The 57,507-nt window shown below is 42.2% G+C and overlaps 1 long non-coding RNA gene across 1 annotated transcript; it reads right to left on the bottom strand.

Annotated features, from left to right (window-relative positions):
• Positions 1–19,245: 19,245 nt before the first annotated feature.
• Positions 19,246–54,567, bottom strand: LOC118165250. Its single transcript, XR_004749941.1, has 4 exons — positions 54,299–54,567; positions 24,084–24,314; positions 22,708–22,788; positions 19,246–20,227 (listed from the first exon to the last, which is right to left on the bottom strand). It is a non-coding gene; the product is annotated as an uncharacterized LOC118165250 (long non-coding RNA).
• Between the last annotated feature and the right edge of the window lie 2,940 nt (positions 54,568–57,507).

Genomic DNA, 57,507 nt, shown 5'->3' on the forward strand with positions numbered 1-57,507 from the left:
TTTTTTTTTTTTTTTTTTTTTTTTTTTTTTCTGGAAGAGTTGTGAGTACCATCCTCTTTATCTGATGCAAGGGAATCCATGCAGGAATTCAGTTAAGCTTTGTTTGTCCTCAGGTTTGCCAAAGTATTTGTAGGGAATATGATCATCCCTCATGGACAGAATCATTGCAAAATATGAGGAAAAGGGACCTCCAGAGGGTTGCTAGTCCAACCAATTGGATAAACGATATGGTGTCATACCTGACAAACATCTATCTAACCTGTTAAAGATTTCCAATCCTTAAGTGTCCCCAGGCAATCATATGAGCATACATCCTTATTCCCCACCATCTCGTACTACAGCTGAAACATTGTAATACATCACTGAAGCTCTATAAAATACGCTTCAAAGCCTGAAGTTCTTGGCTGTATTTGCATTTCAATTTACAGAAGTCTAGGTAAGGGGAGGAAAGTAAAACAATGCTGCAGCACTGATTTCTCTCAGGGACATGACAGTTGCATAAAGGGCTGTGCTAATTATAGCTAGCAGCTATCAACAGACTCCAAAAAGCCACAGCAGCATTGCAGAAATTCACTGTCTGCCGTCTTGCATAGCTCTTGAAAATGAAAGCATTTGCCATGCACAAGAATTGATTTTCAAAGCTAATGCCCCAGCAGCCCCTTGCAATAAAACATGGAGAGACTTGACTCAGAAAGGTCTATCAGGTCGTGAGTTGCTGCCAGAGGGCTTTCCTCCAGCGTTCCTTGTTTTTTAATTGACAGGCTTCTCCAACGGTGGATCCATTTTACCTGACCTGCTCAGCTTCAGGGCTATTCTCCCAGGAAAGCTACCAGCAAAGTTCCCTTAAATTTCTGTCGGAAAAGATATGGAACATATATTTTGGTCCATACCTTAAGAGCAAAACATAGTGTTTAGATGAAAATATGCTGTTCAGTAGAAGACCTGAGACTATCCAAGTCTGATTCTCAGAACACCAATACATATACTCCTATTTAAAATAAATGGACCAGGCTAGGTAGAACTTACTATCCTTGTATCGATTTTTCACTACCTAAATCTGAGGTTATGTTTGGCAGGTTAGGCAATACTATTTATACACCCTTGAAAGCAGTGCCAAGAGGAGGACAGAGAAGACTGGGAAGTGCACTTTTATCTAGCTTTAGGGAGTCCTAACTGCTCTCTCTTTTACTTCCTTGAAAGCTGACACCAAAATTCTCCTTTGAGTCCATTGTAGTCCCTAGATTAAGTGTACATATGGCAAAAGGTTTGTGGAAAGAAGTAGATGAAGCAATATTCATAAAAAACAAAGTCTAAGGACTTTTCAATGACCAAATTATAGGTCTGTCTCTTCTAACCTTTCCCCTGAGAGTGAAAGGATATTATGAAATTCTCTTTGATGAAAATCCTTGGTTCTGTTTTCAGCATTGGGTGGCTTAAAATCTGACAGCCTCTGCTGCTGTAACTTGGCACAACTGCCCCTACTTCAGGGGGATTGTGTTGGTTTCCTCAGGTTTGGAGCTTCATAGGCCTGTCAGTGCAAGAGGGTAATTCCTCAAATGAGGGAGATAATTTTATCCAATGTGAGAGGGATGGCATTTGTGCTCTGCTCTCCCTAGGCCTGTCTCCTTGCCAAAAATGGCAAAATATTTAATCGTGACATAACTTTTTGTTTGTGGCATTTGGAGTTGAAACTCTAAGCAATAATTACACCAATGAGAAATAAAGTATTTTCTTGGCAGCGGAATACTTTTTTGTTGGCATTGTTGTTGACTTGTTTATTTGTTGCCTTCTTGTCGTCATTTCTGGCTTCTGTTTGTGTGCAATAGCTGCCGTTTACAGCTGTCCTTGAGAAAACTGATGTTGCTTCCAAAAACTGCTTTCCTGTTTCTTTTTTCTTGTTTCAAAAGTAACAGCTTCTTTGTCTTTTCAGTCCTTTGTCAACTGCCCGCCACGCAGTTATTCCCTGAGAAGGGTAATGACTTTCTCAGCGGTCCAATACGTCGATGCGTGGTAGGAATGGATGTGGGGATTTGCCATTACACCAGATATGAGAGAAATGAAGTGCCCGTCCACAGAGGCCTCACTACTGGGTTGAACTATTGCATTCCCATTTCAGTTCTTAATTGCATGATGAGCAGGAGAAGATGGAGTAGATCCAGGGGGACCTGCAAAGGAAGAAAGTAAATTCTTAGCCAGAGCTTGCTGCAGGGAAATGTTCTTAGCTTATACGTTCTGAGCATAAGCAGCAGGCTTACGTGAGCAAAGCTATTTTCGTAGGGAAGTTCCCTGAAAAACCGATGGGCCAGCCTCCTTGGAAATGACTCCTCAGTTCGCTTAAGTGACAGGACGTCAGCAGCCAAACAGGACAGACCCTCTTGTTGGTGGGATCTGTACAAGTCAGAAAAGCCCTTGCTGTAGGAGCAGGGCCACGAGCTCTGTAGAGAAGCGCCGGTGCGTAGGCACTGTGAAATGTACCAGATGGGGGCAGTTTACACAGAGCCTTCAAAAATGATGTGAGGCTGGATTCCCAGTTTTCTCTGTCACATCTGTGGATAAATCACAGGGGCTTTTGGCATTTCATATTAAGATACAGCTGTCTCTATCCAGTGACTGAATTATCCTGTGACACTTGTTTTAAATAATGTCAATAGAAAGTGCAAAGTGGTTTGTTTTTATTTTTAATTCATACAGGTTCCTGAGATTTTGATCATATTTTAGCTGAAGGTCTAATTAGTGGGTAATTGAGTTAGAGGTGAGATACCATAAATGCAATTCATTAAAGCTTGAATTTTAAATTACCATTAAATGTGTAGCTGTTAGAAATGAGAAACAGATACAGAATAATGTCTGCTGAATATACTGTCTCCATGTTCCATCTCCAGTATAAAATACATGACTTTCTTTTCTTCTTTTTCTCTTCAGAGATAACTCCAAAAAATCTATAAATTACCAGATCAACGAATCAATAGATATAGATGTTATTTTTCTCCTTCTGCTAACTGCAGCGAGCACAGCAAGGAAAAGCTGCCTCTCAGTGCACCGAGGTTCATGGTCACTAAGACTCAAAATGGCCCCTACACAAAAGCTGTACCTTCCAGCAGCCGGTGTTCCACATCACCACTTTTACACCTTTGTGTACGCTTGGTGAACGTTTGTGGCTAAAGTGTTTGTTTAATAAAGAGGATACCTCATTTCAAAAATTACAGAACCATCTGTAATTACAGGAGCCACAGACTGACCAAAATAAATCCCATTGCTTGCTTCAGGTTATATCAGAAACAGCTTTCTCGGGGCCTGGCCCTTGGTAGGTGCTTCTGAGAGCTGCCCTGCTGCATCATGAGCAGCTGCTGAAAACAATCCTGCCAGCACCGGGTGCCTGCTGGTGTACTGACACAGCCCCACTGGCTTCTCATCTCACCCTTGTCAGAGGACCAGGCCTACAGAGGGCACGCTGCTGCACAAAAATCAATGTCTTTGCACAGATACATAAAATAAAACCAGCCAGCCTTCACACAGCTGCATGTAGGAACATACACTTAGCACTGACTAACAGCAGTGCCAGCGCAACCTGCTGGATATTAAGGCTGCACACCTGGCAGATGCCACTCCTACTTCCACGTATTGGCTTTGATGCTTTCCTCCCTTACTGCTTTGCTCAGTATCTGTTCTCTGCAACACACCAGATGTGAAAAACACTGAAAAACAGGGACAGAGGGAACAGGGCACCAGCTCCATAACCTAACATCACAAGCACAAGATGGAAGGGGTTTCCATGGGGCCTGGGGCAGGTAAATGATGTATCCCAGCTTGCTCCTTCGTACCCAAGTAAGCAGAAAGGAAGGCAGGAGTTAAGAAACTGCTGCCACGTCAATATGTTTCTGTTACCACCCTGCCTGGGTGATCACACCCATGCCCAGTGGTTGTAAAACTGGTTTGTCCTGAGCTGCACTGCAAATCCGTCTTGCAAACATAAGGAACAAGATGAAAGCTCAAGAACAGTGCATTTCTGTCTGTTAGTGTCATTCATTAATAGCCCCAGACTTCAGAAACCTCTGGATTTTTCTTTACATCTACCTGCAAGAGGTAGCTTTTGAGTTCAGCTGTAGTTTACTCAAGAGATTAGCCTCATGGAGAACTGGTGCCCCTGCACCAGCTGTCTGAATGCTAAAGGTGACAAAACAAAACAAAACAAAATAAAATAAAATAAATAATAAAAAACAACAAACAAACAATGATGTATCAGGATTTAGATTTCCTAAAATATATGCCTTGAAATACATCCTCATTCCAGAACAGGAAGGCTATTACAATTACTTTAAGATAGCACATTATTTTGCATTTGGAAAAGCACAGAAGAAACCACTGATGTGGGACTCTATCCCAAAGTCTGAATTTTTACTGCTGGATGAATATTTGAATGATTGTTTTTGCTTTACTAGTGAGTTTTCTCTTAGTTTCAGGAGCCTGGTAATTGATTTTTCATGGCCAAGTAGCAAGATATCTGTTAAAGATCTAGAAAGGACCATACAAAGTTCCTTGAACATATTAATAGCTATGGTTTGTATTCATTAGTTTTATTAGTTTAGAAGGATAAGGGGGAAGCAGGTGGCAGTCACTGGACAAACAACCTTCATCAAGTGGATATTTCTAAGCAGTTTTAAAGATGCTGGCTGTAGCAATTTTTTTCCTAAGCACTGCTGACGAACTAGGAGATAATTCACACTCGGTTGGATGAAGCTGCACTTGATTTATTCAAGACAATGAAAGGTAAATAAGGCAAGGAAGTATGACCTGGTTTGGTTTAGTTTGCTTTGAGACCAGAAGATCCAATGTCAAGACCACCAAGTGTGGTACCTTCAGAGTGGTAAAACTGAAAGATGCCTACCTGCTTCAGGTGGCCAGGACTAAGCACCCCTGGGAACAAAGTCAGGCCAGAGGCACAGAGGCTGCTCTGCGCCATGCTGCTGGATTCTCCCTGTGCACAAGGAGGCCCATGAGGAACAAGGGAAAAGCCAGCAGAGCATCACTCTTCAGGAGCCTGTCTGCATTTTCACATCACACTTTTCCACTTCTCTATAAAGCTGCAAGATCTGAACGGTTCATTAGTCCCTAGGGTTTATAAATGGCACAGCTTCAACTTTTGCTTATTTTGGCTATCTTTTACTGTTCTTTTTCTTTACATAGTTGAGTGTTCAGTTTGTATTTCCTTTCTTTTTGAGATACCAAATGGCCATTCCAGATCTTTCCCCTAGCCCCAGTTAAGCAGCCCTGACAACACTCATGTTCTAAGTCTAAAAGTCTTCTGAAGCTTTGGGATTCATCACAGTACTTAAATCCCTGGTTTATAAAGGTTATTAAATCTCTGCACATCATAAAATGCTCCGTTGAAATCTGCCTCATAATTACAGCTGAGTAAAGAAAGACAGTTTTATTTCACAGAAGATTAGATGTTTCAGAATCTGTTTTTCCTCCAGTTCCAAACTATCCCTCAGTATTTCTAGAGTTTCTACAGGCTGGAAGGGAGCAGCCTGCCCTGGGGTGGGCCAAGAGCCTGGGAGGCCAAAGAGCTAATTCCCTCTGAGTCCCCAGAGCAACCCAAGCCAGCACCCAGAAATTGGCTCCAGCCACCCAGGAGGTGAAAACTCAGATTGTGTGCATGGGAGGTGTGGTGGGAGATGGCTGCTCTCAGATGGGAAAGTGCCTTCTGAGCTGAAGCTCAGAAACTTAAAATCATGCACACTGTAATGGATGTGAACATTTTTTGCATATTGTAATAGATGTAAACAATAAAAGATTAGCTCACAATGAATACATACTGTGACACAGAATCATTAAGGTTGGAAAGACCTCCAAGATCATCTGGTCCAACCATCCCCCAACATGGAGAAGAATATAATGAAATAATCTAACAGAATTCCTTATGGTTTAACTGAAGCCAGGTCTGAATTTGATATTCATCTAGCTCAAACAAAGCATGTCTAAACCATTCCATCTGCTATCTGTGGCTCATTCATTAATATGATTGTATATAATCTCTACAGCTTTAAATTATATTCAGGTACTTATAAATGCCTTTCAAAGCAGCTTAACTCTTGATGTTTGATGACCCAATCCATTCTTAGGCAGATGGATTTAACTATGTCACGAAATAGCAGACCACCAAAGCATTCCCATTGTGGATCTCTGCCAATTAGAAGTTCTTTCATTCCTAATTTTTCCCCTTCTGCAGAAATCAGAATTGAAGTGTGTTTTATTTGGCATCATCTCAGGCATTTCTGTGCGAGATGTGAGTTTCTTGGATACACAAATCCACTCAGTCTTTACCAGAACGTACAGTGGCTGATCAAAAGTGACTTTATGTGAAAATCTCATGTATTTTTTCTGTTTCATCCCTGTACTCTGAGTAGCCTGTATGTGCCCTTTGCATTCATAACAGGTCTTACAAAGATGCCCATTGGTTTTAAAAGTAACACAATTACCTCCGAAGGTTTGTAGGTTTGATATGGACAGGTGTGTTAGGATCTCACATGGCAAATATTTTGAGCTGGATTTCAGCCTTACTGAAATGAGGACAGACTAATTAGACTTGGATTCTTAAGCTGAAAAGAAGAGACAGCTGAGAGGGAAGATAACAGAGGTTTATAATGATAACTGAAGTAAACTGGGAACAATTACTGAATCTTTCATCCACTATGAGAATTAGAAGGCACCCCAGTTATCAGGCACCAGGTTTAAATCAAAGAAAAATAAATACCTTTTTCTTTCAGAACATCTAATTAAACCGCGACACTAACTGCCTGTGGAAGTTGCAGAGGCCAAACGTATAAATGAATTAAAAAAAAGATCAAACAATGCATGTAATTGTGAATGTCCACCAGTGGTGAGGGAACGTGGCTCTCTGGATGCAACCCCTGGTGCAGGAAGCCCCTAAAAAATCAGTACCTGGGAAGGTACCAGTTTGCACTTGCCCTACTTTTGGGACTCTTTCCCTAAGGACCTGTGCTGGCCACAGCTGGAGGCAGGATGTTGGATGGGCCTTTGGGCTGACCCAGTACAGTAGCTTTTATATTTTGATTATGCTTTTCACTATGCTGCCATGGGATGATTTTATGCATCAGTATCACAAGAAATACAGTAATAGAAGATCTGTGGGAGATGCTGAACTCCCTGAGAGGCTGAGGAGCAACCAGATAGGTCCATCCAACCACCCTGAGCTGGGTAGCAGGGTGGCCAGTCCATGGCCCCTGGACTGGCCCCTGGGGCCTGGTCTACACCTGCACAGTGAGGCTAGTCCCTCTCCCTGCTTCTCCCTGGAGAAGCACATCCCCACACAGCCTACTCAGGACTTTTATTATAATAAAAGACCGTACAGACCAACTATAGAATTGATCTCTCGGTGGAAAATGATACCACCCAGACACTGGGTGCACTGCAGTTACTGCATAGTCCTTATTTTTCAAACTCTCATAGAGCATTCTGCTCCTCCAAAATTTGGCACATTGGAAACTGGAAAAGGCATACGTACATGCACAAAGGCACAGCATTCAGCACATAAAACACATTTGCCTTCTTATTAAATATCATCAAGTGGGAGGAAACAGGGACTGTTTAACCAGCACTGCTGCTCTGTACCTTCTGTTGCCTATGACTTTGTCCCTCATTAGAAGCATACCCACAGGACACAGTCCTCCATTCAGTACAAATAGAGTTGAGAGAGAATCAAGATGATGATGATGATCTTGCATTAAAATAACATTTGTTTCATTAAAGGAACAAAAGAATCTGTCTAGACAAAGCAAAAGCCTATTTCTGGTGTAATATTTTAAGAAAAAAAGATATTAAAAATTCTTCTAAGACATGGAAATCACCGAGGAACTGAAACAGCACAAGCCTCAAACATGGGACACATCACCAAAATGACAGGAAGTGTCCTCTTAGGTGCTCACAAATTAGAGGAGAAAAAGCTAAAGACATTAAACTGAATCAATATACTTTCCTCCTGAATGAAGGTTCATTTCATTCTAGTATTCCCTTTAAAAAACAGGAAAAAAACATGGCAGCAGAAAATCTCAGAGAAACAATATAGTTGCTTTCCATCACAGTTTTTTCAAAGCTGATTTCAGACCGTAATTTGCTTGGAATTGCTTCTTGAACAGTCCCTTGGTTTCCTGTCTGCTGTTCCAGGTTGAATGAAAGGCACAGTTGCTGCTGTAAAATCAGCTTTCTCTTTTGTAAATGTGCCAGCTTGCATTCTTTGCCATCAGCACACAGGCCAAATGGTTCTTCTGGGGAAATATGAATTTCCAGGCAACTCAGCTGTTCAAAGCCTCAGCATAATAATTCAAAAGGCAGAAAGAAAAAAAAAAAAAAAAAAGTGCAAAAAATAAACTAATCCTTTCTGTAGCATCCACAAAGTCAAAACAAAGAGAATACAGTTTTATAATCATCTGCCTCATTTGAATATATGTGAGGAAAGCATTCACAGCAACTTGAAAATTTCTATTGCTACAACTTATCTATCTGTACAGAAAAGTTTTACCTTCTAATCCAGTGTAATTCTGGATCAATAGATAGGCTGCAGGTGGTACAACCTTCGGTGTGGCAATCCAGATTAACCCAAGAAAAAGACTCGATCAGAGAGTCAGGCTGTTCTGACGCTGCCCACCCCCTGCCATTTGCTTCCCAGTAGCAACCCAGCTTGCCCCCCTGTTCTTGGAAACAGAAACGTGTCCACAGGAGCAAGTACAGCAGGCAGGGCTGCAGGACTTCTCTCCAGAGGGGGTTACAGAGGTTTGGTGTGATCCCAACCTGAGCTGTGTGTTTGGCTTCTCTGCCAGAGAGTTTTGCCCATGCAACCGCCCCAAACTTCCTCTGCCATTCAGTGTGAAGCTTCAAGTCCTACACAAGCACGCTTTCACTGTCATTTTTAGCCAAGCAGCCAGATTTTGCATGGAAGCAACACAGACACACGCATTCAGTTCCCATTTGCCCACTCCCCAGCAGCAGGGCAGCTGCACACAGCTGGGGGCAGAGGAGCATAACCAGTGTAAAGTGAGGCAGGCATCTGCTGCGTGCCCTCACACCAGGGCCCAGAAGGCCCGTCTGTGTCTGCACCTGAGCAACTCTGCCAGTAGCAGAGATTAATCATCAGGCTGTTTTCCTTCTGTTGAGAAAGAGACTCTTTTCCTTCTATTCTGTCCTGTTGAACCACCATTTTGTCAAGGAATACGAGAAAAATGTCTTGGAGCCTGTGGCATCAAGCGAGGAGAAAAAATCCCCCTCACTGAAAAGCACTAATTAAAGCTCTGCACAGCTAAAGGAACAGAAAGCCATGTTTAGATTTTAACAATGTTTGCGGAGAAGGCTTGATACTGGTGATTTCTGAGGCTTTTTGGCTTCAGCTTGTTAAGCGGAGCTGCAGAAAGCTCAGGTGTGTATTGATCACACAGCACTGCCGTGTTCCCACCAGCCTGCAGGGCAGGACTTGTTTTCCAACCTGTACATCATGTACAAAGTGTTGCTGTGTTTCCACAAAAGCCGGAGCATTCCTCAGTAAAGCCTCATTTCAAAACCAAGTCGGTGCTGGCTGTGCTATGGGGGAAGTCAGGCCTCGGGCAGCAGCAGCAGCACAGGAGAGGCCTAGCCCCATCCAGCCTTGGGGCTGGCCCAGCAGCGAGGTTCGTGGGCAGGGGGAAACCTGTTCCCTGCAGCCCAGCCTGGTGCCACTGGGGGAAAGCTGGGGGTAGGACAAGCAGAAGAACACAGACGGGATCAGCAGATCTGCTGAATTACCTCCATCCATTTGTCTCATCAAGCAGATCCTTGGGCTGCATGCAGCATCTTGGCAAACACAAGGTTCATTAGGATTTTCCCTGAAAGTCCTTCCAAAAGCATGATGCTGTGCTACCACTGGATTAATACCATTATTTTATCTACAATATAATACTGATGTACTCCATCATTGAGGAAAATTGTCAATGTTCCTGATTTATGAAAATCTTTCTTCTTGCTCAGCCCACAGGAAACTGTTCAGACATGGGGAAATTAGTCAGATATTTCCTCCATAAGCTGGCTGCAGAAAGCGTGACAAAAGAGTAGAACCTGTGTCACACCTCACCAGGCAAGCTCAGCAGCACTCTGATCTACATCAGAGGGTGACAGCACAAACCAGTAGTTCCAGTTCACTGTGGTTTGTACACTCCAGAGACTTTTCTAATAGCAAACCTGTCCCAAGCGTCACTTAGGCAGCAACAGCAGGTGAGAAATACCCAAATATTTCACTCTGGTAACTCACAGCCTGGTCTGCCAACACGCCCGACCTGTCTGAGTGGGCGGGTTAGCTGGGGAGAGCTGATGGGGAGAAACAGGAGGGAATCATCTCATGGAAAGGACAAACTTGACATTGAAAGGAGAAAAAGGTGAGCTGCTGAATGAAGCTTATGGCACTTTGATGAGAATAATCCTTTCTCAGACCACAGAAACGTTTAGAGAGGAAATGCTGCAATAAACGTAAGAGAGGCATTGACAGGAGACTGTAAATTCAGGTCCAAATGTTTGAGAGGTTGTTAAGTGGACTAATATTAAGTGGGATTATAAATGTAATAGCATATAACATAGCTTCTAAGTAACCGGGGAAGCATTATATAAACTGACAATGGTGATCTGTGGCTGTGGGACCTTAATAAATTTATGAGAGTTTATTACCTAATTTCATTTATTGCCATCATAGGAATGCTTACGCATGAGAACGTTACATGAATTGAGATAATTGATCATCCAGGGAAATGTCTAAATGCATTTAAAGGAAATTTTCAAATAACAATTCTAAATGAACAAGAAAAAAATATGTTAAAAACTATTCAGGGAATATTGTTATTAGCAGGACAGAGGCAAACCCCTTAGGCAAGAAATGTTTCCTGTTACAAGATATTTGATCTTGACTGCAGGAGAAGAAAAGTTTTAAATCAGCCCTCCCAGTACAGATCCTTTCCCCAAAGACACAATTGTACCCATGAACAGATGCAGCATCCCACAGCATCTTTTGGTACTCGCATCAGTTCACTAGAGGTATCAACACAAGTCGTCTGGTCGTCTATGTGCCCTAGTTGCGGTTTTGCCTGTGTTCAGTTGCTGCCATGCTCTATGTTGCTGGTGTCCAAGGACAAGGCAAGGTGAGCTTCTCCAGGCTGAGCTTTGCTCAGCTCAAGGGGACTTGTGTGGGCACCTAGCCCAGCCTTGCCTCAGCTTTCCCCAAGGAGAAGTGATGGGGAGAGATGGCAACGTGAGGGTTTTGTGCCCCTGGGCTGAGCTGGGGGGATCTCAGGGACAGGTCCTCTCCCTGCGAGGCTGCAAGCCCACTGGTGGATCTGACCTGTAGGTCAGTGATGGGTAGAGCTGAGCTCCACGAGGAGGGAAGGAAGGGAGAAAGGACAAAAGTTAGAAGAAAGGGAAAAAAGGAAAGTGAAAAGAGTGTAAGGCATAAGGAAAATGGCAAAAGGAAAGCTTCTTACATGTTGAAAAGTGAGGAACAGAAACAAGAGATTGAGAAATCAATCAAAAAGAATATGTACTTGAGGGAAAGATGGAGTACAGGAATGAAGAAATAAAACAAAAATAGAAAAAAATGAAGGAATATAGAGAGAAAATAAAGGAGAGAAGTTGGTGATGCAGACTCAATTACAGTATTATTGAAGTCCAGTGTCAGATCTCACTGAACATAAATTGGTTCTTTTTATGTTCAAGTAAGACTTTTTGATGGATTTTGTGCAAGTGCATTTCCACAGCAGTCCAAAGAGCTCCTGCTTCAATGCCATTGCAATTGTACAGGAGAAGCTGGTATCTCAATAGATATGAAAAACTAATGGGAGATAAGATTAAAAGGCTGCAGGGTATCTGGGAGACACTAAGAATTAGATATTGGTCAAACCAACCCTTGGCTTCGGCTCTGAGCAAGTAACACAGAAATCTTGTCGCAGCTGGGACTTAAATGATATTGGTCCAGGATCAGGAAAGAGAAAGCTACAATTTCCTAATAGAACCTGTTTCTCTCTCTTTCCCTGTCCTTCCTTTTCTTCTCTACTAAGATCTCACCCATCTTTCCAACTCCCCAAACCTGAATATTGTCCCTTATTGCTTATTCACTCCTAGGTCTTAGTGCATCAGTTTGCCTGGGCTTTCTCTCAGGCATTTTCATTTGGAAGCTTTTTAAGATACATTCAGTGTCAGTGAGTGAGGGGAGAGTTTTCTACAAGACAGCACGGAAACAGGCAATCAGATCCAGGAGCACTCTTGATTTTTACTGCAGCAGAAGCACTTTTAAAACTATGAAGAAAGCATCTGGCAAATTATCAGAATATTAAATACAATCAAACAACATAAAGTCAAGAGATCTCACGTGTAGCTTTGATGGGGATTTACTGAATTACCGTGTTCATTAATTAAAGACAGCTGGTGACCTTTGCAGCCACTCTGCCGTATAAACCCACATTTACCTTGGCTGGGAACCAGCTAGGAACTGAAACTGAGGGTTTTCCTACACAAGGGAGGGCATCTGTAAAGAGCAAGCAGCAAGAGAGCAAGTCTCCTTACATCTCCACCACGTTAGAAGCAGGCAGTGGGACACTGCCCTTTTAAAGTCATGTTTGTATTTGGGTGACCTTGTTTGTTTGTTTGTTTGTTTTCCTCAGTGTGTGTTACATTTCTGGTCACAGAGGCACGTGTCACATTGGCCCCACGTCATCAGGACACAAACACGGATCATCTCCACCACATGCAGCACAAGTGGTGGGAAAACTAATGGGGACGAAGGAGAAATTAGAGCTTCTCTTGGTCACCTGTCCTTTTTGGTTTCCCCTTTTTATGTGTGCCTGTTCCTTTTTCCCCATTAACCCATAATAAAATCCTTTGTTGCCTGGCACTTGCCTGCTTGTACTTCTGAAGAGCTGCTGCAAAGTCAGCACAGCGATGTCCTAGCGCCCCGGCGTGGGTTGAGGGTTGTGCTGTATGCTGGATCTGCTTCTTCCTCCTCCTTTTGAAGTGCAAATGTAAACTTCCCCGGTCATGAGTCATCATGAGGCTGAGAGATTTTGAATAAAGGCCAGGCGGCTCAATGAACCAATATGTTTCTAATGAAATTGTGCTTTAATGGAAAAATTTCGATCAGCATATTGATGGTGCTTTTTTTCCCCTGATGTCCACGTACCTGTTGGGGAATGGAAATCTAGGGCAAGTAAGAACAAACTGACTGGAGAAATACTAATTTCTGCTTTGCTTTTGGAAACCCTTTATTTATTTATTTGTTTATTTATTTATTTATTTATTGCTTTCTTGCTACCAGAGAGGAGAGAAGAAATTGTGACTTGTGCACTATCCCTGAAGCCTTTGTCCTGGCTTCTCAGCACACAAAAAGTTTAGTGGTGACTGTAGGCACCTGAATCATGGGGATGTTCCTATGGTGACACCGAGGAGGCTCCTCAAAGAACAGACCTAGCAATACCAATTCCTGTTACACACCTGCCCTTCTCCCCAGCCCTGTGCCATCCCATGGTGACACTCCTTACTCCTCTCTGCTGTCCGGATGCAGGTATGGAGCAGAGACACGGTGACAAGGAGAGCAGGCTGGCTCTTTCCCATCCCCTTTTGGGTTCCAATCAGCACCTGGGACCATGTGTTCAACTCTCACCAGGAAATCAGCACATTATTTGTGTCCATTTAATTTAAAACATCCCTATTCTTTACTCTTTCTTTCTCTTGTCTTGAAGTTGCTCGTCTCTGAAATTGTTGCATCTACTCGTCTGAAATCCTGTTTTTAGGATACACATACACACGACTTGGGAATTCAGACACTTTAGAAATCAGAAGTCAGCTTTTATGAATTGATGTGCTTGTGGTACCACGTGGTGATGGACTCTCTGAATCTCAGCATCAAAGGAAGGTGTTCCCCCGAGATTTCATTCAAAGCTGTACAAATATATTTTCATTTTAAAATGTAAATCCTTGTGTATTTTCAAACAGAAATGAAACTTCTGAAGATCTCAAAAAGATCTCCCTTCTCTGAGGGAATCCAAGGTGCATGGTATGGTACACGGTATACAGAAAAATTCCAAAATGATGCAGGGAACACAATACAGAAAGAGTTTGTTCCTCTAGCACAGGTCAGACATCAGGATCATAACAAACAGATCTTTTGCCAGAAATAAACTTGGAGGGAGAAAGTTTTTTTGCATCAGAGAGAATGCCTGAACTACAGGAGGTAACTCTTGCTGTTCACTCAGTTTTAACTTTATTCCCATCTAAATAATTTTGAAAAGCAAAGATGATCAGAAAAATAAATCCTGAAGAGTACAGGCAGCTGCAGGATTAAAATGATTGATGTACCTTGCACTGAAGGACATTTGAGAGTGAAGGCTGAACGAGCTCTGGATATAACTCTAAGTCCTTTAATGAGTCATCCAATTTTAAGTCTTTTTTTTGCAGTTGTAGAATTGTCTAAAAAATAAGAAATCAGTTGAGTGCTTTCAACACAGATTGGATCTCAAACAAAGAAAAACAGCTCTTATTTTCTTGCAGGGTCATTTTCTCATACAGGAATGACTCCAAGCATGATTCTGAGCTAAAGAGGGGCCAAGCTGTAGTGGCAGCAAGCTCAGCAGGAACCAGAGGCCTGGAGTTGCTGCCTCACCCATGAAGAAGTCCTTTTTTCTTTTTTTGTGAAAAGTTCCTGCTGAAGAGAGAGTAGCAGGAGTCATGAACCCTTGCACATGTCAAAAAGATGTCCCTGCTCGCGGTTGATGCTGAAGTGAGGCAGGATGCATGGCTGCACCACGTCTCAACTCTTGTAAGCAATGGGATGTCCCACTGATGGAGGAGCTCCCTACAGCACATCCACCACTACCCTGAGGTCCTTACCAGCTTGCCAGCTTATGTAGCCCCAGGGATGGAGGGGTAGCACAACGCAGTGACTTCTGGCCAAACACTTTCAAAGAACGACATTTACTTCAGCTAATGCCAGTTTTTATTGCTACGTAGAAAGCATTTAAAGGCCCTGAAAAGCAAGGAGGCATGAAAGGAAGGGTAGTAAATGAAGAAGAGGACTTTCCATATGCAAAAGCATTTTACTGGTCACATGTGCATTTTGAATTGTAACTTTAATCCTCAGTGCTAATGTTTTATAATAGTCTTTCTTTTTGTGAGCATATGCCATTTCTGCAATAACTTTTCTTTGTAACTATAAACACATAGAAACGTCTGGCGCACGTGGGCAAGCCATGAAGCACAGTGGTGCTTACACAGCCTAAAATAAGTCTGTTTGCTGGCATAACAACATTGCATTTACATTTAAGAGGGTAGCTTCACAGGGGCCCACCACATGTTAGCTAAACTGCACTTGAAGAAGGCTGTGCTTGTGACTTCTTCATTCTTTGAAAGCTATTGCAGAAAGGTTGGTAGGGCTCTGAAATGACTGATAATGTTTGGTTGTTGGGTAAATGATTATATAGCACAAGTATGGAGGAAGAAATAATAGAAAATGTTATTCGTGTGCAACTGTATTTTTAGAAAAACCTCGACAAATGTACTGTACGGTCTGAGAAACAGCATTTAATGGAAGATGATTACCAGTGACATTCAAAGATAGGATCGGTCTTTCTCTCGGATGATGTTGTATATTATATTCCAATCTTTTCTACCATTTGTAGTGCTTTATAACATTTCCTCCCATTTTTCATATGAGATTAAGACAAAAGTACATCTGTCGTGTTCTGTACAGTGGAGACTCCAGCAACCAGGACCTCAACAACCTCCTTTACTCCTACTTTTTTATACAGAAATAATGAAACCTGCTGAAATATAAAAATAATTCAGGTATTTCATAGAGCTAGAGAAAATGTGTTATTCGTACCTCTTCTTGTTTCTAAGAACATTAGACTGAATTCAGAACAATTACCAGTCAATGTAAAATAATACATAATTCTACACCTAACTTTGTTATGAACTGTAGGCTTGAAAGGCTATGAAATTGCTGCAATTACACTCTCCCACAAGAGACTCATTCAAAGAAAGATTACAGTAGATGATCTGAACAATATGGCAAAAAAATCACACTAAGCAGCTGGTATGTTAGGATGGCTGGAATATTACATCTAATACAACAGGTGGGAAAACACATTATGCATGTTAATTGGAATATTCATGATGCAGACATGAATATTTACCCTTTCTTCCTTAAAGAACTTGGATGACTGGTCACTAAAACTCTGATTTATGATGATGCCACCTTTTCTATTTGAGGCTTAGATATGTTACATTTACCAGACTTAAAGGAACAGGTGAGTGCAGAAAGTACACGTATTCTCTTCCTCCCCACACCAGAATCTTGGCATGGAGTTAAATTAAAATTACCACACTTAAAACATTAATGGAAAAAGAAAGGGAGGAAACATGGTTGAGCTACAATAAACCTCAGACATTCCTGTGCAGTACCATTAGCTTCAGAGAGTGTATCACCGAAGGGAAATGATAGTTCAAAAACGAGATTCAGATGCGGGAAGGAAGCCTTCCCACAACCTAAAGGAATGAAATAAAAATGATGAATGATGACAGCAATGGAAACAAAATCTAAAAGGTCAAAGTAATGGATATTTCATTTTTTAAATATAACCAAACTATTTAAGTCTCGAGGTAATAGTAAAAATAAAGAAGTTGATTCCCACTTCACAAAGGACAACTACCAACAGGACTAATTAAACTAAGCTAAAATTAGGGCAAAGAATGAGAGAGGTTTTATTAAATGAACAAGACAGAAGCAAAGGAAATCTCCAAATGAAGAGTAGCAAGAAAACATTTCTAAGTTCTTAAAGAGAAAAGGTCTAACAAAAGCTAAGGGGAACAATTTATCTGCAGTATGCTTTGAAGAATGGTTGCAAAAAAGGCAGAAAACATTTCCAAAAGCACAGCTCTCACAATATGCAGTGACGTGGTGGAGCACTTTGCCTTAGAAGTTTTATAACAGCATTAACAGAACAGAACAAGTTGTGAGAACTATCAAAATGTCTCCCTTCCACATGATAAAACAGGGAAGACTGATCGCTTCTGTGATCTGAACTGCAAGATTTGTTTGATTCTGCCCAGGCAATTTAACCAGTGACTTTATAATGAGATTAAATCTTTGTTAAAAAATACTGCAAAGTTAGTTACTGAATTTCAAGCCCTGGTCACCAGCAGGAGGGACCTTTCTTGACGGAGCGTAAGATACTCTGATAAGTCCACTGAAATTAAAATTTGCCAGGTTCTATAAATTCCCTGCTTTAAACAGGATAGTAAATCTTAACCACACCACAATCCATATCTAAGAGGAAAAATACAGTTATTTGCATGGATGATTGAATGTACAGTGTAACTGCAAGTAAGGCAAGGTCTCTCACTGAGATACCAACAATGTTTTGGAGCCCTTTCTCCATCCTGAAAATGGGATTCTACTATTATATCTCTGTGTTATAACTCCATAATATTCTTCCATTTACTACAGATGCAAGTGGTGACATCAGGCAGGATTGCCTGGTTCCCACCATCTAGCTTCCTGTTAATATTTTCCATGCCTATATCTGGTTTAGACTGAATTATTTGCAAATGGTAGCTGGCTCTTCGTACTTTCTGACACTGGGAATAGCTGTCCTATGTTCTGACACAATTCATAGCTTAAGGGTAGATGCATCCTGGGTGCAGAGACCTCAAACTATACATCCAGAAAGTACAGGGTTCTGTCTAGACACTAGTAAGAATGGAATCTGGAAGTGGATTCCCTCCTGCCTACGTGTCACTGGCTAAAGACTGAAGTGGAAGATCAACAATTCTGCAGATGCAGTACTATGGAAAACAGGACTAAATGGAAATCTAGTGCTCTGAAGTAGGATCACCTGTACTTAAACTACACTAAAAGCAGTCCCATTTTTAGGGGCTTTATTTTAGGGAAAAAAAAAAAATGTTTTGTAGCACTAAAATAAACAGTAATTCTAGACCTAAGCCAGCCTGAAATCAGTCCCGTAAGACTGATGCCGATATCTCCAGCTAAATCTGTTCCATTCTTTTACGGTGATGATGCAGTCTTCATTTCACATGTATGAAATCACATTAGGAAAAAAGTGAGACGTACAGATGAATAATGACTAAAACTAGAAATGACCTTGGCAGACAGAAACAAATGTAAATGAAAAGAAAATGAGAAGTATGCCAGAAGTCTCTAATAATTCCATGGATTAGGTAACTTGCTTGCCCTATGGTGAAAGCAGACACAGTGAGAACAAAGGATCTGGCTTGAAGGACTCTCTGATTTAACAATACTTGATGGCAACTTGGAGCAAGAAATGTGTCTCAGTCGCTCCTGAAGTTATCAGCAGATTCCCACTAGGCAATAGGATTAAGGGGCTTATTAAACATAAAGCTTATGCCACACAGAATTAAGCAGAGGAAATGGAGTGCTGGAGGAAAAAAATGCCTACATTTTATTCATAATTTGAAAAGTTCTCAGAGTATGGATTAGCTATTACAAACATCCTGAAACCCCAAGGTTGAGCTTGTTTTCACGGCCATCTAAGTTGATTTTCCCCTTTAGAACAAATGAAAGTTTGCCTCAGATTTACAGTAGCATAGAAACCAAAATTATCTTTCAATATCCACACCTTAACTTATGAAATCTTGTTATTTCAGAAATAGTGTAAAATGACTTGGAGCGTGCTGATAATCCAACGTCACTGGATGATTTGAGAGTACAATCACAGCAGTGATTTTAAAGTTACCCAAATGACAGTACAAGGATTGTGATTGAGAGTATAAGGATAAGAACAGAAAGGTTTGGGGATGAAATCAACACCTTCAAAGCAGTAATATGACAAGGAAACGAGAAAAGAAGGTTAAGCCAGGTGTGTTACTGAAGATAAATAGCCTTATTTTTCTCCAGTATTTCATGGATCAATTTTCAATAGCTTAGTAGGAATCTGCTTGGTGGTATGTCTGTTGAAGATCTCCTTTTTTCTTTGTGTACTGCACTGTCCTTGCTGGGTCAGGGAGGGAGGGAGGAGTGCTGTTTCCTCTGCTTAAAGGACTTTCTCTATAGAAGGTCTCTATGGATATGTAAATAGAGAATTAAGTCAAATAAGAGGAGATTGAGTTCCTTAATTGGTTAGGACAAATGCTTCTCACTCAGCATCAAAGAACCTTGTGAAAGTAATAAGCATTTTTGTAGCCTGAGAGTTTTGAACTACAGGTATTTTATTTGATTATAGAAATTTTAAATGGTATGAGCTAATCAAATTTTAAAAGCAAAAGAAATTACTAATACTCTGAACATTAGAAGGCACGTGGATATAAGCCAATAAAAGGGAGACACTTAGCTAAATAAATAAGTGTCTGGTGAATATTATCTAAATGTTTCTCCCCTTAGGAATCCTGCTAAGCATGATTCAATTTATTAATATAGTTTAGTAGATGGGATTTCAATTATGAAAAGATAGTAATACTGTGAAGCAAGCAAGTAGGATCTTTCTCTAGGTAATGTCTTGCTGATTTGGTTACACACTAGGTTTACAAAAAATATCAGCATGCCTGTGTATGCAGGAAACATAATTCAGCATAGTGGACTTTCTGCCAGCATTATGCATGTCACCCTGGGACTTAGTCCAAATCACCTTAACAGGATTTTTTCCATTCCTTTTAAGTGCTAAAACATACTCTTCAGTGCATTTAGTACCTCATTCAGAGTGCATTTAACACATTAAGCCTAATTAGTCAGCAGAGTAAGGTCAAGAAATGCAAACAAATTTGCTGCAGACATGACACATTAGTTTTCAACACTACTATATCATGGTCCTTGATTTCAGCTGATGATAGAAGTCTTCTCTGAAAGTTTTCCTCTTAGTTCTGTGCATTTCCTTCTGTTCCCTGTGGCTGAGTACCCATGGAACATTTTGAAATTCGTGGATGAAAGGTATTCATCAAAGGCAGGGATCCTACCTCACATTGCCCAGCAAAACAGTCAGCAACCCACAGCAGTTTGACTCGTTCTCCGCAGATTCAAAGTCGTCGTACTTGTCACTATAACCTTGACAATTCTCCGCATTATCCGGTTCTCTCCTTCTTCAAACACTGCTTAAAATCTTCAGCATGTGAGTCACCCTGCCTTTCTAACAAGAGTGCTGAGCCTTGTTGAAGAGATTTCATTAGAATTCTCTCCAGGCTGGAATAGATTATAATAAGATTACTGTCACCAGCGGAGAGGAAACTGCAAAGGTAGATAAGAAGTTTTGAAGGTTGCTGGAGGTGTGAGGGATGCTAGAAAAATAGGACTCATACAAAATAAACAAACCAGTCAAATCCCCTTAGGAAATTTAGCAGTAAAGTTAGCAGTAAAGTTGCTAAAATGGTTGAAAAAACTCTTGGTTGACTTGTGATAGAAACCTTATACCATTCCTAGAAATGCCAGTGCAAAATAATTTGCAGATCCATGAGAATTTATGAAGAAAGACCCTTAATCACTTAAGACAAGCTTCTTTAACTCTCAGAATAAAACTGTAGTAACCTCCAACCATACCTATGGTTTACACTATGATTTACTTGTTAAAACAAGCTGGACTAACATGATACTTAGAGCTGATGAAGTATGCTATGGCTGGATCCAAAATGACTCCCAGGCACAGGAGCAGAGGTAGTAGATGGCAGGAGCCAGGAGACTGGAAGAAGCAGCTACTAGGTAACACCATTTCCCTCTTTGGGAAATAAATCACCTTTTCTGTCTTAGATACTTAGAGATGGAGTACAAGCTGCCACCATGCCCCAGCGCAACAACAGTAAAGCATTCCTAGGAGCCAAAATCAGGCAGAAAGAGAAGAGCACCAAAATTTTGTTCCATCCATCCTTTGCATTTAAGATGAGAGACTCAGCAGGACTGTAACTGGAGCACAAAACCCCTTTGTGCTTATTTGCTGATGGGGCAAAAACATGAGCCCTAGATTTTGGTTTGAATATGCATTTCATTGTAAAGAATGGCTTCATTCAACATTTCTCGCCAAAGAAACACATCTACTCAACTTTCCCAATAAAATCTCCTAATTGCATGAATGAGTGAAATTTATCAAACCTAACAAAATAGGAAGTCCTCTAATCCTGAGAAAGATTGTATCTTGAGTAGCAAAGAGAAATGGCAAAGACCAGGAAAACCAACAAAACACATTTGATGTGTTCTTTCTCGCCACTGTACATTCCACTTCCATAATAAAACACCCTCTCTTGTCACTAGTTGCAAATATAATAAATGTTCTTATGGCTAGCTGTTCCCCACCTCTTATTTTTCAAACACAAGAAATACAGCATGTACTGTATCTTTGTAACACTTCCCACAGATGATGTTCCTGGGATGAAAGGTATGGCAGAGACAGAAGGGTGATCCTGCAGAATCCAGCCTGGTATTCTCTGGTACCTCTTCATTGTAAGCACTTCAATAAAAAACAACCAACCACCACAACAATAAAACACACACAAAACCGAACAAAAAAAAAGCCAACCCACAACTCTGCAGCAAGCAGTTCATGCAGTTCTGACATATCTTCACAGTACCTTCCTCCTGTTATGAACATCACTACATTGGATTTTAGTGCAAATCCATCCAATATAAAAAATCATGAAGACAATCCTGCCTCTAGCCACATAATTTTTACTTTAAGATTAATATTTTCATTCCTTGATGTACACATTAAACCCCTCTAATCCTTACAAACATCACTGAAACACTTTTGAACTCTGGTGAAACAGAATGCGCAACTTATGTTGCTTTCTAATTAAAAAGTAAATGCTTGGTTTGTTGTTCATTTTTCTTGTAACTGCAGCTCAAAACAGTGCTCTCCTAAATTCACTCCTTATTTCCTAGAAATACAGTGATTTATAAAAGCCTATGCTATGATGTTATGTGAATTCTCTGACCTATGTTTGTCATTTCATTTATAAATGAGGATGTAGGACAGAAAATTGCTGAACAATATGCAAGTGTCTCTACTAAATATGCCATCTTTTTCTTGAGCATAGGGTACAAATTTGGTTTTCATACATACTCACTTTCACATATATCAAAGTGCTCTTTAATCCTGATTCAGCCAATAAATATACTCATGTGAGCTTTTGTACCTGCGGTGAATGTCACAGTTTTCAAGAACCTGCTTCATTAATTACAGGACTAAGGCTTTGGACTACAATTTGCACTTCTCCTTTTCTCTGGAGTCATTGCTGACACTTCTGTAATACTACAACTGCAGTAGGTTTGTTTTAGTTGCAATGTTGTTAGTTTAAGGAAAATAATTGCTAAGGACACGAGCACCTGGCAGATCTCAAATGAACCCAGTGCACAGTTCTGAACTCTCTTAATCCTGTATCTGCTGAATTCTGTATGGGTGATCCTCTGGTAGCAAGAGACTGCAGCTGCATCAGATGCATCTGTATGGAAACTCCTGCAGGTAATTCAATCTATGTGCCCATTCAGTCCTTGGTCTCTCTCTTGAGACTACCAAAGGCAGTAATTACTGCCAGGGTTTTTTTTTTTGAGATGTGGGTGCTTGCTCACTACAAGTGCAGATAACATCAGAGAACTAGCCAGGAAAGGCAAGATTTGAATAAAAAGCGACAAACAATAAATAATAATAAATAAAACATGAACCCGTATTGCTTAACCTGTCCTTTTACTCAGTCTTTTTGCTCAGTCATTACTACCTAGAACCTGGATTTTTCATCATTCACCAAAGAATATTAGTTCTATAGATAAAATCAAAGACAGAAGGGTCTCCGAAGCAAGGCTGTGGTAACGGTCAGAAATTTCTATCCCTCTAAAATTATGTTTCATCATTGATTAGACCCTTCTTCTTGGGAAATTCTTTTCAAAACATACTCTTTTTTTGGTATGTCAACCATTGCTAAATATATAAATGGAGCTTTCTCCACTCTTGAAATAGCCAAATTGACGTGGAGATGACACCTGTAGGACTTGCTTTACAAGTACTCAGTTTATGCATTCACAACTATAGTGCTGAACCTGCTTGTTACTTGGTCAAGTCTCTCCTAATCCTGTAGTCGTGTCTCCCAAGCAGACTTTAAGAGAATCAAGGTTCTTGTTCTTCCATCAAAGAACCAGGGAAAATTGAGCTGAAAAGGGAAAACATTTTGTTTATCACCTTACTGCAAGGTCAGATTAGCTGTGCATAAACATTCCTGCCAGACAGGCATTTTACTTGAAGTTTCCAGTGACGGAGAGCCCACTCTGAGGCAGAACTCCAGTTTCACTATCTGTACCATTAGAAAACTTTTCCCCGATGTTCAATGTGCTCCTCTCCTGCTCATCTGTTACATTCACAGTGAACCCACAGAAAATAATATTCCTCTTTTCTTGCCAGTTATCTCCTATGTGTGCCTGACAAACATTTCTATGCACTTCACGTATCTCTTACTGGTCCAAGAATACCATGCTGCTTTGGGATGGTGAAAGAGCTTTCCATCCCCTCTTTAGCACGTCAATCATAAGTTGGTCCTGACCTTATCTTAGTTCATGCATTTCTCTTTTCCCTTTTGTTTTTCTGTTTTTCCTGAGCTTTGCCTTCACTAAGCTGCCTTATTTTAGCGGTGGTGGGAATCTCCATCCTTGGAGAGCATCTGAGTTTGACTGGACAAAACCCTGAGCAACCTGCTCTCATGGCAAAGCCCTGCTTTGAGCAGCCAGTTGGACCAGATGACCTCCAGATGTCCCTTTCAGACTAAATTATTCCATGATTAATATGTGTAGCTTGGAACATTTAGGATGAATGTCCAGATTAGCCTTTACAAAAGTATCAGCTGTTTCGCATTAATTGCCAAGCAATGGATTTCATGTAACATCCTTCTCCTCTCCCCGTGACAGATGAATCATTATCTCATTATGAGAGAAGGTGTGACTTTACAAAGCCCTGTGCAATGGCACTTATTTTCTGAACAAGTATGTCCTGAAGTTTAATTGGGCAAGGGAAGTACCCTTCCTTTTTCCTCATTTAGACCCAGTCACAAAGTCTGTTTCTGCTTACCTATTCTGATTGATTGCTGCTGGGTTTTTCCATTTCAGCTTTTAAATAGATTTTCCTTCCTCCTCACAGAGGCTTCTCTGCTCACAGATATTCAGCTTAACCTTCACATCTGCAGTGCTGGACCAGCCTCAGCATTAGGCAGCGTGAGTTGTCTCCTCTCCGCTTTGTGCTTTCCAGAGACAGAGAACACAGCAGGAATGACAGCTCTCACTCTCCTGGGTGGCTGAGTCACTGGCCCAAATAAATGAAACTCCATTAATTATGAAGGAGTTGGCAATAAATAAACAAACTCTCATCTGTGAAGATTTGCTTTATTCAGGTTTAACTAACCAATTGCTCCTCCGGTAACCGTTGGGATAAATGAACAAAATTTTGCATTGCAACAGCTGTACCGGAATTCATTTTTTAGTTCAACTTTTTATTGCTGATTGCATTTTAGTGGTGATAATACAAATAGAAAGCCTAATATTTATGTAAGAGCTCTTGTCCCTTGCTCCCTGAATTTATTTTATTTAAAACTCTTCCCCTTTTTTTCCCAGCAAATAAGATAACTCAGGGCTTTAATGATCAATTCTCGCTTTTCCTGCCATTTGTGGGCATTGTAATACAACAGAAGTAAGTGCTCTGCCAAAAAAAATCTGCATTTCTTTTCCATATTCACCCAGCTGGGACCGATCAACTATTAGTTAGAAAATTAGATTGGAATCTTATAGAATATGATTCACTTTTCCAAATAACTAGATCACGAATTGAATGGGCAAAGGCACAAATGGCTCAAGATGGTATCTTTCTGCCAGCTCTGACTCTAGAAAATTCACTGTCCTGAAGTATGTGGCAGTCTCACTACAGATTGCTTGGGAAAAAATAGTTTCAAGGTGTTTTCTATAGGTATGAATGAAATGCTGTAAAATATTTATTGTGCCTAGGGAAACCAAAGAAATGTAATGATTACAATATTGTGGATGTTACGTACAAGACCTCCCCTGCATTCTTAAGCCTGTAACCTCATCACATAGCCATTTTCCAGCTGTCATAGGACAACCGTGGAGTGTCTCTTCCTGCTTTGCTACAAGTATGAAGCTGAGCTTTCCAAAACACAGTCCTTGACCACCAGCTTTCTGTGTTTTCTGTGTGCTGTTCATTAAGTTTAAGTTTCAAGAGCCGATTAACCATAGCAAATCTGATCTCCTGCTTATCTCCTGCTAAATTTGGATTTTAAAAAATGTTACATATCTCAAAGCACAATTACCCTCTTCACTGTCCTCATCTCCATATATGTACCATAAAATCAATATATTTATTTTTTTTGTTTGATATTTCTCACATGCAGGAAATACTTGAAGAAAGCCCATGTTTCATTGTCTTGAAGTCACAGGAGTGGAATAATGAAGATAATCCTATGCTGCTAGTAGGGATAGAGTTATTTTGAAAATAGCTGCACTGACTGGAGGTTCATTTATCCCTACTTTTTCCCTTCCATCTGCATTGGGTTAAGCAACCACCAAATATTTGGAAAATTTTCTAGTTAAAAAACCCTCAAGGCTCTACAAACAAGGTGCTGACCTGTCTTCTGCAGAGATTACTGTGTTGGCTAGTCACGTTCTGTACATAGGGTACAGTACTCACAGAATTTACATACCTTCATTGCAGCTATTAAGAGTTTGGAGAATTTTGTACAGCTGGTCTCCTATCAGAGCAAAACCGATGAAGGGTAAAGCTGTCAACACTTTCAAAACATATGCATGATCAAGCTACATAACTCCCTTTTTTTCTTGGTGGGCAGAGTCTCTCAAGGATAAGTTACTACCCAGAGAGGAGAGAAGGAAGGTGCTGAATGGTTCTGCAGACAGTTCTGTTTCATGCTAGTCAAAACCCCAGTATCACATCACATCCAATGAGGAGTACAGCCTTTCTGGGGATAGGATGGATTGTTTTCCTCACCCAGCTTGCACATTGGCTACCTGACTCTGGGACCTGCATTTCCTGCATGGATCACACTCAGACTCCAGGCAGGGCATTCATATGGATGGAAAATGGCAATCAGTCCTTGTCATGGGAGGATTTGCTCAGTGGTCCTCAAGCAGAGCACAGAGCTCAAGGGGCACTCTCAAACTCAGGTTGACTTAAAGGCAGCAGCAGCCCATCACCAGTCGTGGTATTTCCATGATAATAAAGTCCTTATTGTATCTTGAACTGTAACAACCCCCATCTGTTATTAAAATGGTACTCCTCAGAGCTACTAGGTACATTCTCAGAGAAGGTCATCTATTACTGATGTATTTTTAATAGAACAACTGTCTCTAAGGAAATCACTGATCATTGCAACTAATGACCAGAATATTACAGAATTTAATTAATAGTTGTATCAGCACACCAGCTAGCCACTTGGAAAAAGAGTTTCCTTGACCTTTAAAGGATTTCTAATCCATTTAGAAAATACCTATGTTAGAAGCCAGACAAAGAAAAACCAAGTTCCAGGCCTCAAAAAACTAATGAGAACCCATTTGGACTCTGCAAAATCATTGCATAACCATTCTACGTATAATCTACTATTACTGCTCTGTGAAACTGCAGCCAGAGGAACTGGAAGATCCCACTCCCTGCTCCTACTCACGTGCATACCTATATTGTGGTGGCGTTCAGCCCCATCCATGCGACCACCAAGCCTCCCAGGCCCACCTTGGTCAACACTCCCTTGGGCAGCTATGTCTCTGCCCACTTGGGTAAGGGCTTCCAGACAGGGCCCTACAAGTTTGTACTGGTAAGGGCTAACCTCTCTGGTGCCTTGGCCCACAGCACGACACTTGGCTTGAGGCTCCTACAAACACCAAACAGTGCTCCTCCAGTTGAATAATTACTTATATATAAAGCTCAAATTGCATAAAGCAATGATTAGGCTGGGTCATGGTCTTCCAGAATGATGCTTTTAGAGCACGTTCTTGTTCTGTCGCCTGTCTTTAAGCCTTTAAACGATCTGTTTGCCCATCCCCCTGAATGGGCAAGAGTAAGTACATGTCACACTGACACTGAGTCAAGTGAGAGAGCAAAGCCAGGGGAACAGCAGGATTCCAAAAACAACTGGAAAAAAAAGACCTGTTGGCACCAATGTAAAAGGACTTTGCAGGAGAAAACACGGATCAAAGATGTTCTTATGCATCTGTTGATTGTATCATCAGCTGCTGGGAAGAACTAGTTGGCTGATACTTCCTCTGAGTATAACAGCAAATATTAGGAAGATGGAAAATGTTTCAAATACGTTTAGAAAAATGAGGCAGAGGAGAAACTGGAGATAGGAGCTCTGAAGAACACAGAAGTCTGAAGCCCTATGAAGCAAAAAGGGTCTCCAGGCAACACTAGAGATCACAGGAAAAGTCACTTCATGCAAAAAGCAAAAATGTAATTCTGAGAGAAACACCACAATGTAATTCTGAGATAATCACGGGTGTTCAGTACAGAACAAACACAGCTCGCACAGAGTGTTTACAAAGGTAATCATCTCTGCACATGCTTCAACACAAGAACACAATGGCTTTATTTATAGGTGTCTATTTTAAATTATAATGGTCCTAATGTAACATTGGTTTACTATCTGTCCTATTTTCCCAACTACATTTTTTTTTTTCATATTCATATGGTGCCTTGAATTCCAGTAATGTATTTTGAGAGCCACGTGGAAAGAACACACCAGGAGTGACCGGCAGAATCTCCCCAGAGACACATTACTCTGAGCTGGTCAGCTAAGAAGCACTTTTCACAGAGTACTTCTACGAGGTACTCAAAGTTCTTTAAATAAAGACTTCATGCCGTACACAACCTGGCAGAGAACCTTTGCAGCTACAGGATCAACCTGTGTCTGAGCTTGGCTGAGCCTGCTCAGTTCTTCCCCCTGCAAAGCAACCTACGTGCAGTTGCCACGAGCTGCCCCCAGCTAGGACAAGGCCAGAGGGGAGCCCTGCACAGAACAGTTACTGATCCTGCTGCTGATGGCATCATGAAAACTGCCCTTTCCAGCTCCTGTGGAGCCATCAGGCTGTGCATGTCTACCCTGGCAGGAGCCTAAGGAGCTTAGGATATACGACTTCTGCATCTCTCCTCTCAGTTGTAAGGTGCAGGATGATGTCTCCTGTGGGCTGCTACCCAAAGCAGCTGCCTAGGAGAAGAGACACCTTTCCTATAAAATGAACTTTAGGACACCTGCTTCTCAGTTCCTTTCACTTCATGGTACTACATAAACTTAAAAGGAACAGAAAACAAACAAACAAAAAAAAAAAGTGGTGGATAATATACGTGTCCTGGGAGAACCTTCTCCATTCCCCAGACTTTTCACTATCCTGCTTTCCTGCCCCACCACAAAATGGCTGCCTCCTTTGTATGCTTGAAGGCCACACACAGGGCTAGATGCCTCTTGCTGCAAGCACAAGTCCTGTAACATTCAGGAGGAGGCACAAAAGAGGAGTCTTCCAACTCAGATCCGTTAAAAAAATGTTAAAGAGATATTACAATGTGTGTATAAAATAGAAAATTAAAAGTAGAAAAAAAAAATAAACCAAATACAGCTTTTTCCTTCAGCGCAGAAAACGTGGTAAAGGAAAGTTCTGCTCTTGTTTAAGCGCATTATGAAGAGAGAAAGACAAAAGGAATCAAATGAGGTACCTTCCTTGACAGGTCTTGCCTTTGAATCATGTATTTAAAATGTATTTTATGCTCCCCTACTGCTCATGGTTTCCTAGACACCAAATCTCCCCATTTTTCACCACTGCCCCAGTACAAGTGTCAACCAGCACCGTCTTCTACTATTGTCTGATCTTTAAATGGGCTCCCCATCTGCACTGTCATACCTGTCATTTGGGCTTGGTTTATTTAGCACAAAAGCAAAACATGAAGGGCTCTGCTGTGGTGAGCTTAACTCTCTCAGAGGAGCAAGAGTGCAGTCTTTTCCTACTCAGTCTTTAGAGACTTGCACCAAAGTGGGATTTATTCTACCCACAGATGCAGTGATGAGAACACAATCCTGCCCTTGTGCAACTCACACACTTCCAGAAAAGGAAGAAAAAAAATATTAAAAGCACTCAGAGACATCATAACCATCGCTCTGTCTCACAGTATCACCTCTTTGCCTAGGAGGAGTGAGGAGCTGCGCAGTGAGGGCCTGGAGCAGGAAGCCTTGGGGCAGCGTTCACTCGCTCTGACAACCCAAGGATGCTCTGACTCGAGCAGATGGTGCTATGCTTGGCTTCAGTATGTTTTAGAAGATCCTCGGAGGGCAATTGCCCTTTAAAATAACTTGCACAATATGGTCTGGACAGATACTTTCTCCCATTTTCCAGCCAAGAGGTCCCACGAGGCCAATGAGGAAGGGAAACTAACTTCTTGTGAGCATACGAGCATACTTAGGGCCAGAACAGGCCTGTGAAGAAGAGGAATCTAAATGAGCACAACAGTGACATCCAGAGGGCAGAGACCAGCAAGCAGGGCTTTGCCAAACAGCCTTCAGAAAAACAAATGGGGTGGGTTTCGAGTCCACTGGATGGTAGGCTTCTCTTGTTAGTCCCTGACAAGTGGAGCGTTATCCAATGTATTTAACTCCCCAGGAGACACTTGTCAGACATAAGGACTGCCATAGCCCTCCTTTCCCTGGGTAAATGGAGATGCATCTTCCTACAACAAAGAGCAGGAGAGTGCTTGACACAACACGAAACAAACCAGACCGCTTCAGCAGTAGCCTTATCCTGCTGAGGCAAACGAAGGGAGCTGGAGCAGCACTATCAGACCATGCAGACTTGTCACCTCTGCTCCTGGGGAACAACTTCCTGCTCTTTTCCCTGTAGTGTTGTGAGTGTTATGAGCTTTCTGCAGTTCTGGCTGTCTGAAATAGCTTTTTTGTTTCTCCCCATTGCACGAGTGCTCGCTGCCTCTCCAAGTCTCTTAAGCCGTTTCTTCCATCCCACCAGCTCCTCTCTGTCACCTCTCTTCTGAGTCTGTGATTCTACATGCTTTAATACACCTCGAAGTTGTACCAAACCAGGCTGCAGCTTTCACCAGGATTAACTAAAACTTGTTTGTGCAAGAATGTCGGATCCCAGTCATGACACAGATAAAATGCAATGTTCCTGCTGCTATGGGAGCAGGAATTTCAGACTCCTTCCCTACACAACAAATTCTATATGTGTGGTAGATGTGCAATAGATGTTTGACCCCTCCAGATTAGACTTGGATGGTATTTTACCTGCAGCAGGTGTAAAGGTGCAGGTGCAGCCCTGCTGCACAGCAAGAGCAGACTGGGTTTCACTTGACTGTGGCTTAGCAGGGTTTCTATTTGCTCTGGCAGGAACAGAAATCCCAGAGGGGGAGACCATTATCCTATTTACTGAGTCACGATGATTCACTTAGCATTCAGCTTCCATCAGATAGAGCAGCTCCTGGAGCTTAAACTAAATCTGTTTCCATCCTGCTGTGATTTCAGTTTCTCATTGGTTTATCCAAACTTTTACTTTCTGAGGCAAGAAAGCAAGACTGGATGTTTATTTATTTATTGTAGATACATTTGGAGAAAGCTACAGATACATTTGGAGAAGCTAGTTTAAAGTACAAGGAGAAGGGAAAAAAAAAAAAAAAAAAAGCACTCTGTAGAGTTAAAATCCATAAGAAGTTCATGCATTGTTCAGAAAAAGAGTTCCTAAGTCACTGAAGGACTATAAGTTTCATGCTGTAAACTACCATGAAAACAACTTGAAAGATTCATTCAAATATATATATATATAAATATAAAAGGCCATCCCATGGCTGATAGCCAGTATCAGACAGGCTCTTTCTCTCCCTGAAGCCCAGTGCTACAGAAGGACCTGTGCCATGCCCAGGAGCAGACGGAGCACCCAGCAGAACCACAGCTCTTCCCCTCCACTCTCGTGGAGAAAAAGAGCTCCCCCTCCAGCCTCAGGTATTGCATTCTGCTCCAGAAATTCTCAGCGAGCGTCTCACTGCTGCTGTACATCTCAGGTGGACACAGCATGTTCAGAGCACATTACTTGCTAATGTTCAGGAGAACCTCTATTTTCAGCAGCGTAACAGATCCTAACCCTTTTTAAAGTTAAAGAAAATCCCCAGATTTCAACATGATTTCATGATTTAGATTTCAACATGTAAATCCATTTCTTGCCCATACGGTTTAGAAAGCATAGCCTGAGCTTGAAGATACACAATGTGTCAGGATTTCTGCTGAGCAAGAAACACATAGAAATTTAAAAGGATTGTGATGCTATACATTAGAGCTCTGTTCCAGCCACATTCCTTGAAATAGATGTTACTGTCCTACTTTGATATATTTGTTCAGGTTTCCCTCACTGTGTGAGGAAAGAGGTTTCCCATGAGCCTTTTAAGCAGCATCAAACACTGCAAACCTTAGGAACATGTTTTCTCAAACTGCTCTACAGCGAGTAGAGGAACTAATTCCAGGAGGAGGTGGGTTAGCACTGATAACACATTTCCAAAATATATTTTGACAGCTCAGGTGGCTTGATCTATTTTTCATGGCAAAGCAAAAGATTTAAAAAGTGTCTCTGACCTCTGCTCATGCAGCTGGTGTGCCAATACTCCTCAAAGGCTATGGATCCTGCAGGCTCCAGTGCTTCAGAGCTGGGACAGCCTTGCCAGCAAGGATTTAAGGTGTCCAGGTCCTGGCACGGAAACATTAGATTCGGGAACGATTCAGAGCAAAAGCTCTGCCAAAGCTCCTAGGCTTCTAGAGTTGAGACCAAGAAAGTTAAAGAGCAGCAGCAGATTCAGCTCTCAGCCATGCTGCAGGACCACTAGACACTGTGTCCAGCTCAACCTGGGAAAGCTCAGAAGGTTTGAAGTCCTTTATCCCATGTACGTTTCTGAAGGCTTTCAAGTATCCCTGTATGATGGTTGAGGAAGGAGGTTGAGGAAGAAGGCATGCACCTTACTTCTTAATGACCCTGGCATTTATTTATTTATTTATTTTGCTGTCTGATCTGTACGTTCCAAAGGGTAGATGTCTGCAGTTGTCTGAGGGATGAACATTTTTCCCTTGGGGAACTCAGAAGTTATTTTCTTCGAGCAACTTCAGTCAGTCCCAAATACTCTTTCTTCCAGTTTTTACCACTGTCTGTTTTGTTTATACTAACTCAGAAAAGTTAGGGAGTGCAACATCACTATGTTTACTAAAGTAAAAAGAAGAAATGTTGGCATCTCATGGAGAGGTTTTCTGTAAAGGCCTGCTGCCATGGCTAATAAGTGGCAAGATGAATCAAAGAAAGAAAGTTGAGAGTCTGGAAACCATCAAGTACTTCCAAAAATCAGATGTTATGAGTGCCCGCAGGTTCCCTGAATGGCAACTGGATTGGACTGTGACTAATAGGAAAGATCTGTGGTGAGTTGGACTGGAAAAGCTGCTTGAGTGCAAGTTAGTGCCAAACAAGTAAGCTTCACAGAAACTAGCGAGCAAGGACAATTGTTCTGCTCTTGCTTACTGACCCTCAGGAAAACACACACAACTTTACCAATAAAGAGGAAAGAAAATCTTACCACATGCCCCATCTGGTTACATGAAAAATTCTTCAAAAGAGATAAAAAATAAACAGAATTAAACAAAATATAAAATATTGAACAATAACAGCAGATGTAAAATATTCACATTAATGAATAATTCATATTAATATTCACATTCTTAAATCATTAAGGATAAGTGACAACAGGAGCTGACATTATTAGGGAGCAAAAGATAGATGCAAGAAAACTTGAGAACACTGCAAGACTGAGAAGGGGAGGAATTATGTGCAGAAAAAGATGAATTATTTCATACCCTCATTGCTTCAGTCTTCAGAGGAAAGCAGAATAGCATCATATACCTGTATACCTACACACTGTTTGATATCTCCTTTCTCCAGCTGGCCTTTGTTCCCTCCTCTGTTCATCTGAGATGCTGGATGGCATTCACCCAGGAGTTACTCAGAAGGCAGCTAACACGCTCTGTGAACAGTTTTGAAGAACTCTGGAGGATAGGAAAGGTCCCATGGCAGTGGTAATAGTGCTTGCTCTCCCCATCAAGTCACAGCAAATAAATGCACAAAAAGGTCCTGTAAAATTTTGCATTTGTCACCGTAACTGTGATGGGGAAAAGGCCAAGAGAAGATCTATTAAAACAACTGTGTACTACGGACTTGAGTGATGGACTAGCAAATACATTTCTGAAGAGTGTAGACCAAAGCTTAATCCTGCTTAAGGTCAGGATTGAAATTCAGAGTGCTTCTTCTATTTATCAAGCTCAATCTCAAGTCAAAAACTGGAACAGATTTCAAAGAGTGCAGAATACCACACCACAAAGGGAAGGAAAGCTGATGAATGGTGCACAAATGGAAGGCTCCTCCAGGCTGCAATAATACAGGGAATGGGCGTGGGGGAATATATCAGATCAAACAGAAGGAATCGACAAAATCCACATTGTTAGCAGGGAAAAAAAAAAAAAAAAAAAAAAAAAAAAAAAAAAAAAGCAGAGATATTTTTAAAGTACATGAATGAGTCAAAAAAAATATTTATAAGACAAGGAAGCTGAGTATCCTTCCATTCAGCACTGGATGGGCTCACAGTAACGTGAGCAGTCCTGGGGAAAGCTCCCTTGGTGAATCATAGAAAAATTAAGGTTGGAAAAGACCTCCAAGATAATCTGGTCCAACAATCCCCCTCCCACCAATGTCGCCAATAAACCATGTCCCTATGCACCAGGTCCAAGCTTTCCTTGAACACTCCTAGGGACAGTGACTTGACCACTTCCCTGGGCAACCCGTCCCAATACCTGACTGCTCTTTCTGGGAAGAAATGTCTCCTCATGGTTTTATTTGTTGAAGGGTAGTGCTCTTTGTTCAATTCTTTGTTTTAATTGTTGAAGAGTAGGGGCATGACATTTCCATTTTTCCACTCACCAGGGACATCGTCTGACTGCCAGGACTTTTCAGCTACGATGGAGAGAGGCTTGGCAACTACATTGGCCAGTTCCCTCAGGACCCTGGGATTCATGTCATCAGTTCCCACAGACCTGTACCTCTTCAGATTCATCAGGTGGTGTCGAACCTTCTCTTCACTTACAGTGGGTGGAACTTTGATCCCCCAGCCTCCATCTGTGGGTTCAGGGAAATGAAAGACTTGGGAAGCCTGCCTACCAGTGCAGAAGGAGGCAAAGAAGTTGCTGAGTACCTCAGCCTTGTCCATGTCTGTTGTTACCAAGTACTCAGATATAGAAACTCGCTCCTACTATAAGAAATTAGCCACCTATAATCACTTACACACTGCTATTTTCACCCGTCAGTCTGTTTTCACAAATGTTCGAGGCACATGGTGGCCCTCGGGGACTCCTGCTGTCACCCCAGCGCAGCAGCCCGAAGGAAGCTGGGTCCTCTCTTGTGCTCTTCCCTGAGGCTCTGCGCAGAAGGGCTGCCACCTCTCACACTGGAAGCTGGGGGATGGGAAAGAAGCACTCACACAACCCCTGAGAATCGGCAACAGAGTTCTTTATTGCCAGGACATCCTGCAGGTGAGCCTGTGGGATGTCCGAGGTGTTTGGCGGCTCCAAGCTAATGCTTGGGATGGAGCCTGAGAGAAGATGAGTAGGGAGCTGGCCGGGCACTGTTGTGATGCTGTTGGTGCTCTCGGATGGCAGAGAGCAAAGACATACTGCAGGAGTCCCAGGTCTGTTCTGGCGCAGGTGAATCCACTTCCATTGCCTCCTCCACATGTTTTGGTGGATCCAGCTCCATGGGCTCGACAGTGTTTGGTAAGAGGATAAGCCAGTCTTTGCCCAGGAACGCCCGAACGGGATGCCTTCTGTCCGGAATGTTTTTAGGCCAGGATGATGAACCAGGGGGTCATCCCATGCCACTGTCGGTTTGATTTTCAAGTGTGGGTTCCATGCTGCCACCTGTTTTACGGCCATGCCTGGGTGCCACGCTGTGTTCCCGACCATGGGCACACCTCTGCTCCCCACAGCTGCCTGCCTGATGTTCCTGGCTTTGCCCCACACCACTGTTGCGCCTATGGTAAGGCCCAGGCCCCCTGTTGCTGGGTGTTTGAGGGGGCACCCTGTTCCCCACATCATTGCGGTACCAGTTGTATCACCTATATCTGTTGGTGGGCTGTGCGCCAGATGTCCCTCAAGCACTGATACCCCTTGTGCTACCAGCACTATTCCTCTGCCCACAACATGTTTCCTTCTTAGCTGCATTCCTTCTTGGTGCTTTTTCGGACGCCATCGCTGTCCTTGCACACCAAGCAGGGCCACTTCTCACCTTTCACAGAATCACAGAACAGTCTAGGTTGGAAGAGACCTCCAAGATCACCAAATCCAACCTCTGACCTAACACTAACAAGTCCTCCACTAAATCATATCCCTAAGCTCTACATCTAAACGTCTTTTAAAGACCTCCAGGGATGGTGACTCAACCACTTCCCTGGACAGCCTATTCCAGTGACTAACAACCCGTTCAGTAAAGAAGTGTTTCCTAATATCCAACCTAAACCTCCCCTGGCACAACTTCAGCCCATTCCCCCTCGTCCTGTCACCAGGCACGTGGGAGAATAGACCAACCCCCACCTCGCTACAGCCTCCTTTCTGCCTCTAGTCTCCTTCCTGCCACGTATGTTGGCTGTCAGAGGAGCTAGTCACTGAGTGAGTGGCAGGCAAGCTGCAGGGGGGCTGTTTTATAGAGCCTGCAGCAAAGGCCAGGCAGTGATGGCCACTGTGATCTCAGCAAGCCTCTGTGATGGAGTGCCCCACGTGTGGCCAAAGGCACTGTGTTGGGAGCAGCCTAGAAGATGCCCTCACATGGACAAGGAGGAGGGTTGGGAGAGCTGAGGGCCACTTTTCTGGGGCTGGCTCCCCCAGGCCATTTGGCTTGCCAAAGAGAAAGGCTGCCCTTTGGCGACAGGGACTGCCCTACACCTCCCATCCTGTGCCCTGGGTTTATTGTTAACACTGGCCTTTAGGTAATTTCATTCTATTCTTTATGGAAAAGAACACAAGCAAGACACATCTTCAGCCTTAATTCCCATGTGCGCTTTATGCTCCAAGTGAAGAATTTCTTCCTTGCATCACATCTAATCTAAATCTCCCCTCCATTTGTTCAAAGCCATTAATCCTGGTTCCATGGCTACACGCCCTGATGGAGTCCCTCTCCAGCTTTCTTTTGGGCCACTTTTCTGGGTTAGGTTAGGTGGCAAAACTGCAGGACCTTGCAAATTGCAGCCTGAAAAGACCTTGTTCCACATGTTCCACATGACAGTGGGTAGGCAGCATGTAGACATCCTGACAGTGAAAAAACCAACTAGAATATGAACATTCATGTTAAATGTTACAAATAAATAAATGAGAAACATCTTCCCTGGTTCTGCCATTCATGCCATGTCAGAGTTACACAGAACGTATCCATACATATCCAGCCATATCTCACTAATCCTCTATTCAAGCTCCTTCACAGGAGCTCTGACAGCTTTGATTCTGAAAACTGGTAATTAGCAGTTTATGTCTCCCAGATGTATTATTCAGGATGATTGCCATGACCCACCTCAAAGATTTGTGGCCCTTGGAATATTACTGTCTGTGACTGGTCCTTCAAAATGCCTCCTTGAAAATAAAATTTGATAGTTGATATTTTTTTCCTTTTTGTTCAAAGAGGGAATTAGCAGTTTATGGATACTCTAAGGTCCATCTTGATTTTCTTTTCAAATCATGGTTTCTCAGAAAAAAAAAAATAATAATAATCCATGTCTGATATGTAATCAGTTCCTGTCAGACTAGAATTCAACAATGTATGCCTGCATGATCGCATCCAGCTAAAAAATGCCCCTTGTTCCCAACCATCTCAAAGATCTCTGTATGCCAATGCATGTATGTTCTCATAGCAAAAAAATATATTTTATCACGTGGCATACCCAAGGCAATATCTATGTGAACTTGGCCTGGGTGCTGTGCCATGCATTACAGTCCAAGGATGTGTGTTTGGCATGCTGATCTGGCATGGAGAGGTTGATGCTGTTGGCATTATAGGAAGTAGGAAAATGCCCAACTACCTGTCTCCATTTGCATTTTGAAGAAACACTTTCTGTAATTTCCTTATGACTAATACATATGCAGTCTGATTTTGTCTTAAAAAAAAAGTGGGAAGAAGTATAGATTCTATGATCTATAATATATACGATTGAACCATTCTATGATTCTTTATATATATACACTCTGTTCTGTGTCTGCCTGCTGTATATCTGGATGCTGTTGTACTTATTTTTCTCTTTCTATAAAACCTTTCTATGTCTGGTAGGTAATTTTAACTAACTTATTGCTAGTGACAGAGAACCAAAAAGCTCAAGCATCAACATTACATTAAAATAATTGGACATACAGAATACAGAGACTCCATCTCTGTCCCCGTTTGAAAACCAGTGCAGAAGCTACATTGGGCATCAGAGAATCCATACAGAAGAGAGGAGAAGAAAGTGCAAGAGAAGCAGAGGTGATTAGTGCTGCTGCTTATGCAGTGACTTGCTTCTTCAGGGGGTTATTTTTAGGCTGAAGTCAAATTGAGAAGGGTTGTGAAGCAGCTTAGCCCTTCCACTGTAATGCAGATGAGCTGAGTGTACGCTGGTGGTGGGGTACCTTTGCGTTTCCAAAATTATTTGTGTGTCCAAAAGTAAATCAATACTTGGAAATGGTCTTCAGTATTAGGTGAAGCTGTCTCAGGAAGGAAAAAAATCAGATTAATAAGGTTAGTAAGGATGTGAAAGCAGAAATTACCAGGATAGAATTAATGAAGCCTCACTTTTGGTGTTGAATTTTGCTTGGATGGGGACTTGGGGTGTTCAGAAATCTGCAAGAACTGATTCATGAGGTCTCAGGTCCTGCAGCAAAGTTTTCTAACTTCTGACTGAGTCAGAAGCATAAAATGGCAAAGGTAGTCACTACATTAAAGATTAAGTAGAATAAATATGATCCAAGCAAGAACAGTTTTACACACCTGACCTCGAGTTTATGCAAAACTTTCAAAGGAAAATCTAATTTAAGTGAAGAAGATAAAGGAAAAGTAGGGTAAACTGCAACATTGGTTTGATGACTATTAATGATGTAAGAAGCGATGGTAAAATAACTGAACTTGGAGGTGAGGGAGATGTGCAATATCCATTTGCATTAACTCTGAAAAACTGTTTTACATATTGGAAACTGTGATTTCAGTTATGTCTAACAAGTGACTAAAATGACTGGCTCAGAGAGAAACAGCAACAGATAGTGTTTGAAAGAGAAATATTACTCTGAAGGGAGGAGCTCCTCAAAAAGCAGCCCTGGGGACAAGTATGTTTAACATCTCAGTGATGGGGATGGCACAAAGGATGGACATGTTTTGATGGATACTACTGGTGCCATGCAGTATGGTCCACATGCCAAAAGTACCTGGGCATTTCCAGGTACTCACCAAAGCTGTCCTGTGGTAGCCAGAAGCAATTTATCTGCACTACTCTTGCACTTTGTATGGGCTTTTATTTCTCATTCTCCAAAGTAAATTTGATCAAAGGCCAGCAGTAGACAGATACCAAACTTGCATCATTCTCCTTTAACAGAAGTCTGCCTGGGAGGTATTGTTCATGAGGAGGAAAACAGTGTTATCATATAGGAAGGACCTTGGTGATTTCAGGAATGCAAGAAAGTTTTGTAGGTCAAAATGAAAGTTGCTGTTCTTGGAGACCAAGACAGAGATATTGCCTACATTGGTTGTTCGTTAGTGTTTGATAGGCTGAAATGTGGGGAGAAACTGAAGAGTTCAGAGCGGAGCAACAGAAATGATCAAAGGACAGGATGAAAGAGCTGGATTTGTTTAATGTACAGAGGAAAAGCAAGAGGGGAACAGAACAAGAGTCTCCAAACATAAAAAGGATTTTTTCAAGAGAGACGGCAATCAATAAATTATACTCCAAGTTCACCATGGAAAGGAAGGCATTTAGTGTAATTTATTTAAAAAACACATCACTATTGCTATAAATTTAACAGACATCTTTCAGGGATGATGCAGGTAAAGCCAATGGCATCTCAAAGCAGGGCAGCAGGCCTTTGACAGACCTCTTGGACACTGACTTCTGTGATTTCAGTCATTTTGATTACATCATTTTATCTGTCCTTGGAATGTTATTTCTTTTAAGTGCATGCAACAGCTGATAACAAAAGCAGAACACCCTTCCCCTTGAAACAGCTTTTCTTCACTGTATTACTGCACATAATGACCACATCATTAAGTGTCAGCGGTGCTAAAGGTTTGCTATATTTTAGTTTCCAAGCGTTGAAGCATCAGACTTATGGCAGCTAAATGCAGCACAGTTGTTGCCTCTGCTAATGAGGGGGAAGAAAAAGGTCAGCATCAATACAGAGGGAAAACGCTCCGTATGAAGTGTGAGGATAAAAGCACATGTTAAGGGCAGAGTTGTAGACAACCAAAGTTCCTTAGCAACCTGGAGTGACAGCCACTGCAGAGACATTACTGCAAGTCACCGGGAAAGATGTTTCTGTTCACCGAAACTCATGACACACTCTATCCAGGCTTAATGGTTAGTTATTTTAGCTTCTTCACTTTAAATATGCATTCACATTTTAATTCCTCTATTAACTGTGATATTTATAGACATATGTTAAAATATTTGAAACTATTGAACCTGATGAACAGGTTCCAAAGCCATCGGATTGTTAAATCCTAGCTATTTATTTAAGGGGGGTACCACACATTTCCAAGACCTCAGAACCAGTAATTGGAGATCTTCAGGAATGAATAAAGGAATAAATCAGTGCCTGCTGTCTCAGCTTCTTACCCTTGAAGGGGCACCTACGGCACTGTTCTGCTCTTGCTCAAAGACAGAGCTGGACAAGTCTGCCTATTCCCAGAGTGAAACCTCTTCCCAAGGTTGAGAAAAGTTATGAGAGGCATGTACCAGACATTTCTGTTCTGTGCATGTTCTACCTCACATCCAAATGCTGTTCAAGAGGCAATTTTCTGCTTCTCCAAGGGAATATTCCCCTCACAGTTTGCCCCTGCACAAAGTTTCACTTGGGTCCACTCGTTACTTAGGAGTATAGACCAATCTTGACTGGGTTAGCTTTAACCCCAACCTTTCCTGCATCTCCTAAACCCTGTCCCCAAGGGCATGTTCACTGATCTCAACCTCCACCCCATTTCAACTATTCATACTCAGTCTAACCCTTTCTTCCAAAGCCATCAGCACTGGAAATGCTTGTCTGATTATTTGAAGAATAAGTAAAAACACACATTACATACAGTATGATCTGTATCTAAACCATGCTATTAAAGCAACAAGGAACAACAGCTGGGAGGATGCCACACAACCAAACAGACCCTAACGATGATCCACTTGTGCTGAAACCACTGCTCATTTGTCAAGTGAAGAAGCTTAGCTGAAGTCTTCACCAGAGTTGGCTTGTTTCTTTGCATAAAGCACAAGCTCCTTGACATTTGTGCTTGATTCCTTAAGATCCTGGCACAATCAGTCTGATTTCCTATGGTCGGAGAATTGGACTTCGGTTTACGTCACGTCATCTTCCACAGAGACATGCTAGTGATACAACTTATGTACAAGGAAAGACAGGGGGAGAAGAACCCAAGGGAAACATTTCCCACATGCCTGAGAATGAAGCAGGGTCCACCTAGGTGTGTTCCAAGCTTCTGAGCAGACATCACAGGAACAGAATGGCTACTGAGCAAGCTCTGGGAAAGAACAGGCCCAGTGATATTTAGATATTAAACATATAAAAGGTATGGGATATTTTTGAGCCCAAAATGACTTGGAGAAGGTTCTGAAAAGATCCAATTAAGAGGGGTTTCTGAAAGAGACAAAGCTGAACTGGAAGGAAGAAGGGAACTGCTGAACTAAATAAGGACAGGGTAGGTGAGCGGGACTGAGCAACCCCCTCTGCATACACTGGAACCATACAGTGAGGGCATTACAGGTGGAGAACAGACACTCTCAGTCCATCTCCCTACAAGCATACTATTTTTCTTGGTGTATTCAGTGGAGGGTAAGAGAGCTGGCTGTGCCCCTCACTGACCTCTCCAAGCACCTCGCATTAGTAAACCCACCATTATTTACTCTGCCTGTGAAGCCGCATAGACAGAGAACCCAATTTTGTGCAGCAATCAACCATGCTACAGAGAGATGACCTTTTGTCCCATTCTACTGCCATCCCAAGGCAGTAGACACAATGCTTTAAAAGACACAAACAATCTAAGCCAAGAGAGACAGATATTTGTGAGCTGAAGGTCAGAATCCAGAGGCATCTGTCAGCGGCCAGAAATCACTGCTTAACAAGCATCCTGTGACACTGTTCTCTGAAGTTCCTGATACAGCCCTGCATCAGCTGCTGACACTGATTTGCTACCAGGAGCATTTCAGCATTGCTCTTGGCTTTGGAGGCTGATGTGGCTTCTCCAAGCATGGAAAAGTGCAGTGTCATTTCTCAGTTCAGGTTACATCTTTTCTCAGGACTCTCCTCAATGATTAAAATGCAGAGAGGTCCCTTAAATTTCATTGTGAGGGTTTGGCAGGCTACCAGATCCCAGGACTGTGGAATTAATAGGTTGTTTTTTTTCAGCTTGATGCTGAAATAGACAAAGTGATTAATTGAACCAAAACATTTCGTTTCACATTTGTGTTATATGCCTCTTCTGCAAGGCAAGAAAGGGTGGATTGGAGTTGTCGGTCATCTCCAAGGGAAACTAGCAGGAGCTGCTCTGAAAAGTTGGATATCAAGTGTCCTGAGTTCCACATGCTAGACCCAGCAATGGACCTTTTAAAATTTTGACTCCTCATTTACTTTAGAGCTTTTTGTTTGCAAATATAAAATTTGCAGGTATCTTGCAAATATTTTGTCATAGTGGACTCCAAAAGTAGTGTATGGAAAAAAATAATCATAAATGGAAACTGCAAGAAATAGCTATTATTTCTCCACATTAAAAAATAAATTATTCCACCATCAAATTGTAAGTACAAAGAGGTTCTCTAGCATATCTAGCATTCTCTCATCCTGATTGAAAACATTACTTGATGGAGCAGAATATTATTCACTGAAGCTGGCTAGAAGAGACTAGTTTTCTTCTGGAAACTGCTGATCCAGTGGAACCAAAATGTTCTGACCCTTGTGTTCATCCTGGCAAACCCTCCCCATGCCAAGCAGGGCTGCCAATCAGCTCTCCTTCCCCACCCCACCATGTCCCAGGGTGGTCAGCTCCCACACCTCTCATGTCCTTTGTACAGCCAACAGGACCCAGGCCTCGGGGGATCTCAGCATCATTTCAGAAACATCTGCAATAAACACCATGGTTTTCCAGCACAAGTCTACCACCATGCAGCAGTTCTCCTTGAAAATGTGCACGGTAAGGACCTTGAAGGTGCAGCCAGATCCACCTTTCCCAGCACAGTCCTGTGCTTCCAGGAGAGTTAAAGTTTGTGCCAGGATGTGACAGACTCCAGTAACCACTTGATAAAATCCAGCTATCAAGGGTAACAGAAGCAGTTCCTCCACACTGGTTCAGAACGGTTCAGTAATGACAAACTGAACAGCTCTAACCATATCAGTCAGTAATACAGACATGCAGACTGTGCAGTGCTACCACCCTGCTTGCCACCTCTCTGGGTCAAACTTCTGTCACAAGCTGCAGCTCAACTCAGCGATCAGACCATGTAAATCTCCTGGAAAAAGTGACACAGCACAAAGATGGGGAGGAGTTGGATGCACAGAGACTGAACAAGCAAGCTGGCCTTTAAGAGAAGCTACTGCAGTGGGCTTTGACAAATTGCAGAGCATCATACCTAGACAACAACCAGTCTTAAACCCCAGAGCAGATAAAGATGATTTAGACATGCTTTCTGAATATCCCAGGCACTCAGAATAGCAAAAACAAACAGGCAAACAACAACAACAAAAAAACACTCTGTCCTGTCACACAAATTAGATCATTTTGTTTGACAATCTGTTTACTTATTACTCTTCCACATTTGATTCACCACCATGGTTTGCTATCAGTGCCTGTAATTAGGGAGGAAAAAAGAGAAAGGTTGTTTTCAAGAGCAGCAAAGTATCTAGCTGTATGGGCAGGAAAAAGAGTTGTTTTTTCTTTCATCCCCTCCAAAAGCCGTAGTAATTCATTGGCAGATGCTCTTTTCACTCTGGGGAAAAAGTGCTTGAACTTCAACAAATGAAAACTAATACACACCTAGACTACATACCTTGATTTACTTTGCCTATATACCTAAAACTTTGCAATGCCAGTACAACAGGGGTTTTGCAGATCACCAGTAAGGCTAAATTAGGCCTGCACCTGTGGTTTAAATCATCCAACAAAGCACCTTCGCAATTAAAAACCCTATAACCTAGTCCCTCAGCAAAGACAAGGCCACAGAACCAGAGGAGACACCAGGAAAGGAAAGAAACTCAGTTGCTTGACTCGGGGCAGAGTATCTGGGCTGAGGACATCTCCCAGAACATACAGTAAGTCACAGAACAACCATCAATGGGAGCCAGCAGGGCTTGGAGCACAGCCTGTGCAACACACACCACCTACCAAAAAGCCACTTCACGTGTGCTTTGGCTGTTTGATCTCACATATTCCCGTACAGACAATTGCTCACGCTGGTTGAAACAAGGATTTATCCCTCCAAGTGCATTAACACACCAACATTGGTTCAGCTGTGGTAGATTTGTGCCACAGGTACATGAACAGTGTCAGTGCTGTAAGGCTTTACGTGAAGCACTGACTGAAGGTGTTGAGTTTATGCCTAGAGGGAACAAACTGAGGAAATATCAAGAAAGGACAAAGCACACGTCTGGAAAAGGGTCCTTTCAGCATATTCTATAACTTACAGGTCCAATCACACAAGCCAAGGAATTCCTTCAGATCTGGAGCTTCCTGCTTAGTCTACACCTTCTTGATGCGGAGGTTATCTTGCTAGGGTTTCATACATCACTCCACCAAGAATCAGGAAGTGCTTCCTAAAGGAACTAACAAATGTTTGTGTAACACAAATATCCTACACAAATACATGGATCTGCAAGTGTCAGGGACAGAACTTGCATCTTTCCTCACTTCTTGTGATGTGCAATTGTCCAATCACCAGATGCTGCTGCATGCTGCCTGATGCCTGGTCCTGTGCCTCTGGGGCTCTGCTGCTCGTTTTTCTTCCCCTGCCCCAGGTATAGCAACATTCCTGGGAGCCAAATGAGAAAAAAAAAAAGTGATTTCTGTTCTTTATGAGAGTCTCTTCAGAAGGTAAGTAATAAAATCTGGTTAAAACAGGGCTTAGAGAGCTTTATGTATTTGTATTGTATTTTAATTGATATTTAAAAGGTCACATTTGTCTGTAATGCCTGACAAACAAAATAATTGCAGCAATCATATCAAAACTAATCTTCTGGCAGTGCTGTGTCACTAGCAGAAATTTACATCTGCTTTTTAGAAACTTGTACCAAAAAATGTATCTTTTTTTTTTTTGTCCTTCCTGCAGATCCAGAATGGTCCCTCGCAGAGGGCCTGGAAATGGATTAATTCATTAATTCATTTGACATCACAGCAACACACCAGTATTTACATGCTAGTTACATAGGTATGTGCCTTTCAGAAAGAACGTTGCTTATTAGCATAGTAAAAATAAATTAATACATAGATTCTTTAATAAAAAGGTGCCATGCCCACATTTCTAACATTTGCACATGCACGTAATCCATGTGAGAAACTCAGCTTAACTGACAAGGTATTTCACAAATGCAAGCATGGCAAGTTGTCTTTGGCATAGAGGCGCATTTGGCCATACTGAGTTGAATACAGTAACCATCAACTTCTGCAATTACAACTACAGATATATGTCATAAAAAACAAATTCTTTATTCTCTGCTGCACTAGAAGTCAATTACGGAAGTGGCGGCTCCAATTACTGAGTCACAGCCTTCAAACTTGATGGAAAAATTCTACCACAGGACAAAAGAAGAGTGTTAGTCAGAAAGGCTAGGAAAGTAGCAGCTCTGAGAAAATTGTCACTGCTGGCATCTGAAAATAAGGGGGGGCTTTTTCAATAGACACTCTCAGGACATTTGCCATCACAAGCCAGCAGCTGCAGATCTTTGGAGCTCTGTGACCAAACACAACCCTCAGCAGGTCCAAGGGTCTCTACAGCCCCAAGAAGGTGGAGAAACATCCTTGCTGTAGACATTTGGAAAGCATTCATACCTGTTTCTGAGGGGACATGACTGACCCAGTGTGGTAAGATCACCTTCCACTCACCCACTGCTTATTTTTTTTGACTAATTCTCTGCCCTGCTCCTTGCCTCAGCAGCTTCTAGGAAATACATTTGGATGCAATGGGTGGGCAGACAGGAGTTCACTACTTACTGTCAATTATCCCCAAATATTTGTGTTTAGTTGCATCAAAAGATGCAAGTTCTCAGCTATCACTTTTCAGACCAAATTTATATGCTGACACAGAATCCTATGGTATAACTTAAGAAAGCAGTAGGAAAGGGAAGAAGGGAATACAGGCTGTCCTCAAGGAAGAGTTTTGCAACCTCCAAGAAGGGCTAAGAGAAAAACGTCATATGTAAAATATCACCATTCCTGTCTGACATTTCTGGAGAGTTTTACAGGCAAACAGGAAATAGAACTTCTACCCACAACATATTTTTCAAATGGAAGTTCCCAGTTACTGCAGCATTTATCTGGGACCCACCTGTATCCCTCAAAAGACTGTTAGTGCCAGCTCCTTGACATTATCAACTTGTGTTATTTGCTGCCTCCTGAAATGTCAGCTGCCTAACCTTTCCAAGCTGTTCTTACACACAGTCTGCTTTTCCAAAACTCATTAAGTATAGCAAAGACCTACAGTCCTGTGTAAATCTTGCAAAGGGAATACTAAGATCTTCAAACCCTCTCAAACTTGATGCACTTCTGATTCCTTGCTGCAAATCTGTTCTCACTCCTGAGCTGTTAGAAAAGGAATATATATCACTTTTTTTTTTTTTTTTTGATTTTTCAAGAATGACAGTGACTATAGCTAGCCATTTTTTACAGTATAACTGATGAAATGCAGTTCAAAAGCTACCTTTCTGGTTAGTTGTGCATCATCTAATAGACAAGTTAGCAGAATATTAAGACCTCAAGAAATTTGTGTTATGTTCCTTATTGTTTTCAACAGATTTAAACAAGAAAGGATGAGGATTCAAGAACTTAAGTTTGGTACCTAATTCCTCTCCTGTCCATCATCAATGGACCTGGACCACTACTTAACTTTAGCTCTCAGTGGAAATGGGTCTCAGATTGTGCATCCAGGTGGGGTGGCCACTTGCCACGTGCAGTCAGCATGGAATTTTGGAAATGACCCTTCCTCTAAGCCTCTCTAGAGAGGCTGCCCATCTTTTGCATCTTCAGTTTTCACATCCTCTGAGAACACCAGTGAGATCACAAGATAATTAGGGGGAGAGGAAATGATTTTAAAACCCCAGCCGAGAACTTCAGAGGCTGTGCTTGTGCTAAAACTGCTGATAACCACAGGGTAGGTGGCTCTGTCGGTGCTCAGCAGAAGAAGGTGGCAGCCGGGTGGCCGTTTGATGGATATCAGATGCCTAATGAGGCAGTTGAACATCCGAGGCAATTAAGCACATCAGCTTAAGTTTAGTGTAACCCAGCTGATTTTGCCAGTTGGAAGTCCACATTATCAGCCATCCCAGGCGACCAAAGAGGATGGTAACCTCCAGCAGTAGAGGAGAGGCAGAGACATGCACAGTGGGCAGCATTTGAAGCAAGGTACAGCTGTGGGGAGCTCTGGAGAAGGGCCCCACTCCACAGTCTCAGCTCAGGCCCGTTAGCTACCTCAGACTGATGTGACTAGAGAAGGATCGCCCAAGCATTTTCACCAGAAGAGCTGGACTGTGAAGTACTCTCCCCAACAAAGCAAACACTTTCATTTTGCAGACATCTCCAGGCCAAATTGTAGCAGCTCTTTTCAATCCACAGCCCTGCAGAAGAGGCAGCATCTGTACCGAGCAGCAAGTCCTCACGCCTGCAGCAGAGAAGCGGTGTGGCTTTCCCTCTCAGTCCCTGCCTCCTCTATAGCTTCACAGAACTTCTCAGCAGCTGGCAGGATTGATGACCTAGTTATTTCTTAGTATGGCTCTCCCCACATAACATGTCTAGGTTTGACTGAGTTGATCCTGAAGGAGTTTGTTCTGTAATGAGTGCTTATTCCCCATGAAAGAGGAGGTTTAAGTCTATTCCTCCCAGTTCAGAATTGGCTAAGTGTCAAAGTAATTATGCATGTCATTAAAACCATTCCATATTAAGATTTCATAGATGCCACGGTTACAGTTCAGCCCTTCCCAGTAAACTGGGGTAACTGAAAACATACTCACTTCAAGAAATTATGGAAAAATAGTTTTAAAAAAAATCTTTTTTTTTTTCAAAGTCACCTGTGAGGGATTTAAAAAAATCAGCCTTAAATAAAACCAGTTATACACAAATCTCATCCTCCATCTTGACTCCAAGTGAAAGTTTAGTTTAAGACACCATGAAGCCATTTTCAGCTTTTTGAACTTCATAGGCTGTACTTTCCATTTCTCTAGTATTTACCCAAAAGTAAAACCACGAGATCAGTAAGCTTGAGGTCACTTCATAGTGTGCAGATCCATAGAAGGAAAGACTTTATCCTAAACAGATTCAGACAAGGCAAAATAATGAAAAAAGTGATCTTGAATAACTTTTAAGCCTGCAGTACTTGGTGATGTTATCCAAGCTCGATACCCAAAGCCTCAGCCCCGAAGCTTACACTCTGTACAGAACGTAAGGATAAAGGGCGCCTTTCAGGGTGAAACACAAGAAGGCATCTCAGAGCACCTTCCAGCTGCTGGGATGGTGGCCCTTGGGAGGAATCTAGCATTCTTGCAAGCTAGAATCATTCAAAAACCTTCAAAAAAATGAAACTCTTCTGGAAACTCTTCACTAGAGAAATAAGCAAGCACTAAAGTGCTTGCAGGAGGATGGGGCGCAATATCCAAAAGATCCCTTCAGAGAGCCTAAACAAAGTCATTAAAAAACAAGTAGGCTTACATCCCTAAATACTGCAGGAAGCTCAAAACGCTGTAGCAAAGCAAGCTTGCTGACCTCAGGTGGCATCTCCAGAGCTGGAGGGGTGCAGGAAGGCCGAAAGCTAGGGAGCTCTGGCCTGTCCCAGGGTGTGAAGAAGAGATGAGAGCCAGACTCCCCACCTCTCCCCTTGCTGAGATGCTCACAGCTGTGCAAGCCATTGCTCCTTTGTGCTCCATTTCCAGGACTGGGACTTCCACTAAAACCAAGCAAATGCTGCAAGGACTGCAGTCTGATCACACAGCTGCAGCCAATAAGCAAATTAACTCTATTTCTTTTTGTTTAATTTTTAAAACTTCTTATTTTTATGGTACAAAGTCTCTGCCAAGGTGGAGAAAGCAAACATCTCATATTTCCCGAGCCTGATCAGCAGAGCACACATGGCTGGTTAAGAATTATTATGCCAGCCAGAAGTGTGGCAATCACACACTTTTTGTATTATAGGTGAAGTGGGAATTCAACAAACCAGTTTATGAGAAAACATCTGCAGGAACCTGATAATAGAAACTATTAATAAGTCAATGCAGGTAGGAGATAGAGATGATGCAGCTTTATTACTAGGTGTCTTCATAAATTTAAAAAATAACCAGAATTACTAGCCCAGATTCATGGGGCTATATTTCATGAAATATTATAACAGGAAAAAACACACACATACCCATCACCTCAGTACAATTTACACTGAGAACTAGATCTCATTCAGACAAATTCAGCAACAACAGTTGAGATAACACCAGCCGCCTCATGAACCACAGGAATAAAAAGCTTTTGTAACTGCTAGGAGAACTTCTGTGGCATCATTAAAGGTAACTAAGGCATGGATCATGCCAGAAAATATTGTCATTTGAATATACTTTCTATTTTGAAATACAGTTTCCAGGAGCACAAATGCACCTTAACCATAACTATTTCTGGAAAAAAAAAAAAGTCTTTGGAGAAGAGGAAGGCCCTCATATAACATAGCGTGGCTCCTACTCAACATGTGCACAGCTCCATAACAAAGGCCATATGGAAAAACAGGTCCTAAATGCACCACCTCTTTAAACTCTGCTGGTTGTGGCCAAACAACATTCTCCACAGCCTGTGACAATTGCTTTTTGTCCTTTTTCTCTGCACCCTCAGGAAGAGCCTTGCTGCATCTCCTCTTTGGGCAATGGAAGGTGGTGATCTCTTCTCCCTTTTGCTAGTATAGAGAAATTAGAATTAAACTGCTTTCTAGTTAGCCTGCCAGCTGTACTGTGCTATGCAAGAGAATTTAAACTAGGCAAACTTTGCAAGAGCCCCAAAATCCCAGAGACCTTGCAGGCAAAGCACTCAAAATGTGCCAGTCACTGCGTTCATCTGCCCCAAGCAACAGCTTCTAACACTCACATGCATATGGGTGCAGCGAGGATCAGCCAGTTCTCCAAGCCTTGAAGCTATAAGGCTTATATATAAATCCAGCAAGCCGATGGCTGGCAGAGCAACAGCTCAGTGCTAAGAAAATGGCAATGGTTCAACTGTATGGGTCCTTTTTTATTTTTTATTTTTACAGGGCTGAAACAGATTTCTATCACTTGTCTAATTAGCCATACCCTGAAGTTTGTGCAAAACACAGGTATTTAAGCAGCAGTTTCTATGGCTACCATCATTCTGCTCATTATTGCTGAAGGATTAGCCAGAGGATTCTCTTTAATAGAAGCTAAGAAAGGGAAGTCATGATGGCACACTACTTGATATGGTAGGTACTAAAAGTACAATGAATCTTCTTTAAAAAAATATTATTTTTAAGAGCACTGCTTTCAAGACCCCTTGCACATTGGCCAAATAGGTTTGTGCTGTTGGCTCATGACCTGTCATTTACAAATTGGCAAGAACTTTCCAGCAAGCAAAACAGGAGCAGACTCCACAGCTGCACCCAGAAGTGGTTCAATACATTGCACTCCTTCACCTCCTCCCGTCCTATGCTCCGGGTAGGGCATAGAGAGAAAACGCCAGCAAACTGAAGACTGAATATCTAAGGATCTACTTACAAAGAGCTTTAATTTTAGTAAGTTTTGGAAAGTGGCTGGAGGGGAAAGATTTCCTTTAAGAATTAAAGGACCATGAAAAAATGAATTTCTCTCTCCCAGTTTTGCTTTTATGCCTGCATCTGTGACAAGCGGGAGTTGGTTCCAAGGCACCAAGAGGATCATACTCTGTCGAGCTGACTGAAAAATTAGCTTCCTTCTCCCTGAGGAAAGCCTGGGACTTCAAAGTCTGGTTTCATTCCACAGACAGAATGAAAAATGAAATATGCTGGAAACTTTCACAAAAACAGGTTACACTTTCTCCAATGTTATTGAAAAGACTCCTTTAGCAATGTATTGTTTTGGTATGGAATTTTAGAAATCACAACGTATTCCAAACATCTAGGGATAATCAACAAGTTTACATTACAATCTTCCTCATGGAGTTTTTTCTTGAGTCCTAGCTTTGTGGCCAAAGCACCGGACAGACCTTGCAAGTATGGGCGAGCACTGGGCTGAAGCAGGATTCAACTCCTGGCAAGTCATCATTCTCCACACAGCTGAGCTGGCACAGACTGGGAGAAGCTCTTCTGTCTTAGGCTAGGCAAGGCAAGAATCCTGGCAGATGGGTAAGTACCAAAAGAGTCACTTTGGGACAGGATTGCACACTTACCAACCCAGGTACAATTACACCTTTCTTGTCATTGCTCGCAGAAAGCTCAATCAAAGTCACAAGAACCTTAGTTTATCAGCATTGTACAACTGCTGATAGAAAGCCCATAGGCTTTTAAACAACTCCTGAAGTCTGAAAGTGAATCTAAAAGCATCGTGAAGTTCTGGCAAGAAACTTTGGGTTCCTTTTCATTTCTGACAGTAGAAATTCACAGGAGACTAATCCCTGCTAAACTAGCTGCAGCCATTCTATAGATAGTTTAAAAACAAACAAAATAATCCACAAATCCCAGAATATTAGTTAAGTTTTTAAATACAGTTGTATATTTTGGAGAGTTTAGAAGTCCTGCAGGAACTTTATAATAGCTTGAACCATTCAGTGACACCTTCCATAACCGGGCATAAAGCTCAGCTTTTTACCAGCTACTTTAGTACAGTCAGTGCACTCTGCAGTGCTCCAACAGCATTTACAACTCTTCAGAATATAACCCCGTTTACACTCGGGTCTTAATACTTTCAGCTCTCTGGAAAAGAGTATTTCCACTTGCTCTGCGTATATCAAGGCAGAAGTGACTTTTTGTGGAGAGCCTTTTTCTTCTAGGTTGTTACATGTGGCGAAAAATCCCTTCTTATGCCAGGGAGCTCCAGTGCACTGAACACCAACAGAAAGATTCTGTCCGTAGCACAAAGGCACCAAGTTTCCCAGCGTAGCAAAAGAATATGCAAAATAAGACCTGATCTCAAATCTTCAGGAACCTGGATGAGTATACGCCCCACTGCTCCCAGCTTTAACCCGAGATGTAACACGTGCAGCCTGGCAGCCACAGTCAGGAGTGCAGCGAAACAGTGGCTGTAGCTGTGAGACCCGTAACCCATGGAAAAACAACCAAACCCCCACACTCCTAGCTTAAACTTCAGCCCTGCACTTCTCTGATTTGATGCAGATAATTGTCTTCACACCCATTTCCCAACAATATTTCCTGTTATCTGCCCTGTTTCCAAAAAGTACCTTTAAGAAGCTTAGATCACAATTGACCTCACAACGTCAGCGATAAAAGGAACAGCAATGTCTCAAATGAGTTTAAGACAAGTGATGGATGGCAGATGAGCGCTGAGGCAGGCAACCAGTACCCTGGGTTCCTCTTGTATCACTGTTAAATAGAGTTGGAGAGGCATCGTGTTCCTTTGGTGGCAGGCTGCATCTCTAACGGGATAAACTTCAGCATGCTAATCGGCACAGAGTACAAGTTGGCTGCTGGTGTGTGCCTGGAGGTCCTGGGCAAGAGGCAAATTTCTGTGTAATTGCCCAAAGAGATTTGGACTGAAATCCTTAATCACGGTTTTAATGAGGGAACAAGAATTCTGATTCTATCAGTTGCTCTGTGTTAGCTTTTGCCCACAAGTATTGGAGATGGCTCTTGCTTTGGTTTCTGATCTGCAATGCGCAGGCCGTGCTCACGTCTAAATGGGCCTTGTCATTTGGGGAGAAAAGGTGAAGAAGTGAAATCAGAAAGGGAGGAAAAGGAAACTCAGCAATGCTTTTGCTGTGTGTCAGAAAATTCTGTCTGGTAGAAGTGGCAGGATGGAAAGCACGGAATAGCCAGGGGCAAAGCGTCCTGCTGGCTGAACAGATGGATGACCACGGCCAAGGCCAGCAGAGCCAAGCCAAGTCACCTCAGCACCTTGCCCCTGCTTGCTGCATCTGCACGTTCAGATGGATACTGCGGCTATCATTTTGCTTCTTCAGGATGCTGTAAGAAAGGGACATTTTGGAAGTAGAGATCAGAGTGTCTATTTGCCTTTCTTAATACTTTCCTTTTTACAGGGCCATGCTTTAGTAAAACAGAAGCACATAACCTGGCCAAGGTCACAAGGCTTTCACAAAGCCCTAGTTTTTAGACTCTTCTTTATGTTCTAGCAACTCAATATGGTTCAGCTCACATCAGACAAAGAAGACCCACAATCTATACACACACCAGAAAATAGCTACCTAATTCCTCATCTTTCTTTCTCCCCCCCTGAAAAACTCACTTTTGGGGAAAAGATTTAAACACAGTTGGGTTTGTATTCTCCTGCCATAATATTTGTCTGTCTTGTCTGAAGAAGCCTGTTCTGAGTTGCTAAGACAGTTCACTATATTCCCTTGAATCTCCAGCACTTTGAAGAACACCGCTGTAGTGCTAGCCACAACACCTGAAGCTGCACATCTCTCCTCCCCACAGAGAACTACAGAACAGCCTATAGATTTGTCTTCCAGTAACAAACAATGTTATCACAATTAGAAACTACTCTGAAATCACACTGAGGTGATAGGAGAAGGACCAGATGTTTCCTGATAGCTAGCAAGCCTTACTCTGATCTTAGTTCAAATGTTCCAGATACATGCACATTTCTGTGCACCCTTCCCCCCAAAAGAATACCAACCTTCCCACAGAAAAATCCTTAAAGAAAACACAGATTAATAAATAAATAAATAAAGCTCCTCCTGCCCTGGAGAAACACATTGATTGTCATCTCTCCATTTCTTTGCCTTTTTTTTTTTTTTTTTTAATTTACACTTCAAAGAAGAAACTAAAGAGAAAGAACAGAGCCCACAGCAGCACCAGCTTAACTAAAACAATTTTTGAATATTCATTTTCCCTCCTCTCTCCACAGGAAGATTGGTACTGCTATCGCAGTTGCGTGATGTGCATGCTGAGGCTCTGTTGAGCTCCAATTTCCAGTGAAGAGCATCTATTGCATTTTTATGCTTGTTAGTGTAATTATAATTCAATATTTGCACTGCAATAACACCTAAGCAATCCTGCTGAGATTCGTTCTGCTGTGCAGCGCACAAACACATTGACATGACCCAAAAAGGGCTGAGTGGCTTCCAGTCCCACCTCACAGAAAGCACAATGATTTAAAGGTTGAGTCTACAACATTTTTGTCAAGACTTGTACGTCTGTCACTTGCATGAAGACTTGGACTAGGAAAGGTGAACAGAAACAAGAGCTTTAACATGTATTCTTTTATTGTGTTCATGCACAGACTCTACAATTAGGTGCTTGCAGCAACCGGCTGAACCACCAGAGTGGTTCAGCTGGAACATGTGCAGATCAAGGCACCAGCCCAAAGCACACTGAAATCCAAGTGCTATCATATCGGCTAAAGCACACCATCTACCTCTGCTTATAAGCGAGCCAACAACTTCTAGTGCTTCTTTCACTTCTTTTCCTCCATCCCCTGTCCTGCCCTTCTTCCCTCTCTCTAGAAAATTCATCATCTTAATGTTTGAGTTTGTAGCATTTCTCAATAGACAAAACACCAAACCAGTAAGTAGTATTTTTTTCTATCTTAGGAAATAGCTTATTCTTAGAAAAAGGGAAAAATAATTTACCTTATCATTTGATGAGATGTCCAGCTCAGAAAAACAGGCCGTTGGTTGATGCTCCACAGGCAAATACCATATTTTTCAATGCATTGTTGTGGCAGGAGACCTTTCAGAACTTTGAGTGATTAAGAAAAGCTGTGGATGTGGTGTGTTTGCACATATGAACACATTGCTTCAGGTGCACGTATACATGAAACACATGCTTGTGTGTATACGCAAATATACACACACCCCTAGGGGCTTTTATACCCAGAATTTGAGCTTTGAGTACCTTCAAAAAACATATAAATAAATAAATAAATAAACAGAAAAGAAGCCACAGAAGTCCTCATCAGGAGAACAGTGGAGGAGTTACCCAGCTGCTCCCATACCTTCCACTGAGATAAATGGGAGAAAAAGCTCCCATGGCTTTAGCAAAGCACAGGAAACCCAGAGGCTCTGGATATCCACAGACCTAAGGACTAGCAGGCTGCTAGACACAAGCACCACAAAGCTGGCAAACACACCATTTGCTTTCAAGCTAAATGCAACATACCCTGAGCCTGCTGAGCAAGTTACCATGAGCTGTGGCAACCCTACCCACCACCAACAGATCTATGGGCCATTAAGGCCAAGCTTGTTTCAGTTAGCCTAATTAATTACTACTTTGCAGCACCTTCCCCTCAGCTGGACCCTGCTGTTGCTAGATTACTTCACACTGATGAGAAAGAAAAATTGTGCCCCAAAAGATCATCAGCAATCTGCTTCAAAGCATTCATATTTACACTGAATAGCAATTGTAAAACAACAGCAACAACGAATTACTTTTACAGCAGCTGAAGGTTAGTTGGGCAGCATGACACCGGGGTGCTCTCAGTGGAAAGCCCAGGAGAAGAGCAAGAACCTCTTTCGGGGGGGTTCTTGCTAATGCTCATATTTGGTAATTACTGCTGCATTCAGCAAGCTTCAGCTGGTGATAAAGCCCAAGCCCTTGAGAGCTCACCTTTATCAGCCTGGGCAGGCCATACAGCAGCAGTTTTGAAAGCTGTGCGCTGTCTTTAGCACAAGGTGGGTGAGACAGGTCTCCTTCAGTGCTGGGCTGATCCTGCACCAGGCCCATCTGAGCACCCAGACTGCATTTTCCTTCTCTGCAAAATGCCAGCCTCCTGCAGACGTGGTGTGATATGGTATAAACCTGTGAGCCCGGCTGACTGCTGTGTCTGGGGGCTGAGAGGGGGGAAGGACTTGTCCCGCCTCCTCTCACCTGACTGAGGTACTTCTGCTCTTGCCTCTGCCTGGTTGAGCCTCTTAAAATCACCTTCATTAAAATAAAGGGGTGTCCTTTAGTGCTCTTCTACTTCATCATATTGACATAATATTATATGGCTTGTAGTTGCTTTTTTGCAAGAGGAAAACACCCCCAGGTGCTTCTTATATAGATCTTGGTTATGCACCATGAAAGTCAATGACATATTTGGTGCTTCTCAGTCTTGTTACTTTAAGCAGGGAAGAATATTTTTGCCTTCTGGCCTCGTTTCAATTAACTTTGGGTGGCAGAAGGTATGTTACAACATTAGGCTGCGTGATTCCTATTTTAGCAAAAATAAAACCATCAATACATTAAACACAACACATGCTCCAGCCAGCTGGCCTGCTCCATGCAGTAACAGCCACCTTACCCCTGTGGGGCAGATGCCGGGTCTGGCTGAGGGGGCTTGGAGAAACCTGTCTCCCTCAGCAGGTTGTTTCATGCGGCATCTTGACGAAGCACACAGACAAAGCAGTGTCTTGTTGGCCTAATCCAGCTTCAAAACCTTTGTCTGTAAAGTCTTTTAGTAAAACATGGTGATTCTGGTAGTCAGGCAAAAAGCACGGTATCTTAAATCATGCTGTAAGCAAAGCACTTTAGAAGACAGCAGCAAATATACTGCTGAATCACTGTAATGAGTCCAAACTTCATGATCATTTCAGTGAGATGCTTCCTGTCACGTTCAGAGTCACAGAAATGGGGAGAGGTGGCACAAGGCACGACAGGCCCCTGTGATGTTCCTGCCAGCCACAGAGTTTCACTTGAACTTTTTATTTACACCCAAAGAGAATCCAATTCTGTAATTTTCTCCCTTCCTCCAAGATGAATAAACTGCATTTTTCCCAATGAGATGACAATCAGCTGTCAATCGCAATGACAGTTGCCAGCCCTCGTGGTCCTTAAACAAATTAATTCCATTAAGATCTAATGATTCTCTGTTTTGGAAATGTTCTGCCGCTATTTAGATTGTGTGCATCTGACAGAAAATATATGCTTTCAAAGTGGCCATGAATACTAACGTAAGGCAGCAAGTAGGAGTACTGATTTCATCTGAACAAAGGTTCTTGTTAAAAACAAACTTAATAAAAAACACCCCAGCTTTGTTTTCTTTCATTTGACAAGCAAACAGCATTTCTCAGATTTCAGCACTTCAGTCGGTCTTTGGGTAATGACTATTCCTCCTTCATATATTTTTTGTGAGTCACATCTGCAGAGACAGCCGATCCTTCCACATCTTCTCATACTGGCTGCCAGCAGCACTCCCAAGGTTCCCGCTAAGGGCACATCACAGCCTGGGGCTGCTTGCTCCTGGTAGGCTTCCAATCTGCATCCCTCCAGGTCCCTGCGCCCCCGCATCAGACACCAGAGGGGACAGGACAGCCCTGTGCAGCATGGCCATCCCCCCCCCCCGGCCCCACCATCCAGCCCAGCACTGGCAGCAGGAGGAGGCTTGCTCATCTTTCAACTGCCATCTCTGCAGCCACGTAGCTTGGCAGAAAACAGAGAGGGGTGTGTTTTTGTTGATACCTGCACTGCACCTTCTAGCCTCTGCAGAGACTGGCAAGTTTCTGGAGGACAAAAGTCTGGCCGTAGGTGATTTTAAACACAGTGGTCTACAAGTAATGGCAGGGCAAACAGAGTAATCTCCCTTTTAGCAATCATTTCACCTATCCTGTTGCTCTCTGGTAACTATGTAATTCTGTATTTTCCAATAATAATGCTTTCTTTTAGTCTGTTCTTGAGAAACATTGTCTGGATTTCCCCCGTGTTTTCTCTCTCTTATCAGGGACAGAGACTGACAACTCTGTAACTCCCCAGCAAGTGCTCCATCAAGCCATGACCTTTGCTGCAGCTAGTTATCTCACCCCAGCACTGAATTCTTACCAGAAACTCTCCACATTTTTTTCTTTTAATTGCAAATAAAAGG

The sequence above is a fragment of the Oxyura jamaicensis genome, chromosome 3 (genome assembly GCF_011077185.1).
Source record: "Oxyura jamaicensis isolate SHBP4307 breed ruddy duck chromosome 3, BPBGC_Ojam_1.0, whole genome shotgun sequence".
NCBI lineage: Eukaryota > Metazoa > Chordata > Aves > Anseriformes > Anatidae > Oxyura > Oxyura jamaicensis.